This window comes from Rosa rugosa, chromosome 4 (assembly GCF_958449725.1).
Source record: "Rosa rugosa chromosome 4, drRosRugo1.1, whole genome shotgun sequence".
Lineage (NCBI taxonomy): Eukaryota > Viridiplantae > Streptophyta > Magnoliopsida > Rosales > Rosaceae > Rosa > Rosa rugosa.
In genome coordinates, this window is record NC_084823.1 from 41283717 (window position 1) to 41355805 (window position 72089).

At 38.8% G+C, this 72089-nt stretch overlaps 4 protein-coding genes and 1 pseudogene across 7 annotated transcripts in view; 3 read left to right on the forward strand and 2 right to left on the reverse strand.

Moving 5' to 3' along the window:
* Window positions 1-12541: 12541 nt before the first annotated feature.
* LOC133745402 (respiratory burst oxidase homolog protein C-like) lies at window positions 12542-18206 on the reverse strand. 2 transcript variants are annotated; one of them, XM_062173465.1, is made up of 12 exons: window positions 18071-18206; window positions 17565-17953; window positions 17411-17459; window positions 17181-17294; window positions 16679-17107; window positions 16163-16537; window positions 15925-16017; window positions 15666-15781; window positions 15411-15513; window positions 14904-14974; window positions 13780-14312; window positions 12542-13152 (listed from the first exon to the last, which is right to left on the reverse strand). In XM_062173465.1, exons 2-12 carry the CDS (start codon window positions 17873-17875, stop codon window positions 13043-13045), a joined length of 2304 nt encoding a protein of 767 aa, XP_062029449.1. In that variant the 5' UTR covers window positions 17876-17953; window positions 18071-18206; the 3' UTR covers window positions 12542-13042. The 2 variants fall into 2 exon arrangements, with proteins under 2 accessions (XP_062029449.1, XP_062029450.1); XM_062173466.1 differs by lacking the exon at window positions 18071-18206 and having other exon boundaries at window positions 13780-14300; window positions 17565-18041.
* Window positions 18207-24371: 6165 nt separating this feature from the next.
* On the forward strand, window positions 24372-29622 carry LOC133743825 (probable rRNA-processing protein EBP2 homolog). 2 transcript variants are annotated; one of them, XM_062171868.1, is made up of 5 exons: window positions 25897-26085; window positions 27227-27319; window positions 27788-27873; window positions 28009-28077; window positions 28603-29622. In XM_062171868.1, the coding sequence occupies exon 5, from the start codon at window positions 28612-28614 to the stop codon at window positions 29512-29514; it is 903 nt and encodes a 300-aa protein (XP_062027852.1). In that variant the 5' UTR covers window positions 25897-26085; window positions 27227-27319; window positions 27788-27873; window positions 28009-28077; window positions 28603-28611; the 3' UTR covers window positions 29515-29622. The 2 variants fall into 2 exon arrangements, with proteins under 2 accessions (XP_062027853.1, XP_062027852.1); XM_062171869.1 differs by lacking the exons at window positions 25897-26085; window positions 27227-27319; window positions 27788-27873; window positions 28009-28077 and adding an exon at window positions 24372-24431.
* A 9767-nt stretch (window positions 29623-39389) lies between these two features.
* On the reverse strand, window positions 39390-41254 carry LOC133741797 (AT-hook motif nuclear-localized protein 7-like; annotated as a pseudogene).
* A 1920-nt stretch (window positions 41255-43174) lies between these two features.
* On the forward strand, window positions 43175-48656 carry LOC133742204 (disease resistance protein At4g27190-like). Of its 2 annotated transcripts, none has more exons than XM_062169878.1 (5): window positions 43175-43397; window positions 43673-43769; window positions 44158-46540; window positions 46751-47698; window positions 47780-48656. In XM_062169878.1, exons 3-5 carry the CDS (start codon window positions 44165-44167, stop codon window positions 48308-48310), a joined length of 3855 nt encoding a protein of 1284 aa, XP_062025862.1. In that variant the 5' UTR covers window positions 43175-43397; window positions 43673-43769; window positions 44158-44164; the 3' UTR covers window positions 48311-48656. The 2 variants fall into 2 exon arrangements, with proteins under 2 accessions (XP_062025862.1, XP_062025861.1); XM_062169877.1 differs by having other exon boundaries at window positions 44161-46540; window positions 47780-48655.
* Window positions 48657-62116: 13460 nt separating this feature from the next.
* The window catches only part of LOC133743233 (putative flavin-containing monooxygenase FMO GS-OX-like 11), a 27728-nt gene continuing 17755 nt past the window's right edge, over window positions 62117-72089 (forward strand). The window contains exons 1-3 of the mRNA XM_062171099.1: window positions 62117-62717; window positions 66122-66192; window positions 68323-68416. Coding sequence (XP_062027083.1) covers window positions 62117-62717; window positions 66122-66192; window positions 68323-68361 — 711 coding nt within the window. The 3' untranslated portion in view covers window positions 68362-68416. The remainder of the gene's footprint in view (window positions 62718-66121; window positions 66193-68322; window positions 68417-72089) is intronic.

Sequence of the window (72089 nt, forward strand, 5' to 3'; positions counted from 1 at the left end):
GCATTTTGACACAAAAGGAGTTTTTAATGTTAAGAGTGGCTACCATATTTACTGCAAGTCGCTGAAAATGGAGAATAGAGCTTCAACGTCTTCTGCTCTCAGTGGAGGTCCGCTGCGGTATTATTGGAGTAAGGTCTGGAGGGCTATGGTACCCCCAAGGGTCAAAGTGTTTACTTGGCGTCTTCTTCTCGATGATCTTCCTACAAGGTTTGCTCTCCTAAAACGCAAGGTTAGTTTGCCCAGCATTAATTGTGTCTTTTGTTGTAATGCGGTGGAGACAGGCAAACATTTATTTGTGGAGTGCATGGCCCTTCAAAGTTTCTGGCACTTTTGTCCTCTGAAGATAAAACCAATGGATCATGCTGCATGTGAGTTGAAAGAATGGGTTTTTGATATGCTTGATATATTGAGTGTTGACCAAGTTGACTATTTTTGCATGGCACTTTGGTTGATTTGGAATGAGCGAAATAATTTAATTTGGAAGGGAGGACATTTTCAGCCAATGTATATGGTTGAGTGGTGCAGGGGTGCAGGCAGAAGTTGGAGGATTTTCAGCGTTACCACACAAAGGCAACTGAAGAGGACATTGACTAAATGGGAGTGTCCACCGCAGGGAAGACTGAAAATTAATATTGATGGGGCATATAGGGCTGATTGTGGTGTTGGTGGCATTGGAGTGGTGGTTAGAGATGAGTTGGGCATGGATATTGCAGCTATTGCAAGGCCTTTTTTGCATGCACACTCGGTTATTAATATGGAGGCTGAGGCGTGTAGAGCTGGTCTTCTTCTTGGTATACACCAAGGTTGGTCTGAAATTGACATTGAGAGCCACTCTGCCCTTCTGATTACTGCTCTTAATTGCAAGAAGGATAATTTTTTGGAGGTAAGTCGTGTTTTAGATGATTGTAAAGATTATCTTTCTTCTTTTGAATCATGTAGAATAAGGCATATCTACCGTGAAGCAAATGGTGTTGCATATAGGCTTGCACACCTTGCTAGTGTTGCTGGGCTGGATGATGTATAGTTAGAGGAGACTCAAGTTATTATTCAGGATGTACTGTACAAGGACTATTGTAATCTTTCTAATGTAGCACGGGGTTCAGGTTTTATGTCCCCCCCCCCCCCCCCCCGGTTGCAAAATATTATTTCAATAAATGGAACCGAGCGTTGGGCTGAGCCTCCCAGCTAGGCTGGGTTCCAAACCCCTTTAAAAAAAATCTAAATTGAATACACCCCCCTTAACCTTCTGCCAGAAATTGGCTTAGTTAATAAAGATGTACACTGACTTTTTTTCTTTATCTATATTTTTTTTTTTTGAAGAAGGCAGTAGCCAATATATTGATCAAAATAAGCCAGAATGGCCATTACATATCCTTTCGCTGTCATGTAAGACAGGCAAGAAGATGTGTTAGTACCCACAATGGTACATAGGAACTAGGTCACTCATTTGACATTGAATACATCATAAACATAGCGGGATCCCCCTTTGGTACTACGTCAGAGGCGCTAGAAAAGTAGAAGGATCCGGCCCTCCTAACCTAACTCGGAAAACAGTAAATCTAGTCGCCTAGAGACCTCAATTGGTGTACAACTAGATATACTGAGAATTAAGTCGACAAGACTAAGACCCAATACTACAACTAGATAGGAAACAAACCACTAGATTGCCCAAAAAAGGCCTACAGAAACTAGAAAATAACATAAAAGAGTAAAAAGACCAGCCCACAGATTTGGCCCAGTAGTCAAAGGAAGACCAAAGGCCCATAAACCAAGCCAGGAAGTGTGCACAAATTGTAAATATATGTGGTTAGATATAAAATAAAACGACAGTCAAATGTTGTTGTCGTCAAACTCTAGCAACAGACTTTACAAATAATCTATTGTCTGTTTTAATGTGAGACGACAATAAAATGTCGTCTGAATGTGTAGAATTTTGAGTTTCTTTAGCAAATCTGTTGTGTGAACTTTATTAAAACAACATCTACGGTGAGTTATCTATGGATTCTGGTTGTTTCAGACAACAGAATTTTGCTTGAATTCTGTTGTTCGATGTTCAGTTGTTATGCTTTATATGTTGTGTGATTTGGTTTACAACCACAGAATTTGGCTTCAATATATTGTTCTTTTTTTAATGAAGCAACATAGATTCAGAAACCTGGAAACCACAATGATGTACCGTACATTCATCAGAACTTGGAAATATAAACCACAATATACCATTCATATAGAAACTGGAAATCGTTTTGTACCATATATTCATCAAAAACTTGGAAACCACTAACAACATATCCATTGATAAACACTGCAAAAATTGTACTACCACTTCAATCAGCCACCAAGTGACCAAACTACATCCATTGTTCCAAATTTTCAACAAAGTAAAATCAATCCAGCCTGAAATTGACTACTCTGCTAGGGTTAAAATGATCGATAATAGCAGCAAAAGCCGTTCATTTAGTTGGGCAAAAAACCCTCCACGCTCAAGGTCAAGTGCCTTCTTACCTCTCTGAGAATGGGGCGAGAAAGTAATGTGTTTGTTGCTGTGTAATCTCCATCATCCTTCCTCATGTAAACCCATGTCCAAACCATCATTGAAGAATACATGACTGCTTCTTTTAATGATAGTAGCAATTGTGTATCCCAGAGCCATTAGTCCACCAAGAAGACACACACTGACCAAGAAGCCACCACCATGTGGATCAATTTATAAATATTTGTGCTTTAGAATGCAAATGTGAACAACTCAAATCCAAAATCACATATATCGAATAGCTGTTACCAAAGTCTTACCAAAATCTCAGCTGAACTATGTCACTGTCACAACTAGCTACCACCTCCAGAACTTGCCTAAAAACAAAGTCATGTTGAAGAAATGAAGAAGGCAAATACTTATTCCGAGGTAAAATAAAAACCACTTCATCGAGTCAAAGAAAAATAGGGGTAATCATTTAGTACCTTTAGATAATAGTTTAGCAAGAGCATGTCAACCATCAAAGAAACACTATCTGGCACCATGGTACCATAGATATAGTACAAAAGATATATATTTACTCCAGTTGTAGAAAAATAGTTCTGAAAGTGCATATCTTCATGATCTAAAAAATTTTAGTTGATAAATCATGAACCAATTGGGTATATAAACTTACCAAGACACCGTAAACATAACCAAGTGCAAATCCAGCTACAAGAGTGAGCAGAACAAATCAGTGATTACGCTACTTTTAATTCCTGGATTCATATATCATAATAAAAATTACACAATTTTGTGAAGAATTACACAATTTTAATTCCTGAATTCATATATCATAATATAAATTAGAAGACAGAGATTACCGAGAGCTAATTCCTGAATTGCAAAACAACTACCAACAAAATTTGAACAGAAACCAAGTTGATTACAGACCCTCTTCCAATTATCTACTCAAATCCTCAATGCCCTAAAACAAATTGATTACAATTAAAATTTGAACCTATAGAGACTTCGATGCTTATACCCACTACCATTACCCAATTGAATATCACCCAAGATTTAATAAGGCATAACCCAAATCCCTCAAACAGTCACCCAATTGATGATTTGAACCCTAAGATAATCCTAAAATCCCAATAATCAAGCAAATAACGAAACTGAAATTATAAGATACTTACATTATGCAATAGAAGATTCAAGCTGCAAAATTCCCAGGAGCCATTACTGCAAAATTAAGGTACCAAGTTAACCAAAGATCTAGAAACTTGACTAACATGGATCTGGAATTTCATTTGGAAACTAAAATCCACAGCATTAATGGCAAAGTTGTAAACTTAAACAACAAAGGCATGAAATCTAAATAAGAAATTACTGATAAAGAATTTATCTGGGCAAATTGAGATGTTGATTGAAAACTTTACCTTCCTTGCAGGAAATTCATAAACTTGAATACCAATTCTCAGCAATGAGAATAGAAAAGTACCCTTGTTTGCATTTGACCAGAAGTAGGGTTCGTATTTAGGACACAACAATTTAGTACCCTTGTTTGCTTGTGATATCATAGACCAACAGCTGCAGCTGCACAGTGGTAATACATGGGAGCCCGACTATGGTAACGTTCCTGACCTGCAGTGTCCCATATAATAGAGTGGATCAACCAACATATATTCCTCTTGCTATAAAACAAGTAGACTGCTATGGACCACAGGAATTTATTACTACTACATCAATTTATCATTACAACATGTAACTGCTCCTACATGCTTCAAATGAAAATGTTCAAGACCTTTTTTTGTTAGTCATATTTGAATTAATGATCATGTCACTACAACAAATAAACCACGTAGCGAGCATGAATCTAGTAAGCACCAGTGCAGCAAAATCTGTACTAAACCAAAATAAACTAATAACATAAATAATTTACCACAACAGAGCATCCGAGGAAGAGTCATCATGGGGGCAATTGTCCACTAAGTACACAGAATCGCTGAGAAGATAAAAATAAATTGTTTCATATCCAGAATAAGCATACATATACACTATGCTCGAAAGTAATCGTGAGAACCAAGCCGTTCACTGTGACTAGAACATGCATGTCTGATCAATCCCTCTATCATTATTTGTAGTCCATTATAACATATTGGCAATTTCCACTGTGACTACAACATGCATGTCCAAGCTTATGAGGGTACCACTATAGAAAAACAAGTGCACCATTTGTTTCTTTCTACTTAAGCTAACCAGCTTGGTAGAGCATATAATTTGAGCTCTTAGCATGATGGCCAGTAGATGAACATGAGAAAATGATGCTGTTACATAACAAAGTGAAAACCCACACTTTAATATAAATACCTTTGAAGGGAGATATGGTTACAGGTGTTACTGTACTAACCCTTGCATCAGGGGGGGTCCTCTTTCTTGATTGAGAGTCCATTAGATAATACAGGATTGCTATCAATGATGGCCACCGTCAAGTGCTTCGTCATCAGCATTCTTGCTAAAAGGACACAAGAATAGACCATAAATATACAAATATATATATATATATATATATATATATATATATATATATATATATATATATATATATATTAGTATGTCACTGTAGAAATCTGCAGATAACAAACTGCGCAACAAAAGTAATTGTTACCAGTTCATCAGTCTATCCACTCTAAATGTCAGAATACACATTAGAATCTCAAAGACAAGCACATATAGGCCAAAAATTCATGAGCATGAAGTTGTGAGATGATATTAACCATAAGTACAACTAGATTATTAGAACAACTTGCCTACCAAATCTAACACAATAGACTACACAACACACAAAACAACTGAAGTGATGAAAACATACACAAAAAACCAACTACTCAAGGAACTAGCTAGGGCCATGCCAACCAGGCCTCCTCCAACAATAGCAATGTCATACGGTTCACTTTTATTTGAAGATTTCTGCTGTGCCACATGATCCTGTGGTTTAAAAAGAATCATATATCAATCATCAACCCAACAATATCAACCATGGGTGGTCTCTCTTGGACTCTACAACTTTGTGATTGCAAAGCACCAAAATCTCTATTACTGGCATAAATTCACAAACAATAAAAATAAAACACTAATATTACCAGGATCTTTGCAAATATTGATTGAACTTGTACAAAAAGATCCAACCAACCCAACCGAAAAAGTGAAACCTAAAAAAAAGAAATAGAAAAGACGGTACAAGAACCCAGATTTGAAAGCCACTTCAAATCAAATTCATTTCATTGAAAAACAATAACCTTACTTCACATTCAGTATACCCATATCGTTGAGCATAGAGAGTTGGGTTCACTACCCTTTTCAATGTGGAAATAAATAATATGAAAAGTGAATTTTTACATGAACAAATAAATAACATAGAAGGAAATTTAGAATACCTACAGAAGATGGCTAAAAAAGCTTCATTTTAAAGCAAAACTGCAAACTGAAAAAACCTTGAAAACAAGCCATCTCAAGTCAAAATTGAATGAATCAGACCTCAATTTAAGAATAAGAAACAAGAATGACGAAACCCATAAATCAAATTTGGAATCCAAACGACTGAAATTATCATTCAAGTTTGAATAAAAAAAAAATTCTATAACATGGATTAGAAACCCTAAATCAGATGGATACCAAAGATTGGGCAACTGGATTCGCGCACAGCTGAGAGGCTGCTTGTCAACGCCCGCTGAATCGAGTATGAGATCTTGCCTTTCACAAGGTTACAGTCGAAGTGGTGGAGGTCGTCCCAGCGATGGTGCGTGGCGATAAGGTTGAACACAGTGTTATCCGGATACGTGCGTGTCGGAGGATAGTGAAGAGGCCGATAGTGAAGCCAAGGTCATGGCGATATCGATAATGGAGAAGGCGAGGAAGAGGAAGGATTTGGGAGGAGAGAAAGAAGAGATTTGAGGAGAGAGAGAGAGAGAGAGAGAGAGAGAGAGAGAGAGAGAGAGAGAGAGAGAGAGAGAGAGAGAGAGAGAGAGAGAGAGAGAGTGAGAGAGAGAGAGAGTGAGAGAGCAAAACGCGAGTGAGCCGAGTGTTTTTCTAGAGATGAGGGAATAGTGTTCTATCTTTTTTATTGGTCAGACAAAGAATGGGTGAGGAGGGAATCTGAAAAATGTGCAGCGCGAAACCATTCTTTTTGGTTTGATAAATTTGTCGGGGAGAGAGAAATCATTAAAAATAGTTCCAACAAAATCCAAAGCCAATTTACTCCTTTGACAAGACGACAGATATATGTTGTCTGAATACAAACAAAAAAAAGAAGCTACGACCCAAAACGAAATCAATTTATCTCCTTTGACTAGACGACAGATAACTGTTGTTTGAAAATAAACTTAATTCTCAAAACTAACTTACCATGGTATGTTGCTATATTCAGACGACAGTTTTTACACTGTCTGTCGTTAAATTATATCAGACGATAGAAACCAACCTGTCTGTCGTCTGAGCTCTGTCGTCTGATGAGGTTATTGGCATAGTGACGATTCCAAACCGAAATCTGATCCGATATAGGTTCGATCGCCACAGCCTCCGTCCTCCGCCAGACCTTCTGAACACCAAACCAGGGAAACCGCAATGACAACCCGCCTTCGCCGCACACCGGAACCTCTCCGTCGCACCACCCTTGCTCGAAAAAACCTCTGCCACGCAGATCGAAAACAAAACAAGGAGGAGCCCCTCTGCTTGTCGTTCTCTCTCCAAACGCGACCCAGTCACTTCCAGCCCTCTGTTCCTGCCCAAAACCTCCTGGCCTTCACCGGTGGACTAACACAACTAGTTCGTCCGTCCGACGACGACGTCCCATGGAAGCGCCGCCGGAGCGGCATAAAAAATTTTCTTAGGGTTTTCCCTGCTCCAACTTTCTTGGAGCTCTCTATTGAAAGTATGATTTATTATCCATTTTTTCTTTATCTATATTAATATTAAGATAAGAGGATTTGTTAACCAAAACTGAAAAAAAAAAAAAAAAAAAATCTACCAAAATAACCTTGAAAAAATAAAATAAAGCCCAATTTTTAATTCTCTGGAGACATAATCATCAAAGTACTGAAATAAAAAAAAATAGTTAAAAATGGAAAAATAACGTTCACTTTCTCTGGAAATAACTACCCCTTATTTACAGGGAGTGGATCATTCAAATAACTATCCATTATTATATAACTTCCTGACGTTTCATTTTTTTTTACTATTTTTTTTATCTAAATTTGATTTAATTGTTGCACGTGTCTAACTTAATTGCTACACAAGTATTGTTGTTTTTTGTTATCTTAAATTGAAAAGAAAGGGAACGGAAAATTTTTATTATAAAATTATATTTTATTTTTATTATAAATTTTCATTAGCCGAGCATTTAACCAGTTCAAACTATTTATGAAAAGTATGAGTTATTCACGAGCTTTGACCAGGCCCGGCCCTGGCCCAGGGCAGGCAGGGCGATAGCCCAAGACCCAAATATTGAGGCAGTATGAAAAAAAAAAAAACTGAATCTCTAAAATACCTTGACTGTAGTTTATTACCAAAAAACAAAAGAAATCAAAGTTTAATCATATTTTGCATTGATGACCCCTCATGGGCGATTATTTAGAATATATTAAAGGTGATGCAACTAGACAAAAGAATTCTTCAGCAGCATGCCCATTCTTGAGAAGTGTGGGAAGTGGGAACATATAGGGGTTGCTGCACACTGACAACATATATGAAAGAAACAAATGTGCTTGAAAGTGAGAATATTGAAATAAATCGTGTGACTTTGCATCTAAAAAAGCAAGAAGAAGTCATTTTAGATGAGATTTGATTTTTTTTTTTTAAAGAAGCGGAATAAGAGCGAGCTCTTTGCTCTTACCCGAATTTATTGATGTAGGAAAAAAGAAGTAAGATTTGATTGATATAAAGCGATGTAATCTTTATTTTTTGGAGTATTGGTTTTATGTCCCCCCGGTTATATCATATTTTTTTTCATCAATATAAAATATTTTTGAATTTTTTTTTATATAAAGGGCTCAATTTTATTTTTCGCCCCGAGCCTTGAATTTCTCAGGGCCGGGCCTGGCTTTGACGAGCCGAATATATCATAATTCAAGCTTGGCTCATTATTTTAACAAGCTTAGTATTGAGTTCAAACGCGGCTCATTTATCTTATGAACACGAGCTACTGAGCTGATAACGAGTGGAATACGAATCGAACTCAACCTGTAACGAGCCCATCTACAGCCTTAGATGTTGGAGCCGGAACACCAATGATTTTGAGTTTTCATCTTTATTTGACTCTAAATTAGTTAACGGTATTAGTAATCGTTAAGTATGAGAACACGTGTCACGAAATTAAGGACGAGAAAGAAATTAGCACTGAATATGTTGGGACATTAGATCCACTCCCGATTAATGCTTCAAGAATATAGTAATGTGGTAGGCCTTCGATTCAAGGTCTTGAACAGATTCTCATTTATTCAGTAAATTTACAACCCAAATCAGGTTTACGTCCCCGACTTAACATTACTGCCAAACCTATCCAAGTTGAATCATCACAATTTCACTGTAAGCTGTTTGTGGCTCTCAGAATCAATATTAGACCAACAATCCGATGCAAGACTACAAAATTTTAGTTTTTGGAAATATTCAAAACCAATAATACAAACTATCAAACGCATTCAATCTGTAATCAAGTTTAATCATAAAACATAAGACATGCATCAGCAACAATGGGAGGGTGATATTCACATGAGGTACAAAAGCATTATTTGCACTGGCAAACCAATCCAATCAAACGAACCAAGATTTCACACTATACCCATCAATAAGGATGACCAATCCAATCATACAAAACACTAAACTTGATGATCTGCAACCTGCGACCAAAATAGTCTTTCCAAAAACAATACGACCTATACAGCTTTCTCCTCCAAACTCAGTCAAATAAGAACTTCACTAAATTACCCTAACCTTGAATCATATAACACCCAAAACCCTAAATTTCTCACAAACAAAATTTCGTCAGAGTAAACATTTAAGATGTGTAACATGCAAGCTTAAAGATTGAAGCATAAAAAACATCGAGAGAAGAGAAACAAGTTGGTGGAGACATAAGCTCAACTCTAACTAATTTCAAAGACAAAGAGCTTCTTGTTGGTTGAATCAAATTCAGAGCGGATGCTTCTTCTTCACTTTCTTCCTCACCTTTGAACTTGGGAAGAAATTGTTGGGATTGATAGCAGATTATGCAGCAAGATAGAACTATAAGAGCAACAAAAGAGACACCAAATTTAACGTGGAAACCCTTCAATGTGAAGGGAAAAACCACGGGACAAACTCCGAAGAACTTCCACTATAAAAATGGGATTACAATCACCATACTCTCTAGATCACTAGAGGAAAAAATCTTTCAAGAGAAACACTCTCGGATACACACTCACAAGAAGGTTGTAAAAGAAGGATTACTTTTTTTCTTCTGTCCTTTTACAATGAATACTCACTCTCTCTATGCAGCTAAGACTTCTGGAGGTCTATACATATAGCTGATGACTTCTTCTTTTCACCATACCCTTTTATTCTTCTTGGGAAGAGAAGAGATAACCAACACAATTAACTCCAGCTGCTGCACGCTTCTTTTTAGGGAAATGAAATGTCCCCTCTTTCTTTCTTTTTCTTTTCTCCAAAGACAAAGTACAGCTTGGGTTATAACACCTATTAATTAGATGTCTAGCATGAGGAGGGAACTCCAACAGAAATTCGTAAGCAGAGGAAATAAAATTCGTAGCCAACTAATAAAACCAAACTTCCAAAGGCTAAAAAGGAAATTCAAATAAAAGGAATGCTTCCCAGTGTATATCAATCTAGTAAACCTCGAGTAGATATAGTTTCCCAATTAGAGGTGGCATTTAAAGCGGGCCTAGTTGTGCTTCGTGTAGTGCTCGAGCCGGCCCATTTATTATCATGCCGGACTCGTGCCGACCCATTTACTTAAACATTATGTCCGATCCGGCCCATGGCCCGAGCCCATATCATGCCAGGCCGTGCTTGTGCCTACCCATTATAAAGCACGATTTTAATATTTTAATTTGAGTAAATAAAATTAATTTTATTTAACTACTTAGAAAATTAAAATAAATAAAGTTCTACAACATTTTTCTTAATCTTAGCTTTTTAAGATTAGTTTTCTAATAATTTTTTATATCCCACTATAAGAAAGAAAGAAAGAAAATAACTCAAAAATATATTGTTTTTTAGTATATTATTGTGAGATTAATCTTTATTAATAAAATGAAGATTTAGTATCATTTTTTCCCCTTCATTCTATGGTTGTATTATTGTAAGATTAGTCTTTATTAATAAACATATAATTAATATTTAGAAAAGAAAAACTTAACAATATTCTTTCTTCTAAACTGAGGGTTTACCAATAGCAGAGCCCTAGGGTTTCTGAGCAGAGGGTGGCGGCGGCGTGGTAGTCTTCACCGGCGAGCCCGCGTCATCGGTCGTGCGTGGCAGATCTCAGGGTCTGTTTTGGTGGTGGTCGAGGTTGTCAAAAGGATCCGCTTGCTCTAGGATTTTGGTGGACGGGTCTTGGTGCTGTGAATCGAGGTAGATCAATCGTAGGTTCGTCGGACTGGTACCGTCATGCCTGGGGTTTGGGTGAAGGACTAAGACGGCGACATTGGACGATTGCTGGCGGATTAGCAGATCGGATTCTCATCTAGCCTGGGTGCAGTCGAGGTCGAGGCGATCGACAATTGGAGTTGAAGGTCTACCGATTGGTAGGCACTGGTGTGGTAGTACAGTGATGCTTCTGAGGATGGCTGTCTGGGGTGGACGACCCCCAGACAGGGCGGAGACGGCAGCGGCGACATGATGCTCAGGCCAACTTTTTTGCTTGGGTTTGGGCCTCTGGGCCTGGACCTGGTTCAAATGGGCCTAATCTCTCTTGGGCCTGTTTCAGTAGGTTTGAGCAGTGGGATTGGGTCATTGGGCCGCTCCAACTTGGGTTGGTTGAGTCTGCTACAGTTGCTCTGGACAAGAAGAGCAAGACCAACCTGTTGCCGAGGTTGTTGGCTCTTGAAGAGGCTAAGGATGGTGCTGGCTCCAACCCTAAGGGGGAGGAGCTAGTATTTTCCTAAATCTCTGCTATTAGACATCTGGTTACAAGCCTTGTAGAGTTAGAGTAATCTCTATGTGTTGTTCTAAGATGTTTCTAGTTGTTATTTGTACCACAATGGCGTGCTGGCAAATTAGACTAGATGAATGATTTTGCCTTAGAATAGCGAGGTTGTTTTTGCTCGTTGTAGGCTTGCTTTCCGGGGAGCGTCCCTTTAGACTCTAATGAGTTTAGTATTGGCTTAGATAGGTTCTCCGGATTTCATCGGATTCTTATGTAAGTGCATGTTAGACTCTGGCCTGTTTTCATGGCTTTGATATCTAATAAAATCAAATCCTTTCAAAAAAAAAAAAAAAAAACTTATGTCAAAACAATAATATAATATTTTATCTCACTATTTTGACAACATTATTGAAATAGCATTGGTGGAATTCTCATAAGATTATTGAATAAAGAGGTCTAATATTCAAATCTCATCAGTTTTTCAATATTATTTAAAACAAAATGAACTTTTGTGTTTGTAACGAGCCGGCCCACAATACTTCTTGCTCGGCCGTGCCGGGCTCATAACGGATTTGGGCCGGGCCAATGGGTCGTATTTATAGACCCAACCCGACCCGTTATTCTAACGTGCTCGGGTCGCGCCGGGTCACTAATGGGCTTGGGCCATGCCGGGCCCCTTTTAAACATGCTGGGCCCGTGCATGCTCATGCTTAGCGACCCGTTTGCCACCTCTATTCCTAATAGTACCTGGTCTAGGGATGGAAACCTAGTTTCTTCTTAGTGCTCACTGGGATTAAATTCAGGGACTCAAAAACTTCAACTCCATGTGAGAGTATGTAATGTCAAATGTTTAGCAATAGGAGATATCAGAATGGTTTCTTACTGTCTGAAAGTAAGGAGTGGTTCGATCATCGCTTCCTGATGTTATGATCATCTCCAGAGATAATACATACCAGCAGTTTTATTAGGTTCTTTAGATATATGTCATTGTTTATATGTTACCATACAGAATTCTATATGTCGATATTACATAAACTGAAATACACACACATCTTCTATCTAGATATTCACTCACTCTTCAACATGCTTTGCACAACTCTGCATGTCTCTCTCAGCTTGTAACCTCTTCTATAACAAACTCTGTAATATAGGCTACATCAGAATAGGGCATAATACACGAGGACCACAAGGCTTTAGTTAATGTCATAACCACCATTTCAGCATTTCCTTTTGTCTGCTTTGCATATGTGTTAATCTTCTATTCATAAACGAAAAGCGGGGAAGATGAGATAAAAAGATCGACCGATGCATACTTATATAATTTACATAAAACCAGCAGCAAGAATCTCTCTTTTTCTGTGTGAAATATTTGACATGAGAAAGCGAAGGTGGGACTCTCGAAGACTTTGTTGTGGTTCTCTTTAATTCTGTTCCTCGGTTTTGTGTTCATATCAGAAATTTTCTTTATGGAATTCAAATCTGGTGGAGGTTCTGTGGTTGAAATCCAGAGCTAGCTGTCGTAGTTCTTCAGCTAGAACAGGTGCCCCGCAGTAGAACACCCCTGCACGACACAACGTACCCACACACCATTAGATCATCTCTACCTCTAAAAGAATGAATAGACATGGAACATTTGTTTGTTTAAATTGTTAGTCATCTGTCCTGAGCAGCAGGAGCCAAAGGACCACCACCACTTGTAATTATATCCAAGCAGTGACTTTCATAGTCTTTTCTAAGCATAAAATGTAAGAGCGTTAGGAATATGCTATTGACTAATAATTGAAGAAAGTATCTATATCATATTAGTGGTTACAACCTAAATTACATGCTTTGATTGAGAGATTGACATGTAGTTGTATACAGCCAGTACCAGAAAAGAAAATCCGACTTGGATAATTCATCATTAATTGATGATTGAACAAAACTATTTGCATCATATATACCAATTATTATTGGTGATGCATCTCACAGAAGTAGAGAAACTTGTAACAGATATTCTGCTTCTACGAGACATTCATGTGATGCACATTCTAAATGGGTCGATAAAATGAACAGTAATATTTTGGTTGATTGATCTTTCTGAAAGAGACTTTTCATATAGAAAATGAACAGTTTTGATGATCACTATTATATAGAGTAGTGGAAAGAGTAGGAAAGGTTTAGTTAGTGGTATAGGGAGGGAACTCACCAACTTTAGCATTGGTGTGATCCAGCAGGATGCGCTTGTAGACCTCACGCCAGTTGGGCTTAGCAAAATCCGACTTCACCCTAGTACCCGACACAATATCGACCCCATTCTTGGCATGATTGAGTGACTGAAGCATGACAATGAGAGCAGAACGTGCATCACCTTCCTCATAAATACTAGTACAATAGTTGTGGAACTCTATCACTCTGTTATGGTCCAGCTCCGCCACCTCGTTCATGGCCCCTTTGAACCAGTCGAACGAACCTTGCTCTCGGGTCACCCAGTAGAAGTAGGCCCTCTTGGTCTTGAAGTTGCTGTGGAGGCTCACTGGGCCGCCGGAACCAGCCGTGCCGCTTTCTAGGGCATTCTCTGATTCCTCCTCTATGGCTTTGATGTTGTTCACTATGTCCTTGAGGATGCTTATCATTGGGGTTGCTCCTATTCCCAACGCTACAAGTAACACCACTTCGTATTTCTTGTAGTCTTGAGCTGGTGCTCCATAGGGTCCATCTATTAGCACTCTTGGAAATTTGCTTACCATAATAAATCGATTATTAGTCATCAAAGCAATTATTGGTTTCCCCCATCAACAATGGAGAAAAAGAAAACCCATTATAGACAGTTAGACACAAAGCAACTTTCTCAAAAATAAAGAAAGAAGTCTAAAATCATCTTCTACTTTGGAGAGAAATGACAATCATTTCTCTGTTGCCCATCAAAATCCCCTTTGGATGTTTGTTTAGAAGTCCCTGTCTACTACAAAATACAATATACAATCAACAAACAAACAATTGTATATACTTTAGCTTCTTTTGGTTATAAGAACTATAAGATTTCACCTAACAAAAAAAAGGAACTATAAGATACTGAATTTCTGACGAAACACATATACAACACATTATCGCACTACTTAACAATAATTTGAAAGATCACTTTGTTAGGTTTTTATCCAATGCTTTTAATCTACACGCTCATATTATGTCGGCAGTCAGATCATTCATAAGTGGGCATTTCCCTTTTCTATACTTCATAGGTTTACATAAAACTAATATAAAGTAAGATAAAGTTTTTAGGTCTGGGATGAAAAGTAAAGGATAGAGTTCTTTTACTGGGTTAAAACTTACTTTAAGTCGCTGCCTTGCATACAGTCAGCTCTGAGGAGTCCGCTCTTCCCAGAAGGAGGTGGTTGGCATATCTAAAAAAGAAGAAGATTAGCTAGCTCTGAGAAATAAGTACCCAAGTGGGTTTTAATTAAACTTGTTGTCCTAATCAGCTAGTCAAGTAATACACATCCAAATAAACGACATTTATTCTTTTGTGATGGTTAAGCTTTCTGTACCAAAACAGTCTCGTTTTATCTGTCTGTTCCAACCCATATTGGCTCACTTGGCTACTATTGATAATGCTAGATTATGCTTTTACAGATAAGACAATGAATTTAGAGGAGTGGTTGAAGGTTCACACCCCAAAATATTTTCTAGTGCAAGCAAAATCTTTTTTTTTTTGAGAATGATGCAAGCAAAATCTTGCTTAACTAAACTATATTATTAACTTTTGTTTCAGTTAGGCCAAAGAGCTAATGATTACATTGAACTAAAATAACTCATAACTTAGTGACTCTTAAGACGTACCTGTGAAAATACTATTTTAAGTTGTCGCGTCCATTTGCCAAGAGTCCGGATATGAACACTGAGGTGGTCGTCTCCTGGGGCCGAGGTGATGCAAAATGGGTGCCTAATTAAAACCAACCAAATATATAAATATATAGCAACATTAGAATATCTAAGCACTGAAGACGAAAACTCAGATGCTTGACTTTGTTTTAAGATAAGATACATTGAAGATGATTGCTTAACATGTTATATGTGTTTCATAGACGTGCTTACCATTCAAATGAGGAGACAGCAGCACAATTAATAAACATGTATTGCCCACTATGGTATCTGAAGCCTTGAGGCTTTGACATATGAAGTGCCAACACATTTCCAGGATATAGAACCACCTTCAACATTATTAAACAAAAGAATTTTAATTAGATTCATTTCGATCATTTGGTTTTTATATGTTAATACAAATATAATGAAGTACAATCAAGATCTATCAATGGATTTCCACAAATAGGGTAGTACGTGTTGTTTTGTTTACCTTTACTATCTTAACAGGCTTGATAGATCGAAGCACCTGAACCACTCTTTCACCTCCGTAAAGGAGAAGCGGAACAGCCAAGTACATCCAAGTCTGTCAATCACTAAAGATGTTAGAGAAAAGTTCATACGAATAAAAATGGTAATACTATTTGCATTTCCACAAAGTCATTCTACACCTGATGTTTGAAAATGGTAAAACATAAGATTTATTAGAAGGTGATGAAGGATGTTCTAACCGTTTTCTTGTACCATTCCTTGGTGAGGTACAGGTACTCTCCATGGACAATGAGCAAAGTATAGACAATGATAAAGAGTTGATGGGAGTACAAAAAGGCTCTAGGGCCAGTGAGCCTCCTGAGGCGGTAGAACCTACCTCTTCTAAAACATGGTGCTGCTAGTGTTAAGGCTATTGTCATCAACACTACCATTATAATGCCAGTTACTCCTTCCACTGATTTCAGAAAAAACCAATAGTTCGAAGGTTGTTCCCCAAAAAATTGATTCATTAGGGCGTACTTGTCACTGTCTGCTTTAATGAGACGAGGGAAATCACAGGCCAAATGGCAAATTGAGTGTATGCCAACCCCTACTGAAATTCCAATAGCTATCACCTAATTTCACCGTAAGGAGTTGAATAAGATCAGGGTTTTGTTGCCATATATGTAAATAATAATAATATGAGCAATGTTATTTTGACGCATCAATTGTCACATCATGTGATCGTCATTGACTGCTAGTGACGAATTGCTTACCTTATGGAAATTGAGGTCGTCATCAAAAGGAATAGCAACACCCAATTTGGTCTTGTTCCTCAGAAGAGTGATAGTGTTTCTACACAATGGAAGTAGAATAAGAGCCATGTTGAACTTGAGTGTCTCAGCTGCACCTTTGGCCATGGATACACAATGACCCATTACTTGATATGCAGGCCCGTCTTTATACTGCACATACTTATAGGCAAATAGACCAGCCATGATTCCAATCCACAGTGCCATTACCCAAACTCTCTGCCAATTGTCTTCAAGAAAGTAGTTAGTGCTCCTATACCACCTCCTCAGAGGGTTGTCCTCCCTCACCGGCTTCAGCTTCTGGCTCAGCATTTTACTCAGGTTCTGGCTCTCTTTTCCTCGCACCACTGTCTTCTGCGGTCCATACAGTAGGAGCGTCTCCAAACTTTCTGTCTGCTCAAATCTAATGTCGTTTTAGATGAAAGACCAAGAATTTAATTTTCATATTTTAATACAATTTTATTACCGTGATGTATCCAAGATTGTCTGGATCCAACTCTTCCATGATCAATGCTGCATATTCCTCTGCTTGTTCCTGGATGTTTGATAATTTGTTGGCAGAAGCACTGAAGCTAATCATCTGCATTATTAGTTAAACAATTAATCAAACAATTCCATTTATCTAGAAAATAATAATTCTGACAAAAAATCACATGGTATAGCTAGCTAAGATATATGCCATATTAGATCTCATACCTCCTTAACTTCTTCTACACTGATTCTTCCATCTCCATCCTTATCAACCCTGATCAAACAAAACCAAAATTGCGCAAAACCAAGTACTTTACGGCCGCCAAAAGCAAGCTTACCAGTGCTAATTAAGAAGAAATTAGCTTAGCTACGTACTTACATGTCAAAGAAAATTTGAAGACTGGAATCGAAGTCCTGCTTAGAAACTTGTACCCACATCTCCCTCAACTCCTCCTTGTTGATCGGGTCGCCTTTGATGCCATGCTTCCTGGCCAAAGCATCGAACAGTATTCCGGCGAACTCCTTGGAGGCTCTGTCCATCCCGATGCACTCTCCGAACAACGCACGTGGCAGCATCCCGTTGGTCGAGTCGGCGAGCTGGTCAAACCTTCTCTCCACCGCCGGCCACTCCGCATTCTTGCTTATGAACTTAAGCCCTTTTAGAGCCGGAGCAGCCGCCGCCGAATGCATCCGGTAGAAACGGCGCCGTTGGCTTCGAGAACTTCAGCTCCTCCTTGATTCGTATGGAGGCCGTACGGACGGAGCACACTACAGGAAATTGAAATGGCGGAAAGAAAATGACTAAAACATCTGGTCATTCAAATCATGGGGGCCGGCCCGGCCGCAAGGGGCAGACAATACAAAATATATATTATTTATACATACATATTTAAACTGCAGAATCAAGTTGACCTTAGCTGTTAAGCACTTGACATTGGACCAGTAAAGGTATTTATTAATTTTAGTTGTTTATGTTCTCAGCATTCTAGCATTGATGGAGATTCTTGATTCTATGTTTTCCAATTACAGTGCCTACTCACTACAGATCAGAACCAAATAGCTAACATTCTTGTTAAAGCTTTTAAACACCGTTTTCACTGCCTCTGTTCATCCTCCCACTGGTGCTACTTTACAGTTTGTTTCTACTATTAAACCTGTTATCACTGAGGAAGACAATAATATGCGTCTCGCTCCGGTTACGGAAGAGGAACTTTATGCAGCAGTCGCAGTCCACAATATTGGTGCTTTAAAGTTTAAAAGCCCCAGGTCTTGATGGACTTCAATTCCAGCTTTGTTCTACCAGACTTATTGGAATAAGGTAAGATCTTTAACTTCGGTTAGTCACGGATTTCTTTAATAACAATTTGGACCTAACACTTATCAGTAGAACAAATATATATAGTACGTGCTTATTCCTAAAATTTCAGAACCTCAAACAGTTAATCATTTTAGGCCGATTAGTCTTTGTAATGTGGTTTACAAGATTATTACTAAAATTATGATAGCTTAGACCTTTATTAATCAAATGTATATATCCCCAAATCAAGGGGCGTTCGCACCAGGTAAGTCCATTTATGACAATATTCTTATTGCCCATGAACTGCTTTCAATTTTTACCAAGAGAAACCGACGTGTAGGTCATATGGCTGTTAAATTGGACCTTGAAAAGGCTTATGATTTTCTAAATTGGGATTACCTTCTCTACTACTTGCAGGCTTTCGGTTTTAATCCTAGATGGAATCGTCTAATTCACGCCTGTTTAACATCTACTTCCTTCTCTATCCTTCTTAATGGTACCCCTCATGGTTCTTTTAAACCATCTCGAGCCATCAGACATGGAGATCCTTTATCTCCATATCTATATATTCTCGCTATGGAACCGCTTATTAGAACTTTTATTCAGTTGGCTATTGTTTCTAAATCTTACATTGGCATTCTTTCTTCACCTAGAGGACTTAAAATTTCTAACCTTATGTTTGCGGATGATTGTTTAATTTTTGCAAAAGCAAATCACACAGCTGCAAAGAACGTTCTTCGTACACTTCAATCTTTTTCGGAAGCCTCAGGACAACAAATTAACTATCACAAGTCTACCATTTTCTTTTCTTCTAATGTCACATCTTCAATCAAGCAAGACCAATCAAATTGTCTTGTTATTCAACGTACACAAATCCTCTGTTGGTAAGTATCTTGGCCTTCACAATGTTGTTCTTTGGAAGGATCCTATTAGTCGTAATGAACTAATGCTTAGAATGCAGAAAAAGTTCTCGGGCTGGAAAGCTAATACACTGTCTCGGGCAAGTAAGCTTACTCTTTTTAAGGCTAACATCTCCGGCATGCCTAATCATATTCTTTCCTGCTTTAAATGCCCTGTGAAGTTAAATAGAGACATAGAGAAAATTTGTAAGAATTTCTTCTGGGTAATTCAGTCCCTACAATTGTTTGGTCCCAAATTACTCTCCCTAAGGATAGAGGTGGTTTAGGTATACGTTCTGCCTTATGCTATAACAGAGCTGCTTTAGCAAAATTAGGGTGGAAAATTTTGACACAACCTTCTAATTGGTGGGTTCAGCTAGTTACTAAGAAGTATCTACATAATTTGCATTTCCTAACTGTTCAAAAGAAATCTTCTTAAGCCTGATAGTTTCAAATTGCAAAAGTTCTCTCCTCTCCAGCGCTCTGCCTAGAAAGTGTGAGGTAAGCCTGGTCTTGTGAGCTTAGACAGGCGAAACCCTAATGGATCTCAGCATACAAACGTATGCGTGGTGCATCTGTAGTGGTGTCAAAAGGGTGGGAGTTGGTCTCCGGTATTGTCAAATCGATGGAAGAAGTTACTAAAGGTTTCTTGAGGAAGATGGCTTTGTCTGACCCTACCTCTATGGTGGTGGTATCAAAAGAAGCTTTACAGAAGAACTTGAAACGGTGGTTCCTGGTGGGGGAATGGTGGTCAGCGAAGCCTAATAAAAAAGATCTGCTGATCAACACAATGAGAGGCTTTGGCTACAGAAGGATGGCCTGCCGGATAAGTCCCAGATCACGGTGGTTCCGTTACAGGGAAATAATCGAATCCTGTTCTCTTTCAAGAATGTGGATGACTTCAAATGGGCTGTCAGAGGTAGCCCCTGGTCTTACAAGAAAGTGTTGTTTGTGATTGCTGTCACTAATGGTCTTGAAGATCCCTTGCAGGTGTCATTGTCGACGCAATATTTCTGGATCCGCATTAGGGGTCTTCCCTCGAAATATATGGATGAAGAGATCGGTGAGGGTAACAGTAGGGTGGTATCAATAAGTGCGCACAAGTAAAGATCGCTTTGGCAGTTGCTTGGGGAGTTTCCTCAAGATCAGAGTTGGTGTTGACATCTCAGTGCTCCTGAGAAAATGGATTGGTTTCGAGCCAGAGAGGGGTGAGGCCAATCTTCATGATGTAGAGTATGAACGCTTGCCTCATTTTTGTTTCTATTATGGGCTACTCTCCCATACAAGAGCAAATTGCCATGCAAAGGAGTCGGGTGATATACTGGTGCCGGCGTATGATGCTCTATTGAATTCTGAGAAGAAGGAGGCTTGGCTTGCGAAGCAAGAACAGGGTCTTGCCAGAAACGGCTGCAGAAGGTGGTGGTCGGTGTTTGGGGTTGTTTAAGAATGCAAAACCAGGGTGGTAGCTAACAAAGCCAGATTTTCCTGTGACGCATTTGGTCAGAACTAGGGCCGATATGGAAGAAGAAGTGGCTTCATTGGTAGCTGGGGTTGATCAAATGGAGGTTGATAGAGCAGTTGGGTTGGAGCAGATATAAGGGGATGCAAAACGGCAGTGTGTTGGTGACATGGCGGTGTACCAGTGACGACCATTGCCTGCTCCGACGCCGGAAGCAGAGTTGACCCTGTGCAATGTCCCAATTCGGGAATGCCCGAATTTCCAGTGTAACGCCCCAAACAGCACCTCACCAGTTTGAGCATGTCACAGCGCCGCGAGACCCCGAAACATAAACCGAAGGTTCGATTTACATTCCAGAACCCCGCAAGGCATTTTATTAAATAATTTTTTCGTAAACCGCACAGCGAAAACGTCTAAAATAATATTGAGGTGAAAACTTGAAAACTTTTATTTCAAATATTTGTTCGTCTAGAGCTTGAGTCAACAAGGAGTCAAGAAATAATCGACATCTCCGAGTATTGAATATAGAATAAATGGTAAATGATCAATCAACTACTTCTGAGATAACACTAAACAATCAAGAAATGGAATTAAACTTCGGAACATGTTCCCATTACAACTATTTATCGAAGTTGACTCCGCTCACCCGCTCCGTCCTTCAATCCCGTCACCAGTGCACAGTACCTGCATCCACACTGTTGTAGGGGTGAGCTTTCGTCCTCGCTGCTCATTAGGGACTTCACCCCGGCTAGGTTTTTAAATAGACTTTTGTGGCGCCAATATAAGAACATATGTAAATGCATTTTCTTTAAGAACGACAACTTAAATGGTTTTCCGATATAAAATCTGATGCATGAACTTCAAGTAAATACGGGCCCAAAACAATACCTGATGGTCGGTCCCATAGACCAACTACACGACCTTACCTCAAAGAAGTAAGTACATGATTACAAGACCAAAATCCTTCATCCTTTTCTTTTAAGAAACTCCCTTTGTTTTTCTCAAAGAAGTCCAAGCTTGGATCCAAGACCAAAATCTTCACTTCACTTCTGAGTTTCTTAAGTAAGTACATGATTACATTTCTATATTCTTTTGCCTTTAAGATTTATCAAAGTGCATAACCGATGATAAAATGGAAAAGAATCTGTTTTGCTGCAGTCATATATTTTCGTGTTTGATAAAAGTTAATCTTGTCAAAAATAATTATATTTTCAGTTTCTTCATGAAAAATCCTTCAGTTTAGGCTTTTGAATCACTAAAAAAGGTTAAGAAATGAATAAGTTATGGCTAATCAAAGTTTTCAACTTTTAAACTCGCTGGAAATCTCATACCGCCATCACAACTTCAAAAATTCATATCTCCCTCATTTCTTATCCATTTTCTACAAACTTTATATCAATTTGAAGCTTAGGACCTCTACTTTTATTCTGGAAAGTTTGAGAAGTAATGGTAAAATACACAGTACGTAAAGACTTAAACATCAAAGGTCAGTTTCAAAAATATCAGTTTCAGCACTGTTATGGTTCTTTTACCATTTCTGAACTATATCACTCTGATCTGGACTACATGACTTATTCCATTGAATTCCTTATGAAAAATCCTATGACTTGGTGTCCTCACTTGACTATTTCGGACATGAATTGAACAAGTTATAAAAACAGAAAGTTGACAGTACTTGGTACTATTATTTTGATTGACGAATGGACACTTCGGACTAAGATTTCTAATACTATGAAAAGAGGACTACTAACTCTTTGACTACTAACTAATATTCTTTTACTACTTCTAATTTACAGTACCTTTATTTTATTGCACAATTACTTTCAAGGTTAATTTTATATATATATATATATATATATATATATATATATATATAATTATGTATATATATTAATTTGTCCACACAATTTCAGTTATATTTACTTATGTAAGCTTGTTTATATGCTTGTACTTTATTATTACATATTTTACTTGATTTCAGTTATGTATAAGCTTATTTTTAATTAGCTTATTTTTTTAATTATGTTGTTTGCTAGTGAATTTACTTATTTGTGTTATATAATTATGCTACATATGTTTTCATATGAGGTTATTCCTAAATATATGTATGTCTCTATATGTGTGTGTACATATACATATATTATGATCTATAATTTATAAAGATTGTATTTTGTGAATTTGATTATGTCTGAGAAGTACAATTGTGAAGCCGGGTGTTATCTACAACCCCGTGCTTAAGTGAATTACTGGTAAATGTGTTTTGGTGTTATGAGACGTTAAGCATGGGCCCTAGTCCCTTCAGATAGTGCACTATTATACTCTTAGGAAGGTTGCTTACTTTGAGTATACATACTTGGGTATAGTACGTTGGACCCTAGTATGCTGCGGCTTACCCATGCTTTGGTATAGTACGTTGGACCCTAGCATGTGGATTTATGAATTGTTACCAGTCAATCTGGCTTACCCGTGCTTTGGTATTATGGACCCTAGCACGTGGATTTATGAGTTGATACCAGTTAATCCGAAAATTCACTAAAATGAAAAGTGTACTTATATTGTTTTGATCAAATATCTATCTGTGATATATTGTTAATATGTTATGGTGTTAAGTGAAAAGAGAATCGAGCATGCATTGTTTTGAGGTTATTTGCACCTATTATTGCTACAGTATTTGTTGATTCGATAAAGAGATGTTACTATGTGATTTATTACCAGTTTTATAATCGTTTATATATATATGTGTCTGTTGTGTGTATACAAATACATATTTAAGATTTGGTGTGAACATATAAATGGTTCTCGGTACATTTTTACTTGGTTGTTCAGTTTTGATTTCTTATAAGACACATTAGTATAAGAATGTAAGCTGTACTTACTGGGTCTGTGTTACTCATGATGCTACACCTTCATGTTTTCAGGTAACAAGTAGATGCATGGGGAAAAAGGGGATGAACCTACTAAATAAAAGAAAGTTTTTCCTACTACTATTTCAAGAGAATGAGTACTGTAATATATTTTGCTAAACTTTGGTATTGTACAAATAATGATGTCGTTTTCTAATAAAAGTACTATTCAGATATATCTATATATAGTCTTTTACTTTCTTTCAAAAAGGAAGTTTTATTTAGTTTGGCTCACATCCCAAAATCGGGTACCATATTTCAGTACAATATTGGTCTCAAGTTTGGGGGTGTGACAGGTTGGATGAAAATATCATTAATATTGTGGCAAATATTTTTTTTTAATGAAAAAAAATTAAAGAAGTGACCAAAGTGAATACCAAAGTTAAAGTTTAGTGACCAAAGTGATATATTTAAAAGGTGAGTGACCAAAGTGTCGAATATGTAAAAGTTGAGTGACAATTTGTGATATTCTCTCTTGAAAAAATGTGAACTAAACAAATGGAACTAAGAAGTAAAAGCTTAACCAAAAAAGAAAAAAGAAAAAAAAAACTTTGGGTGGGTGCGGGTCAAAGCCCACCCATTCTGAGCCCGAAGTTTAAAGTTGCTTCCTTTTTGTGCTTCACTTGCTCGACCTAATTCGAACCAGGGTTTTATCAAAGGTTTTAGAAGAGGCCGCAGTAGTTCAAAGGTAAAGTCGTTCATACTCACCCATTCTCAATTTCTCAATCCCTTAATTGGTCATCGCAGTATAAAGCTTTCTGGGTTCAATATAATCATCATGGTTAACTTTAGCTCTACAGTAATCTAGCTCGTTCGTTTTTCTTTTTTCTTGTTCTGGTTTAGCAGCCCAGAAATTTAGGCACAATAGAATGAAATAGTTTCTGTTTTTTGTTTCTGGATCCCAATTGGGTTTTAATTGTGTTGTGTTAGTTTGATATTATATGGTTGATTTGATTGAGTTAAGCTAGAAAAAGTTGAAATGTTTTGGATTTTGTAATGCTTCTTTGTTTGCTGAGATTAAAGTATGTAACTTTTTTTTTGACCGAATCTGTGTTATCTAGATTTTGTTTTCGAATTATTCTATATATAAAGGGAGAATAACATTGTTTTACTGTTCCTAAGAAGAGGCGGAAAAGCCTTTTTGTCCTTACTGTTCGAGGAGAATATCAAGAAGGTGGAAAGTCGTTTATGTCCTTGCTCTTCTCTGTGTTGGATAGGTAAAACTAGGGCTGTCACTCGGTCGGTTCGAATCGATTATAGGTATTACCAACTTCAAAACCAAAGCTTTCGGTTTCAAAATTGAGCTACCAATTACCAACCAAAATTTTCTGTTTTTAATTATATCTACCAAATTCGGTATTTCGGTTTTCGGTATTACCAATTTTAGAACAACTAATTCTTTATAATATAAATTAGAATGAACAAAACTAGGTTTTTGAATTTTATAGTCATAAACTTTGTATTCATCTACTAATTATAGCTTTCTTTTGTATATACTAGCATTTCTCCACACATGCTCTGCATGTGCAAGTATTTTTTATTTTATTTTATTTTTTTTGCATAAAATAATAAAGAAAACGGTTATTGCAGACATAAGATCATGGGAGAGAAAAGTGGATTGTGGCTTTTTTTTTGTTTATTTTTTTAATAAAAATATATTTTGTAAATGTCATAATTGTCCTCGTGATTTAATTAATTCTCAAAGTTTTTTAATCTTATAGGGTTATTTCCGTCAAAATTTTTGATTTTGGCTAACAAACCCTCTTCTTTTAATAATAGTATAGATGATATCAAGTTTTAGCAATTTTCAATCAAACTAGGTTATTTAATCATATTCGACTAGGTTACTTAAAATACATGTACTATTAATGTAGTACATGTAATAATGTTCGTACTATTATAAAAGTTTTTATGTTTATTTCTTAATATACATGTATGTGTATTGAAAATTGTAGTATATAAATCTAATATTTAGATAATCGGTAGATTCGGTATTTACAGTGTTCGTCTACTGTAGCTTAAGAACAGTGACGGCTTAGTAACAGTACCGGCTCCAGCCGAGCCGGTATAGGAAAAGACGCTTCTACCCCTCTTTCCTCTTATTTTACGACGCTGCCACTCACGTGGGTATAAGACCCTGTCGATCAGCCGCAGCAGCTTTTTACTCTTTCCGCTCTCTTATCCTCCTTCAGAAAGTGATAGCCACGGATTGCGAGAGAGAGGGGTATTCTGTGTCTTCTCACTATTCTGCCAGAGAGAGAACGAGGGAGTGAAGGCTGATCCGAGAGAGAGGAAGAACAGGGAACGAGAAGAGGAAGAAGAATTTGATGCACCGAGTTGAGGTAATGACTTTTTTTCCTGAAATTTCAGTTCATGATTGAAGGTTTGGTTTGCCATGCATGCTGGGTATATGCGGAAATTGGATTTCAGAATTTGTTTTTTCTTTTTCTTTGTTTGAGTTGAAAGATCTGTGGGTTTTGAAGTAGTGGGTAGCTGAGATTTAAGGGCATCTGAGATGAAGTCCATGAAGGTAGATGGCTATAGGAAATGTTTTTGATGGATTCTCCCTTTTATGACTTTCAATTTATCTCCTGTATTTGTAGCTTGAGTTTCCAATAAATTAGTTAGAGCCGTCTTCTTTTTATTAGAAATTGCTTTTTGAAACTTGATCAAAATTGTAGAGCCAGAGGATGTAGTTCTGTTTGATATATTTAAGTCGATGAAATATGTTCACTCTAAAGTTGATACATTCACTCTAAAGTTAGCATGCTGTAGCAGTTATTGCAGTATGTCTTCGAGCCGGGTATGATTTGAAGGAAGATTTGAAGATTAAGAAATAGCCATGTGATCCTCTTTTCTTTCTTTAATTTTTTGTTTTCGAATTTTGATATTAAATCTGAGTTAAAGGAGGAATGAATATCAGTACAGATCACCAGATTAGTTCAGACAGATTATTCCTATGGACTCTGTACGCAATAGTTGACCCTATTGTTTCGTTGAAAGGAGATTTATCCTATTTGACTGTTGAAACCTTCTTTAAGTGAACTAAAGTGGAACCTTTACATTGTTTATAACATGTTGATGGAGAATTTCCTGTGCTGTTCACAATTGAGATGGCATGTTAATAAAATAAATTGTTGGTTAGAAACTGAGAATTCAATTGAATGGAAATGGGAATTCCGGGATTTAGATAATTTTGATACTTTCCAAAATAATATGACTAACTGACCCTTAGGCTACTTTTCCCTTTGATATCTGGTGCCTTACTGTTTAGGTGAAAGAAATGACTGACCAGATAAAAGGGTTAATTACTTGATCATGAAGGTCAAAGGAGTTTTTCTTTCTGGTATATATCAGATGAAAAAAATCTGGGTTGACTGCTTTGTGGCTCACAATTAAATTTTCAAAATATGTCATCTCATTTACAATAATTAGACCTTTTTTTCTTCTTCTGAAAATCTCATCGATGTTGGAAAAATGCAGGCTGGTCTTTAATCCTATAATCAAGAAGCTGAGAAAATCAAGACTTTTGCTACTCCCAAAGACAGAGGTTTGGACTGGAAACAAAGAGGAAAGGTTTGGTTTTTAATCTCCTTCACCTGTTTTGTTGTTTAGTAAGTGGTCTTGCTGATGCCTTTGAATCGAAGATACTGGATTCATGATATTTGTTTTTTCTGTTTAATTATTTAATTTTCACATTCATTACATTAGCTTGGATGAAAAGAAATTTGATGTCAAACTTTGATTTTCGGACTAGGTTGAGAGAATTTGATTTAGCAACAAACTAAAGATTGTCCATTGACTAGATTGGTTGAGTCCAGCTTTCAATGTTTTGTTGTTTAGTAACTTCAATAAAGGTGAACACTTTCATTTCATTTTGTGATGGTGGATTTTTGGAAGTGCTTCCATTCTGTTTACCAAATGGTTACTGTCAACTATGTGTCTTTGCTTTATTTCGCTTAGATATTATAAAATTTTATTTATTTATTGATTATTGTTATCATTGGTTGACATTGAAAATTTGATTTGTAATTTTTTGTGTAGTTGGGGATTGAACATTACGTATATTGAGGGAGTTTGAAAGATCAAGTTTTAAAATTCCTACAAGCCAAACAAGAAGAGAGAAAAAGGTTTAATATTTTTTTTTCCTCCCCTGTAAAGGAGGCTGATAGTTATTATTCAAAACGTCAAGGGACGTACTTTTTTGGTTAGTGGTTTGTTCTTTCCTAATTTTTGATTTTACAATATGCTTGATTATATTTCAGGTATCAAGATTAGTGATATTTGAAAGAAGTTAGGAAGGAGTCTGTTATAGCATCTTCTGTTTGGTTAAGGTAATGTAATTTTTTAAATTGTACTCATTTCTCTGCAATATTTTATTCAAGTGGAAGTTGTATAGTTTTTATGGAAAAGCTGATAGATTTACCTTTTGTTATTATATTCAATTTTTTATTTGTTATTTTGGGGTCTGTTTTTGAATTCATCATTATTAAATGAAATTTTTGCTGTAAAAATTTACTGTTCAAGCGATTATAACCATTGATCAAATTTATCTGCAATCTGTAGGCAGTTACTTATTCAATCTGTGTGTTCTTATTTAACGTTTTATTGAATGTGTAGGATTGTCGGGTCATTGGAACAATTGGTTAAAATATGCTAAACAACAATTAGTTAATATAATGATCATGTTAACTATATTTTCTATGCTTTTTAATTTAGTCCTTAAATAACATTGTGTCAGCTCCAAAACCCGCGGGAAAGCGCGGGCAACATTTCTAGTATGAACTGTTGGGAAGTGCCTTTTCTTGTGCTGGTTGATGAGATTCTGATGGAGATGGAATTGTGTTTCTTTTTGATAGATTTAAGAGATGGCTGTATCTAAGAAAGAATCGATGCTGGTTAACGAGGAGGAACTGGAAGACGATAGTGATATGGGGGACGATGTGTCTGAGTCAGAATTGGAACAAGAATCGGAAGAGAAATCTGAAGAGGAAGGAGATGTGAGATTGGCTGAACCTGCCCAGAATGCTACATACAACAGAGATGGTCTGTTAGAGAAGCTTGGAGATATGAGCTGGCCTGAGAATGCTAAATGGGTGGACAGGCTTACGTTGGATATTGAGCAAGAGCAACCGGTGGATGTGAATGATGACCTGACAAGGGAGCTTGCGTTTTATACACAGGCTCTAAATGGAACGAGGATGGCCTTTGAGAAGCTTCAGTCGATGGGGCTTCCATTTCTGAGACCTGAGGACTACTATGCAGAAATGGTGAAGTCGGATTCCCACATGGAGAAAGTGAAGAGCCGGCTTTTGGTGGAGAAGAAGAACATGGAGGAAGCTGATGAGAGAAGGAAGGCCAGAGAGGCCAAGAAACTGTCTAAAGAAATTCAGAACCAGAAGTTGAAGGAGAGAGCTAAGCAGAAAAAGGAGTCTATTGAATCTGTGAAGAAGTGGAGGAAGCAGAGGCAGCAAAGTGGGTTTGCTGGGGGTGACAAGGGAAGCGAGTTGGATTTGGCCTTTGAAGATGGGAAACCATTTGAGAAGTCAAGTAATAAGAGGCCTGGTGTAGCTCCCGGAGATCGGTCTGGAGGGAAGGCAAAATATGCTGGAAAGGGGAAGAAGCCAAAGAAGAGAGAAATCAAGGATTCCAAGTTTGGATTTGGTGGGAGGAAAGGTTCCAGGAAGCAAAATGTCACTGAAACCACCAACGATTTGAGAGGCTTCAATAAAGAAGATGGTTTCTCAAAAAATAAGAAAAGGAAGATGTGATTTGTAACTCTATGATTTTGTGGTTTTGTTTCTCATTATGGTAAGGGCTTGCCTGTGTAGCCTATTAATTTTTAGTGTTGATTCTAATACAAGTGAACTTTTGAGGTCTGCGGTGCGTTGTAATACATTATTTACAACGCTAGAATGAAATTGCGAGTCTTTAGGGTGCAAGACGCTAGAATGAAATTGCCTTTTAAGCTGCACTGTTTCTATTTGGAAGAGTTATGTACTCTACCGATGCAAAACCATTCACATACAGCTCTCATTCCTCTTCCCTTTTCTTATTTTGAATCTTATTTACCAAAATTGAAAGAAATTGGCGCTTCATACATAACAAACTCGGATTTCTGCAGTGTCGATTCACTTATGTTATGTCAATCTTTTATGACACTGAGTGCTGGGAAAGTTCCATGTGAGGTTCTTTAGGAGGTACGTGGACTTCTAATTAAATAAAAGTAAGGGAGACCCCATTATACTGTATAGTGAGTTGGAAGTTTCATCCCGATTGCCATTGATTTTCATCAATAATTTAACCAACACATACTATAGTCTATATGTCGTTTTCTCTATAGCCTTCACACCACACTTTACCCTCCCCTCCTTAAAAGGAGCTTCTTGCCTACACTTTCTCTCGACACCAAGCTATTTAAGTAGCTCCTTTTCGTTTTTCAAAATCATACCAATCTCCTTCTTCTATTGCTTCATCAAGAGCAGCTTAACAAGTTTCCCTCCCATCTCTACAACCATGTTGGTTTCTACACTGGACATGCTCACTCAGGCTGCTTCGAATTCTCTCTACGTTTTCTGCTTCTGCAATTTGATCATAGTCATGATCGTCGTGGGCTCCAAACCCGGGTCTTACTTTGATCAAGAAAGTGAACTTCCTCGCTCAAAGGTGACCTACACTATTAGAAATGATAAACAAGTTGATCATGATGCTAATTGTGAGCAGATGGGTATCACCAGTTCATCAGTTGTTATCAGTAGTGAAGCAAATGCCAAGAAAGAACTAGCAAGCGATGAAAAAGCCGGCATTGATGAGCAGATTGTTGTCAGTAATGAGTGTGACAATGACGATGAGCTGAGAAGAAGAGCCGAAGAATTTATCAAAAAAGTTAACAGGGGATGGAAGGCAGAATTGCTGAGAAACTCACCTTTGATCAAGGCATAAAAAGCCTGCATTTTGAATTTGTAGCAACTTGGTTTTGATGATCAAGCTGAAAGTTTTGTAAATTATAACTCTGAGATGTGGTCTATGTTTATCTAATGAAATTCTAATTTTAATCCTTAGCAAAAATTGTTCATCTGTGTAGTTCTTGACCCCTTCTCCTTTTGTTTTGGAGGGTAATTTTGTTTAAATATAAGGGACTTATGACTAACAGAATGTAAGCAAGGCCTCTTTAGATGATCCAAGTATTATAAACATGTTTTGATTCTCATCTCACATGGATAGAAAGGGAAAAAGTGTTTAAAAAGTTACAAAGGGCATGTTCCTGTAAGCTGCAGCTGTTCAGCTTTCCTCATCTTCCTTTTAATTTCAGGACCATTTTTCAACTCTTTATGTCACTTCTCATCTTCCTGTAAGCTGCATGATCATAGAGCTTAGTGTTCAATGTTCAGTTAGGTCACCATTTTTAGGAGAACTGTCAATTTGAGGGCCAAGTCAATGTCAATGTCATTGTCTGAAGTGAGTTGGTGAGTCAACCCTCAAGTCTTCTTTAATTTGGACTAGTATAAGTCTCCAAGTCTCTTTCAGCTATTACCTAACCTTACAGTTAATGGTTGGTTATTATCTTGAAAGTGCTACTAAATTTTTAGGGGGGTCAGTCAAAGAGACAGCAAAGAGTCTAGGAGAGGCTGAGAAGGATCCATGTGAGCTTCTTGTTCGGTGCAATGAACTTTTAATTTGATTAATGAAAATGAGGCCCCCTAATGCGGTTGGGAATAAGCTTTTCATTTATAGTGTATACAAAGGACTAATAAGAACATGTTTTATAGCATTTCACATTAGCTTTCACACTACACAACATTATCTCCTCCTTAATTTCTGCTACATAAAGCTTCCCACCCACTCTTTTCCTTGATCCATACTAGGGTTTAAATAGAGACACTCATTGTGATAATCAACATCTCTCTCTCTCTCTCTCTCTCTCATTTTGTTAACAACGTTGGTTCTTTCAATATCAACAACAATGCTTGATACAACATTAGATTTGCTCACTCAGGCTACTTCCAACTCTCTCATCATCTTCTGCTTCTGCAATTTGATCATAGTCATTATCCTCTTAGGCTCAAAATCCATCTCCGACGATCATGATTCATGTAGAAAGCTCAATTCACCTCAGAAGGTCTACCAACAAGCATGAGGAAGATGAACAAGGTACAAGTGCTAAACAAGTTAGTGAGGAGAGGCTGGAGAGCAATGCCTCAATGCAAGTCAGTCAACCACCAAAGGCCAACCATGCAGTTCCTGATAATATTATAGTGAGCAAAATCATATATGGTAATGGCAAATGATGAAACTGAGGCTGATGATGAGGAGCTGAGGACAAGAGTAGAAGAATTTATACAGAAGGTTAATCAAGCGTGGAAAGCTGAATTTTTAAGAACCACATGCTTCTAAGCCAGCAGTGTAAAACAACTAATGCACTGCTTTGTGTGTTGCTAAAATTGGTGACTTGCCCAAAGTCTCTCTCTGATTTTTTTTTTTGTTTCACTTTCAACAAATTGGTTCCCTTTCTTTTTTTTTCTTTTTTTCTTTCCATCTCTCCCCTGAGGTTAGTACTCAACAGATTTGAGTAATCTTGGTCATTCGTTAATTCGACCATCAACTCAACCGTTAAGTGTTGTTATTGACTTAATTTCTGAGAGAGAGACACAGAATCAGATTTGGGAACCTCTAAATCACTCACTGTTTAAGTATATTGGTATTGAGAGAGATTGATGAGAGAAGTGTCTTTCATTATAGAGAATAGGAGCCCTATATATAGGGATTACAAAGTGCATAATCTAAGAGTACAAGGATTCCTTATCTAACTTGGAGTAGGAAACCTCTCCTATTACAACTATAGAACTTATCCTAGTTTGACTAGGCACACTAAGTGTCAATATCCTTCAACACTCCCCCTTGTGCCGCTCAAACTTGGTGGTGACGCTTCATCCGTTGCCTCGTTAAAAACCTTGCTCAAGTGAAAAACCCTGTGGGATAAAAATGAACTCGAGGAGGAGAAAAGAGTGCAACACGTCCTTGATCCTTCGAGACTGAGTAACTCCCCCTGATGTCGAAATCTCCCCCTGATTGCTACAATCATGGGAGTTCGGATAACCTTCTTAATCCGATACTCTTCACATGTTTCTCGAAGGTGGATTTAGGTAACGACTTAGTGAATAAGTCCGCTACATTATCCTCTGATCGGATTTGATTCACTTCAATCTTTAGAAGTGATTGTTGTTGCTGATTATAAAAGAACTTAGGCGATATATGCTTGGTGTTGTCGCCCTTGATGAAACCTAACTTCATTTGTTCAATACAAGCTGCATTATCCTCATAAATGCATGTAGGTTCATCTGTGGTAGACTTCAAACCACAACTTCCTTGAATGTGTCGAATTACAGACCTTAGCCATACACATTCACGTACAGCTTCATGTAGAGCAATAATCTCTGCATGATTTGAGGAAGTAGCAACAAGGGTCTGTTTCGTAGACCTCCAAGATATCGCAGTGCTTCCCATGGTAAAGACATAACCTGTTTGGGAGCGACCTTTGTGAGGGTCAGAGAGGTACCCTGCATCAGCAAAACCCATCAAGACATCATTGTCGTTTTGATGGAGGGAGATAGGAGGACGCCGGCCACCATGAGCGGCGGCGGCGGCAACATGGCCGGCGGCCATTCCATGGACGGGGGCGTTTTGCCTTTTGGGGTCTGATCCCAATTTTCCGTCATTCCTTTTCTCTCTGTAGGGATAGAATAGGCCCATATCAATCGTACCTCTTAGGTATCGAAAGATGGTCTTTACACCAATCCAATGGCGGCGTGTTGGCGCAGAGCTGTGTCGAGCTAACAAGTTCACTGCGAATGAGATATCCGGTCTTGTGCATTGAGCTAAGTACAATAATGCGCCTATTGCACTTAAATAGGGCACTTCGGCCTCTAAGGGTTCTTCGTCCTCATCCCTTGGACGAAACGGATCTTTTCCGGGCTCAAGACTACGGCCGATCATGGGAGTACTCGCAGGCTTCGCTTTATCTTCATTAAAGCGCCTTAGAATTTTCTGAGTATATGCAGACTGATGGATCAAAATCCCATCACTACGGTGCTCGAGTTCTAAACCGAGACAAAACCGTGTTTTCCCAAGATCTTTCATCTCAAATTCGGATTTCAAGTATTTAGCAGTTTCCTTCAACTCATCTAGAGTTCCAATTAGGTTCATGTCATCGACATAAACTGCTACTATTGCAAATCCGGAACTTGTTCTTTTAATGAACACGCATGGGCATATTTCATTGTTAATATATCCCTTCCCAATCAAGTAGTCACTTAGACGGTTATACCACATCCGTCCAGATTGTTTTAATCCATATAGTGAGCGTTTTAATCTTATTGAAAACGCGCTCCGTGGTTTAGAGCCACTTGATTTGGGTAATTGAAGTCCATCTGGAACCTTCATATATATCTCTGAATCTAGATCCCCATAGAGATATGCTGTAACCACATCCATAAGCTGCATGTCAAGTTTTTCGGAAACTACCAAACTGACAAGGTAGCGGAACGTTATAACGTCCATTACGGGAGAATATGTCTCCTCGTAGTCGATTCCAGGGCGTTGTGAGAAACCTTGCGCCACAAGGCGGGCTTTATATCTTACCACCTCATTTTTCTCATTACGCTTTCTAACAAAGACCCATTTATGGCCAACAGGCTTTACACTTGGGGGTGTCTGCGTTACAGGCCCAAATACCTGTCTCTTTGTTAGTGAATCCAATTCAACCTGGATCGCATCTTTCCATTTAGGCCAATCTGCTCTTCGTTGACATTCTTCAACAGAGCGAGGTTTGATATCATCATATTCTATAATTCCTTTTGCAATATGATATGCGAATGCATCATCAATCGCCATAGAATTTCTATCCATCATCTCATGTACACTAGTGTAATTTATGGAGATCTCTCTATTCTCTGGAGTTGGTTCTAACATTGGAGCGTCCCCCAATGATGTCTCTTGGACATAACCATAATCCGGAACATTCTCATGAGATGGATTATTCACATCGATGATTAATGGATTATTTTGTGCCAAACTCACTTTCTTTCTTGGGCGAGAATCCATCGAACCTATGGGCCTCCCGCGCTTCCTGGCGGGAGCCGTGGGCCTAGCCATAACGTCACCATCATTGAGAGATGGGACGTTGGCGCCATGCTCATGCATTCTTGAGTTGGCGTCATGTCCTCTACTTTTAGGGACATCAATCCTTGCAGGCACGTTTGCAGCAGGTATATGTGATCTCGTCACTTTTGCGATATCAGAAAACGCATCAGGCATCGATTCTGCTACGTTCTGAAGATCGAGAATTCTCCGCACTTCAATTTCAGACTGTGCGGTTCGGGGATCAAGATGAGACAGAGTGGGGACAGACCACGACAATTCCTGTCGTTCCTGTTGAACATTGATGTTCTTATCTCCCCCTAACGACGGGAAGACTGTCTCATCGAAGTGACAATCCGCAAATCTAGCGGTAAAGAGATCGCCTGTCAAGGGTTCTATGTAGCGGATAATCGTTGGAGAATCATAACCAACGTAAACGCCTAATCGTCGTTGAGGACCCATTTTGGTGCGCTGTGGAGGCGCAATTGGCACATAAACTGCGCACCCAAATATGCGTAAGTGTGAGACATTAGGCTCATACCCAGTCACCATCTGGGACGCAGAAAAGGGTTGAGTGGCAGTGGGCCTCAGACGAATAAGCACAGCTGCATGCAATATTGCATAGCCCCAAGCAGAAATAGGGAGATTGGTGCGCATTACCAATGCCCTAGCGACCATTTGTAGTCGTTTAATGGCGGCTTCTGCGAGACCATTTTGGGTGTGAACATGAGGAACAGGATGTTCAACATCAATCCCAATGGACATGCAATAATCATCAAAAGTCTTTGATGTAAACTCTCCAGCATTGTCTAATCTTATAGACTTAATAGGATGATCAGGGTGGTGAGCCCTTAACTTAATGATTTGTGCTAGGAGTTTAGCGAATGCAGCGTTCCTTGTGGACAATAGCATGACATGTGACCAGCGTGTCGATGCATCAACCAATACCATAAAATATCGAAATGGTCCGCATGATGGTTGAATAGGTCCACAAATATCACCTTGGATTCTTTGCAAGAATGGTATATTTTCTTTTAGTGTCCTTTGCATAGGATGGTCTCGATCCTAATTTTGCTAAAGAGCAGGCTTTGCAGAACGAGTGATGGGCTTTGGAGACAACCAATGAGGATTTTGGTTGAGCCATGAAGTCACAATGGACCTTAGAAGTAAAAATTGGAGGCAAGGGAGCAGGGGTGGCGTCAAAGCTACCCTTGGGCCGCAGGGGGATGGCGGCGCCGACCGGTGATGGCCGGACTTGAGGGGGAAAGGCGCCGTGAGGCGCAGGTGCTCCTCCTTGATCCAAATTTCGAGTTTTACTTCCTTTCGTTCTGAAAAAGGGATGTCCGTGTGAAGTCTTTAATATACGGATCATCATGTCACGACCTGGGTGTCCCAAACGGTCGTGCCAAAGCCTATATGTGTCGGAATCCCATAAATCATCTCTCATGACATGGTTGGATTCAATGACTCGAATAGTGGTTGCGTACAACCCACTAGAGCGACACATAAGTTTCTCTAAGACTCGTTTATGTCCGTAGTCATTAGAGGTGATGCAAAGGAACTCTTGTCCATTCTCACAATGTGTTTCCACATGAAAACCATTGGCTCTTATATCTTTGAAGCTCAATAGGGTTCTTCCTGCCCTAGGAGCGTAAAGAGCTTCGGTGACATTTAAAGTCGTGCCATTTGGCAACATAAATTGGGCTGGTCCTCGACCATGGATCAATCGAGATGATCCAGCCATCGTAGTCACGGAAGATCGAGATGGTGTCATCCATAGAAATAGCTGTCTATTTCGAAGGATAGTATGTGTAGTTGCACTATCCACGAGGCATTCTAGCTCTCCAGGAAACATACTGAAAAATAATAAAGTTCGAATTAAAAATATGTCCAAGACATTGTATAGAACAAATCGAAAACTTTATTAAAATAGCCAATGATTACATCAAAGTTTCTTGACCAAAATCTAATCCAATATAAAAATCAAACCGTAGACAAATCGTAGTCACTCAATCCGTTCGGTAATTTCAATTTAGTTGTGACCAGGTAAGGTAAGGCGAGATTTTGGTGGAGCGTTGCTCACTTTTAAAACCGTTCTCTCAGATCAAACCTTGCCTAGACATCACAAGTACTCTTGAGTACGCCTAGAGGGAAAAAGTTAATACAATAAGTCATTTTATTGATTTAAGGCATAATTGCCATTACATAATTCTTGGAAAAGTAAAGGACTATACTAATCAAAATCTGCAGCATCTTTGTGCAATTCTTTGTCAGATTTGAAGTCCGCTATGGTGAGATTGACGTTGGCATCATCACCATCTTCTTCTATATTTTCGGCAAAATTGGCTTCATGTTCTCTGAAGTCTCTATATGCCTTGTAATGCGCAGCTAATTGTTTGCTTGCTTTGCATTGTTTGAACCAGTGCTCACTAGATCCACATCGATGACACATGTCATTGTGATTTCCTCCCTTTAATTGAGGTGCATTGTTTGCACTTGGGTGGCGTCCCCTATAGGAGTTGGCGCCATTCCCACGGCCTTGGGTGGTTCCTCCATGTCCTGGAGCCCCACGGCCTCCTCTCCCACGTTGCCATGTATTGCCACGTGATCGTCCTTCATTCTGACGAGTACCTTCCTTTGTAGGGCGGTTATATGGACCAGAACGTCCGTTGTGTCCCTTATTCTTAGGGTTCCGCTCCTTGCGCCCTCCTTTGGGTGCATCATTATAATTCGCCTCTTGAACGCTCTTAGTTCCTATAGGCCTTGAATTATAATTTCTCACGAGGATATTATCATGTTTTTCAGCTACAGACATTACAGTAATGAGCTGATGAAATCTCGTGAGCCGTCTAGTATCGAATTCCGTTCGATATTGCTTTGAGAGCAAAATTGCTGAGACGAGGAAGGTGGAGAGAGTTTTCTCAATTAGTTCTTGCTCTGTGACGGGTTGTCCACAGAACCCCAACATGGTTTTGAGGCGTAGAACTTCTGAATTATATTCAGCTACAGACTTGAAGTCGGCGAATCGTAGATTGCCCCATTGAACTTTCAAGTCAGGGAGGAGGGTATCCTTGATATTTCCAAATCGCTCTTCTAGCGCGACCCATAATTCTCTAGCATCCTTGATTGCCATGTACTCCAATCGGAGTGATTTATCCATGTGGCGCCTCATCAAGATGAGGGCGGTGGCATTGTTCGTAGCCGTACGCTCAAATATGAGAGTAGGATTAGGAGCTTGAATTAAGGGTAGGATCCCTTTTGAAGTGAGATGGTGCTCAACATCCGTGGCCCAACTATGATATTCCGAGCCAGTTGAGGTAAGTGCAGGAAAGTCAAGTTTCGACATCCTGAAATAAGAAGAAGGAATATATTAGTTTCGGAGTTTAAAACTTCCACGACAACTAAATATTAAGATTTCCGAGCTATGCTACCAAGAAATCGATTTCCAAGAAAATTGGATTAGACCGAAACAATGATGTTTATAAGGTCATAAATCGATGCTTGCGGACGCCCTTAGTCCGAAGTCTTTTACGAACACTCTTAGTTCGTTAATAGCGTGAATCCCCACGATTCGGCTTTGAATCGAACCCACGTTCTATGAAAGGTGGGATGAAGAAGAAGGGAGGTTTTTAAGTCCCCGAGAAAAAGAAAGAATTTCAAATTAGGAACTTTAAAACTTACTCTTTTGGATACTTACTTGTTGGTTTTGGATCACGCGCGTGTCGATGCAGGCGTGATGGGGCGAAGGCTCGCAGCAGGGGCAGTAGGTGCTGCAGTGATATTGCAGCTGCAGCGAGTTGTAGAAGGTGAGAAAAGGAGCTGCTAAGGTAGGTGCGCTGCAGGGGCAGCAGGGGCACGGCAGAGCTGCAGGGGCAGCGATGCAGGGCTGCAGACGCGCGGACGTGTGGGCAAGCAGCAGCGTGCGCAGGGGCGCAGGGACCGGCAGAGACGCGCAGGGCAGCAGGGGCTGCTGGGTGAGGTTGCAGGCGCACGGGCGCGCGGGCTGCAGCGATGTGCAGGAGCTGCGGGGGCAGCAGGCAGTGACGCAGGGCGTGTGGCTGCAGGAGCAACACGCAGGGCAGCAGGGGCTGCGGTCTTCGGCTAGCACGGGCTAGGAGGCTTCGGCAGTTTTGATGAAGAAGATTTCGGGTTTTTGCTTTGTGGCTATGAGTCGTGCTGATAACGTGTTTAAGTATATTGGTATTGAGAGAGATTGATGAGAGAAGTGTCTTTCATTATAGAGAATAGGAGCCCTATATATAGGGATTACAAAGTGCATAATCTAAGAGTACAAGGATTCCTTATCTAACTTGGAGTAGGAAACCTCTCCTATTACAACTATAGAACTTATCCTAGTTTGACTAGGCACACTAAGTGTCAATATCCTTCAACACTCACGAGTTTATAACAAAACAACATCCACTCAAATTCCAACTTTCAGATACCATGAACTCGATGGGACGATACAAATGACTAAACATGTTTCATACCTCTAAAAACACTACACGATACAACAGTAGAAATACATGAATACAACACCAGCCACATAATAAGCCTCATGATCAAGAGACTAAACTATTACCTATTAAGAAAGTTCCGGGTTAAAACAACAAGAAGAGGTTAAGCCTAGTTTGTCCTTCACGAATAGCCGTCAGAGAAAGGTTGAGTGAGCCTAGATGTCCCCAAGTCTGAAGAAAACCATTCGGGTACAACAATCACACAAGGAGACCGCAGAAACATGATCAACAAAAAACTTCACAGTTTGATTGGCCAGAGCCTTTGGAGTCTTCTTCTGCTACCAATGAGTTATTCTCAGGAGTTGAATTTTTAAAGTTCTGATGCATCGGGTGGCTCAGAGAATTCGAATTGTCTCCGTGGAAGGAAGTAGTCATCATGATGGGTTTTAATCTACTATAGCCCTTTATTTCTTCACCAGTCACAGAGTTGACAATGATAGGGACAATCGGTGATGATCCTGACTCGATTCTCTGCTTCTTGGGCTTGTTGTGTTCCTGCTGGTGACCTGGTAGAAAACTTCCCACCACAACCTGATTTATCAGAAAAACAGTATTAGATTACTTGATAAAGATCAGTAAAATTAACATTAATGTGTCGAACTATTCATTAGAATAATATAATGACCATCTTCTTTTGTTTTTTGTTCCTAAGAAACAATGTTACCTGCACAGGTCCTGCAGCTATCAATAGACCAGCCAGTCCTCCTCCAACAACTATACCATCTGGACCTGCCAAAGAGACGCTCATGCCACCTGACCTGCTCTTTGTTCCTGCATTCTCAGTTGGCATATATGCAATGAAAGTATCTCAAATCGGCCCTGTAAATAACAGTTCAAGTAAATCATGTCAGCCATGTCAAAAACTTGAAAGTTAAAATCGGGTTGAGAGAAAAATAAACGAGTCATTTACTAAAACAGTGAGATGCAGTAATGTATTATCTTCTACTTGCCAGAGTTGATCCATTTTTCACAGTAATGTTGATATCTCCCATTTACTAATACAAGAACATCTAAATAGAAAAACAATACCATATGCACAACAGTACTATTGTATTTAGAAATGAGAATACTTTGCAACTAAGAAGTTACATGATGCAGTAACTTCAAATGTTAAAATTACACAAACACTCGCAAAGGACGGAAGGCTGTACCTCGTATGTTAAAGTACCTCCAGAAGTACTGGGCTGTCGAAGTGTGACATTTGATATGGTACCATTTGCAGAAAGTATGCAAATAGCACGAGATCCTTGTTGAGAGAATGTCATAATCTTCATCGTAACATCCTGCATAGACCAAAAGACACATCAGAAATCACGTACAGCATATATTTAACTATCTTGAGATATGGGACCGGAATCAACTTTTCTATTCCTTTTATTCTCTTTTTCTTTTTGCTGTTTCTTTTTTCTTTTATAACTGATTTCCCATAGAATTCATACTTTAAGATGATAAGTTACATTATCCATTGGGTATTGTCTTGGTGATTTACACGGAAGAAACCCCATGCAAACTATTAAGTCCCTACCCTATTAATCAAGTTAATGTATTAACCTGCAATCTAAGAGAATAGAGATTACAATTGCCTATTGGATTGAGGCTCCAATTTACAGATCTTCTATGTTGAGGGGAAAGAGCAAAAACAAATCAATCTCATTTTACAGAGTAATTTAACACGATTATGCATCTTATCATTGTTGGTACTAAATTAATGATGAATCTAAACCCTAAACACAAGGAACTAGTATGGCCTCTTTCAGTTAAGTTATTGTTAATTGACATGAAAAATTGATTCACATGGCTTTTCCAGCATACCTCGCCAGTATTGACAGTAAGGATATGAGGTGTAAAATTTGCGCCAACAGAGTCCACAGAAGATAAAAGAGAAAAATCTCAATTTATTTGATAATATGATAAAAGATAGTTCTGTAGCCGTTTAAGGTTGCATATATAGGAGAAAAGAAACCCTAGGGCGACTAACAATGAAACCCTAAAGCCCACGGGTAAAAAATAAAACAAGCCCAAAACAAACTAGGAAACCGAAACTACGAAAAACAGTAAAATGCAATTTTGAGGTCCTAAACGACCCCGAAAGCCCGAAAAAGGCCACAGGTCGTGGCGTAGAGACGAGTCTTGTTCCTGGCGCAATTCCATTTTTGGAAAGCTATGACACGCCCCAATCGGACACTGCGATCGCGTGTCTACTAGTCACTTTTCGTTTTCCTCCTCTCACACGATCAACTGCTCTTCGAATTGGACTGCCATCCGTTCTGCATCAGAATTTGCATTGTTATGGTTCACGCAATGACTTTTATTCTGAACTTAGAAAAACTTCTAGTTGCTCACTTTTGTAAATCATGCCTTCCTTCACAGTTCAGAATATCTGAAATTCTTTTCTTTGGTAAAGAGAAAATGTGAACTGCAAGTTAATAGAAATTCAAGATTAGAAGTTTTGCAAGTATTGAGAAAGCGAAGATGGAATCCTGCACTCCAACCAAAAGATCAATGGGACTGCTTGTTTAAAGACTTACACTCATTTGTTAAATGTCATATATTTATAAATATTTTTAGCTATCTAGCTATTTCCTTTAATCTCCATTCTTGTTTCACCAGTTCCTCATGCTGGCTTTGGATTGAGTTTTGAAAGGCTTGTAAAGTTTGCAATGATATTCGTGATTCCTTTCCCACGGACACCTAGTTCATCAGAATTTTACGGAGGCTTTTTACCCAAACTTTTTTTTTTTTTTTTCCTGCTTACCTTCACCATTTTGTAGCTGGTTTCTCAACTTATATTGTACAAGAAACGCTAGGCAGCTTTCATTCTCTAGGCCTGAATGGGAAGGTTAATTCTCGTATAAGAACTGATATGTTTAAACTAATTGTCTATAGTATTCGTCTTTGTTTTTGTTTTGTTTGGGCTAATCTCATATTAGTTGCATTCTTTATCACACAATTTGCTGAAACATTTGAGATGGAGGAGTAGCCTACATTTTCTGATGAGTTGAAAGTGTAGTATTGCTTCAAACTGCCAAAATAATATCCAAATAAAAGACACACTGATTGCTGTGGTCCTCACGCACAATTTGCTGTGCCTCTCTCCCACTGCGAGACACACTGAAGCGGAAGTACTCGTCCATGGCAGAAGACGGCGGCGGCGTTTCGGGTTTCGAAGTTGCACAGACGAGTCGAGTTCGGGTTTTGCAGGGTTACGGCGTGTGCTTCCGAGTCGGAGAGGAACAGGAGTAATGCTGGCGCGGCAGCCGGAGTTTGAGTCCGAGTCCGGGTCAGGTCTGAGACCGAGTTCGTATTGGTCGCCGGCTGGGTCAGCCCCACCGTCTCCTCCCTCGAGCGCTTCTCATGCGTCAACGTCGCCACCATGGACGCCGACGAAAACAAGGCCGCCCGCCGCCCTCTCGCTCTCACCGATCTCTTTTTTTTTTTTTTTTTTTTTTTAAAACCCCACCCTTGATGGGGATCGAACTCTTGACCTCTTATATATGAGACCAAAGCCTTACCACCCCACCAAACACACACACCCAAATGTAAGTACTGTTTTGCTAAGGAGAATTTAACTCTGGACCTCTATAGTAGCATAAGGAAATTTTGTTCTCAACATTTTAATTTGGTTTGGTAATGGGGATCCATAATTGAGATTCCAAAATCCAAATAGCTGTATAATGGTGTCTTCACTAGTTTTTAATTAATAATATAATAATAAAGAGTTGGCTTTAACATCTAGACATGGTGGTATCACTCTCGCATTTGAGAAACAGATCTGAAAGTGTTGACTTTTCCGCTCATTGTTTTCGTTTAGTAGTCCTGCCTTTACACACTTCAACATTCTTCTCTTTTCCTCCAGTTTTACTTTGATCATCGCTCTACTGTACTTCTCAAATCTAAGAAGCCAATCGAAAAACAGATGCGCTTCTTTCTCTGACAATCTGACATTGTTGCCACAAGAAATTAGACGAGCAACTCAGCTTTGGTTCCAGGTCATAACCACGGTACGTCCTTTAATTTCATTCGTTCTTAATTCCAGTTAATTTACTACTAGCTGCTGCTGCTCTTTTATTTTTCATTACCCCTAAAAAAAAAAAAAATTCAGATCAACATTCTGATCAATAAGGATTTACTTTTACTTTTGTTGCTCGACTTCATGCGTCCTTGATTTCATTGAATAATATTATTACAAACACTCTGTTTTTACTTTTTACTTCTACTATTCTCATTTGCAAACTCTCTGCTGTTACTTTAATTAGATTATTCCTCTCGTACGCAGCTTGCAGTTAATTTGTTCGTTGCATCAACCTTCTCTAGTTTTACTTTGATTGCTGTTCTTCTCAAGTTATAAACAAAGCAAAATCAACTACATACAGGTACTGCATGCCTCTAGATTTCCTAAATTTTCATTTTTTTTTCCTTGATTTGGGTAAAACCCTTCTAAGCAAAGGAAGTCAAAGACCTAAAACCGAAAAAAAGAAAGAAAAGGGAAATTAAAGACCACTTAGCTTCATCCATAAGTCAAAACACATAACAAATTCATGTATGTTCTTTAAAATTCTCCTTGATCGGTTAGATTTTAGCCCTACGCCCAATAATATAAGTGTATTCGATCTTAATTAGCAGAAACATATGGCATTATCAACAGCAACGATCCCAAGTTTTTGCATAAAATCATGATTATCATCAAGACAAGTCTTCATTCTCCCAAAAAAAAAAAAAAAAAGTTATCATCAAGTCAATACCTGACCATGCAATATTCAGCAGACGAATGGCGATTAGATTTACGGAGGCAATTGTTTTTAAAACTAAGGAGACAATTGAACTCGTAGGACGCCAAGTGGGATATGTAATTCACTGCAAAAGCAACCTTCAAAGACTGCAGGCTCAATTGGAAGAATTGAACGCCTCCCGGGAGGCGGTAGAGGATAAAGTTGTGGAAGCTGAAGACAAAGGTGAAGCAGTTCAACCAGATGTCCAGTTGTGGCTACAGGAAGTGGGCAACATCAATGCAGTGGCAGAGGAATTGTTGAAAGATGAAAACCAAGCCAAGCTGAAATGTCTCCATGGGTTTTGTCCTAATCTGACAATCCGTCATCACCTAGGCAGGAAATCAAGAAAATTGGAGTACCATCTTGTTGAACTCTATGAAAGACGAGAATTTCCCGTTATTTCTGTTATTCAGCCGCAAGAGCTTTGGGTTGAGTCCACCGGAGAGTACCTGGCCTTTCCATCAAGGACGTCAATTGTGGCCCAAATCATGGATGAACTTGAGAATCCTGATACTCATAGGATCGGGGTGTATGGAATTGAAGGTGTGGGTAAAACCACACTAGTAAAAGAAGTCTACAGGCAAGCTACAGAAGATAAAAAGTTATTTGACAATGTGGTTATCCTACTAGATGTTAAAGAAAATCCACACTTGGAAGGAATTCAAAACAAAATTTTAAATAAGTTAGATATGAAGATTTTTGACGATGAGAATTTAGATGGAAGAGCAAGTCGTACTTCTGCCGATATACAGGACAAAAACATCCTTGTAATTTTGGATGATGTTTGGGAACAAATTGACTTGGAGGCTCTCCAACTTCCAAGTGTGGCTACTTGTAAGATATTGCTGACATGTACAAGTAGAGAATCGTTATCTGGTATGAACACGCAGGAAGATTTTCAGCTTGACATCTTGGAAGAAGAAGAGGCTTGGTTTCTATTTAAGAAGAAGGCAGGCGATGTTGTTAAGAATTATGCTATACGAGAAGTAGCACTCCAAGTAGCCGAATGTTGTAGTGGCTTGCCTATTTTAGTTGTCACAGTTGCAAGTGCTTTGAGGAAACAAACTACTTTATCTCCATGGAAAGATGCATTGAGATACCTAAAAAAATCTGATCGCCAAGAATTGACAGAGAAGGCATACTTGTGTCTGGAGTGGAGTTACGTTCAGCTGAAGGATAAGGAACTTGAGCAGTTGTTCTTGCTATGTGGATTTGCTATATGGGGAAAGGATATTTATTTGCCAGCCTTGCTGAAATATAGTATGGGTTTGGGTCTCTTTAGAAAGGGATACACAGTGGAGGAAGCACAAAATGCATTGCTTACATGGGTTGGAAAACTTAAAGATTCTTGTCTACTGACAGACAGTGATGATAGCAGATATGTCAAAATGCATAACCTTGTGCGTGATGTTGCTAACCGGATTGCACTCAGAGATCGACACATCTTGTCATCAGTCGAAGATAGGGGAGATTATGAGTTTAAGGAATGGCTAGATAAGGATTTCTTTAAAAAGTGGACTATGAAATCTATACAATCCAGTACTGTTCCTGTGCTTTCTGAAGTACCTACGATATACCCCAAATTAAAACTGTTCTACTTGCACGGTACAGGTGATCTATCAGTGGAAATCCCAACAAACTTCTTTAGAGAGATTGAGGAACTAAAAGTGTTGTCTTTAACAAGACTGCATATGCTGTCACTACCTTCCTCTCTTCAGTACTTGAAGAATCTGCATGCCCTATTTTTAGATCAATGCATAGTGGGAGACACTGCTTTAGTTGGGGAGCTAAGTAACTTGGAAATTCTTAGCTTTTTCCAATCCAATGTCAAACAATTACCAAAGGAAATAGGGAAACTGACCCGTCTTCAGTTGCTGGATTTATCTGATTGCTCTGAACTCGAAGTTATTTCACCTGGTGTCATCTCAAGCTTGGAGAGACTACAAGAATTGAGAATGCGAAACAGCTTCAACAAGTGGGAGGTTGAAGGTGAAAGAAGTAATGCGAGCCTTAGTGAGTTGAATCATTTGTCTCAGCTATCTGTATTAGAGGTACATATTCCGAATACTGACATCCTTCCAGCAAACTTGTTCTCCCACGAGTTCGAAAGATTCAATATTGTTATTGGGGATGCATGGGTTGACAGATATACATCACGAGAGAAATTTATGGCTGAGACGACCCTCAAGACACTAAAACTCAAACTCAAACTCACTACCAGCATTAAAGAATTGGATGAAGGATTAATATGGCTGCTGGAGAGATGTGAAGACTTGTCCTTAAGTGAGACACAGAATGCTAATAATATTGACCATTATTTAGATACTGACGATTCTGAGCATCCGCAACATCTGCAAGTCATAAACATCTATAAGGTACATCTTTAATTTGGTGCCAGTTTGATATAGTTTCTATAACTCTGAGTTTAAGACATATTATCATCAATAGTTATTTTTTTATAATTAAAAATATGTCTCAGGAGAACCCTGTATAATAATCTTATTTTGACCTATATATAAAAGGTGAATATTCTCTTTCTTTCATCATATACATTGTAATGTCTTAGATATGAATTTTGTCTACAGATTGGTTTGCCCAACTTAACAAGATTGGCTGTTCACCGATGTGATGGTTTAAGTTTCTTATTGTCATCTTCCGTGGCAAAAAGTTTTGTACAACTTAAACATCTTCGGATATCTGAATGTCAAATCATGAAAGAGGTAGTATTGTCAGAAGGTCACGGTGAAGAAAACAAGGATAACTTGTTTCCGAAGTTAGAACAATTGGAGCTAAATGATCTTCCTTGTCTCACTAGATTCTGTTCAGGAAGTTATGTTGAGTTTGCAGCTCTGAAGAGGTCGCAATTGGAGAAGTGTCCTAAATTGGAGACATTCATCTTTAATCATTTGAGTAACAGAATTCAAATCTACAACGAAATTAAAGAAAGGGGCACAAATGATGAGAATGTTGAGACAGTTGCACCATACTTTCTTTTCGATGAAAAGGTGAAAACATTGAGGCTGCATGGAATGGAGATCAAGCTCATGCGTCTCTCAGAAGAGAGCCCAGTTTTTCCACTGTTGGAAATTCTAGAGGTGAAGTTTTGTGGATTGAATAACCTAAAGTTGTCTGCAATATCCTTTCGGAATCTAACAATTATAGAAGTAACTTTTTGCTGGCGATTGCAATATTTGACAACTTATTCGGTAGCTCAAAGTTTAGTGGGACTGAAAAAATTGAAAGTTGATGAATGTAAAAATATGAAAGAAATCTTCACAAGTGAAGGAATTGAAGAAGATGCAAGTAATTGTGAGATTGTTTTCAGCCGGTTGCAACATTTGGAACTCAGTGATTTAATAAGTTTGGAACGGTTTTGCTCGAGAAATTGCATTGTGAAAGTCCCATCCTTGCAAAGTAGTGCTTTACAGGTAAATTGGTGCCCATTCCAGTTGAAGATTTCCACTGACAGGGTACTAGAAGAAGTTTCCGATATGCAACAGGATGTACATAAATCGCATACTGGTAGAGAAGAGGTAAATGAAACCTATTTCCTAACCGCATACTTAAAATATTTGTAATGTAACTTTGATAACTGAAATCAAGTCTTCTTGTAGGTTGTCGACACAACTGAGTCTGCTTGTAGCCTGGAAACAAATCAGAAACAGCACGTCCCAAACACCTCCGAAGTTTCTAAAGAACTCAAGTTTAATGCAGGAGAACTCCATGATGACAGACTTGTAAACAACGACGGGCCTCTATTGCCTGGCAATATTGCTGAAAGTAGTGAACATGGAGTCAAAGCTGTCATTAAAGAAACTCCTATCAATTTCTTGGAGCATGCTGAGGTTATGGACCTACGTCACAAGCAAATTGTCACCAATACGCCAAAGAATCTTCAGGAGGCTGATTTTGGCATGGCAGAGAGCCTCATTGAACCTTTGAATGCAAATGAAGGCAGACCACTTCAATTGAAACAACTTGATGGGGTGCAAACTGATTCATTGCTGCAAAGCATATCTGAGCTTGATGCAGACATAAAACATTTGCAGGAAGAATTAAGGGCCAAAGAAGCAGAGAGGAGAGATAAACAGCAAAGGCTTGCCGACAGACTTGCGACAGTTGATCGGTTGTCCGATTCTTTATGAAGCCAACTTTCCAGATTGTAATGCAGCTCTTGTTGGAATGCAGACTATGGTCTGGCGAATGCAGACTATGGTCTGGCGAATGACAACAAAGTCAAATTCTGATATGAGCTAATTGTTCGCCGTAAACTTATACTTTTGCCAATGAATTGCTCCATCAGTCAGTGAAGGATTGCTCTTTTATTTGTTGCGAAATTAAAGTTTGATCTCTTTTTGGTCATTTTATTATTCATGTTTCCCTTGATTTTGTGAATAAATCTCCATTCTCTAGCTGCAGATCGATGCTTAACTGAATAAGCTTAAATAAAACTGGGATGGGGAATTACAATTCGGCTCTGTGGGCAACAACAAAAGCTGAGGTGTCATCTGTGTCTTTTCCTTAGTTTTGTTTGCATTGCTCTTTAATTTCCTTTATGTATGCATTTAACCTGTTTATGTCGTTACATGCATTCTAGTACTGTTTTTACTGCTTTTGTAATTAATTAGGTACTGAGCTGGGTGCCAAATTCCCCCTAGCCAGTTAATTATGTGCTGGTTCTGTGTATTTTTCTTCTCTTTCTTAACAATGAAGCATTATGTTCTTTAGTGAGAGAGTTTTGTGTGTGGGTTTTGAGTTTATGGGTAAGTGATGGCACACGATTTCTTTCCCAGATTGATCCTTCTGAATGAAGTGGCCACAAATGTGTTTAAACGTAATCTATTTCCTAACCGCATACTTAAAATCTTTGTAATTAACTTTGATAACTGAAATCAAGTCTTCTTGTAGGTTCTCGACACAACAGAGTCTGCTTGTAATCTGGAAACAAATCAGAAACACCGTGTCCCCAACACCTTTGAAGTAGCTCAAAAAATCGAGTTCAATGCAGGAGAACTCCATGATGAGAGACTTGAAAACAACGGCCGGCCTCTCTATTGCCTGGCAATATTGCTGAAAGTGACCATGGAGTCGAAGCTGTCATTCAAGAAACTGATATCAATTTGCTAAACTTAGAGCATGTTGATGTTATCAACCTAAATCAGAAGCAAATTGTCACCAGTACTCCAAAGAATCTTCAGGAGGCTGATTTTGGCGTGGAAGAGAGCCTCAATGAACCTTTGAATGCAAATGAAGGCAGACCACTTCAAGTCTTCAATTGAAACAACTGGATGAGGTGCAAACTGATTCATTGCGCAAAGCATATCTAAGCTTGATGCGGACATAAAACGTTTGCAGGATGAATTAAGGGCCAAAGAAGCAGAGAGGAGATCGAGATAAACAGTAAAGGCTTGCCGATGAGAGACTTGCGAAAGTTGATCGATTGGCTGACAGCTTACCGACGAGAGACTTGCGACAGTTGATCGATTGTCGGACTCTTCAGGAAGCTAACTTTCTAGATCGTAGTGCAGGCTAAGGTTTAGCAAATGACAACAAAGTCAAATGCTGATATAGCAAAGATTCAAAGAACCTGAGCTAATTGTTCACCGTAAACTTATACTTTTGCCATTGAATTGCGTAATCAGTCAGTGAAGGATTGCTCTTATTTCTGTTGTGAAATTATGTAAGAATTTACTCCTTTAATTGTGGATAGTATGAAGTATTTGGTGTTTATGGTGTATATTCCATATATGATTTGATAGACTAATTGATGGATCCCAATTGATCGATCTGAGGGAATTTTCTAATCTATTTCCATTATGGATGGAAATCACTTAAGTCATTGATGGACATTGGTCCTCTCTCACCCTATATAACCAGTGCACAATTCCATCTTATGTACACACATAAAGTACTCAAAACACGTACGTATGAGAGTTTGAGGTGCAAGGGCTGAGAGAGAAACCATTTTCTTTGGATTGACGACTTCGTCGAGCCGCTGCGTCTTAGTATACTACATATTGCTCCAATGGAACAAGGTATGTAGTTTATGTTTCGGCCTTACGGTTAATGTTGTGAAATCATGTAAGTTCTAGATCTTGGCTTTATGTATTTAAACTCTTACAAATTAAAGTTTGCTCTCTAATTTGAAAAGAAATACAATTCTTTAAATCGATTAAAATAAATAAATAAATAAAAAAGGAGTACGTATACAATTATACATATATAATCAATTAGTGAAGGATTGCTCTTATTTTAAAGTTTGCTCTCTAATTTGAAAAGAAATACATTTCTTTAAATCTGTTGTAGTATACATGAATCATATTGTAGTATATATGAGTCATAGTATAAATGTCTATATCATGTATAAATAGGCACTTGAGTGTATAGATAAGGTACTTGAGTGTATAATATAGGTATAGAGACTTGTGTGACAAGCTTTATGCCAAAGGGCAACAAGCATGGCAATTATCATCATCACTGCTACCATGATTGAGCTGCAGCTGTAAATCAAGTTGATACCAAGCTTGAGATTATCTTTGAGCTTTCACACTTGTAATGTATTCCTATAAATACCCTCTTGTATGAGATGAATAAACACACATGAATCTCCATTCTCTCTGCAATATTACTCTCTCTACATTCCTGTTAATTTACGTTTTTCCTCAAACACGTTATCAGCACGAAATTGCTCTAGAATTAGAATCGAAATTGACAAGAGTAGAGGAAGTTCATTGTAATAACCTAGTTTTTTTTAATCAAACAATTTGGTGGCAAACACCGGTTCCGTGATTTAAGGTTAGTGGACAATTGCATAATTTGAAGGCTGGTGCTTTAACATGATTATGCATGAGTGGAAGAACGAATCAATTAATCTAAGAAACGAATTTTCTCTCTCACGGCCGAACCAAACCCAAAACAGAGCAAGTTTCACTAGCCAATCTCTTCCACCTCAGGCCACCTCACGACGTCGGACCACCTCCCTTAGCTTCACCTTGACCTTGCGCAGCTGCCAGTGGCAGCCTTGCGCCGTAAGACGGCCAGCAGCGGCAGCGGAGGAGTCAGTTCCTGTTTGAACTCGTTTTGGTTCAATCTCAATATCTTGAGCTACAGGCTACCATTTCTCTTGATTCTTGTCTCATTGGATTCGCCTCAACCTTCTTATCAAAAACCCAAGAAGGGCCGGACTCGAGTTGATCTTTTTCACGTTCGTCGGAGCTCAACCTTTCAAGATTGAAAATTTAACTATTGATTCGGATATTTCGAGTTACAGGCCACTATTCTTTATGATTCTTGGCTTGATGAACTCGGCTTGAAGTTCAGAACAATTCTCCAGAAGGTATCGAAGCGATTTGTTGAAGTTTTTATGTGGATCGGAGCTCCTGCCGGATTCTGGAATTTTTCCGACCACCGAAGCTTTCGATCGATATATCTCGAGCTCCAAACCATATTTTTCTGTGATTCTTGAACTAGTGCGTTCGCCTTGAGTTTCTTAACAACTCTCCAGAAGGGATCGAAGCCTGAAATTGAATTTTTGACGTCAAAATCGAGCCTTGCCGGATTCTGCAAATTTTCGCCGGATTCTGGAAATTTTCCGGCCACCTCGACTGTTTTAGGTAATTTCGACCACTTCCGGTCATTTTCAGCTTACATGGTAGTTATGAAAGTTGTTAAGCATGATGAGAGGAAGAAGAGCAGCCCGGCCCCGACACCATTGGCGGTGGTCGGCGGCGGCTCTGTCACTAACTCCGGCGGCCCTTTTCCGGCCACCTCCGGGGGTCAAAAATATAGTTTCTGTGCATTTTTAGATTCTATATTTCAATACGATCATTTCGATATATTATACGCAATTTTTGGATATCGTATGATTAAGTTATGAATTTTTAAGTTTCGATCGATTTCGATCGTTAGATTTGTGATCTGTGAAGTTAGGACCGTCAGATGGACTTGTAGTTTTGATATGATGATCTTATGACTGTCCCAGTGGCTTTGTGTAGTCATGGGCGAAGATCCGACCGTTGGATCTTCGTAGAAATGCAAAACAGTGATTAGGGAGGCGATTCGTGAGAATCCGTCCGTCGGATTTTCGTATAAATTTGTGAAGATGTTAGTAAGGACGATTCAGGAAGATCCGACCGTTGGATTTTCGTGATGATTTTTGGAGAGTGATCCTAAGGGCGATCCGTGAGGATCCGACCGTTGGATCATCATTTAATTTCGATCCGACCGTTGGATTGTCGTTTGAATATGTTTTTGAGTTATTGGCTAAGTTAAGGTCATGTGTGATTAGGTGATTGACGGTCTCCCTTGGGTGAGCGATTTCGGTGTGTATTGTGTTGAATTGAAGACGCAGCGGGAATATCGAGGTGAGTAAAATCGCACATGGTTCATTTACGAACCGAAATTCAGTGATTGAATTCTATAGTGATTTTGTGAAAACTGTTTTAAGAAAATCAATATTTGTTTTAAATTATATGGACTTGATCGACTACGGTCCATAGGTAAGTAAAATATATTTAAAGTATAAAAATGAATTTATCGATTTTTAAATGCATGTGAACTATAGTTGGTATTAGTGGTCATTCTTGTGTGGGTGACTACGTATATATATATTTACGTGGAATATATATTGGATGTGTGGTATTTGGTGAAGTGTGGAATTGATGCGATTGATTTACAATTCGAGCATTACTCTCTAGAAGATATAATTTATCTTATAGGTTGAGTTGAGTGTGATAAAGAGTAATTGAGTAAAGTGCTATAGTTGAGTCGTTGAGATGAGTTAAATGAGGAGTCGAGTGATTTGAGGCAAATATTTTCGTAAGGGTGAACCTTGGCCAAGGTGACACTCTACGATTCAGTTAGAGCTCTAGTCTGTCTGCCATCATACTGAATGGGGTGATTAATATATTTAATCATAAGCCTGTAAGTATGATATACGTACTGAATGGGGTGATTAATATATTTAATCATAAGCCTGTAAGTATGATATACTGAATGGGGTGATTAATATAATTAATCATAAGCCTGTAAGTATAATATACTGCATGGGATGATTTATATAAATAAATCATAAGCCTGTGAGTATATATTGAGTAAACAGTTGTTTGTTTTTGCGTAGTCATGTTGAGACGTGAGTATAATATACGGTATGGGATGATTAATATATTTAATCATAAGCCTGTAAGTATGATATACGTACTGAATGGGGTGATTAATATATTTAATCATAAGCCTGTAAGTATGATATACTGAATGGGGTGATTAATATAATTAATCATAAGCCTGTAAGTATAATATACTGCATGGGATGATTTATATAAATAAATCATAAGCCTGTGAGTATATATTGAGTAAACAGTTGTTTGTTTTTGCGTAGTCATGTTGAGACGTGAGTATAATATACGGTATGGGATGATTAATATATTTAATCATAAGCCTGTAAGTATGATATACGTACTGAATGGGGTGATTAATATATTTAATCATAAGCCTGTAAGTATGATATACTGAATGGGGTGATTAATATAATTAATCATAAGCCTGTAAGTATAATATACTGCATGGGATGATTTATATAAATAAATCATAAGCCTGTGAGTATATATTGAGTAAACAGTTGTTTGTTTTTGTGTAGTCATGATGAGACGTGTGTTGATTGATGCTTGAAGTGACGTTGTGCACTTCAATTATTATGCTAAGAGATACTGAAATTGAATTGTTACTTTAAAATCGTGCAATTCCTTGTTTACTCATACGGGCTGTCAAAAGCTTACCGGGTTTGTGTTGTTGCAATCCCGGTACACTATTCAAATTGTGTAGCGGGTAATCCTACAGGTCAGGAGAATTAGGACGGTGATCGTGCGGGTTAGAGAATTTGTTTTAGTTTTACAGCAATTGCAATTGTGAGGTGAGTTATGCTCATTTGAGCCTTACAATATAATTTGGTGAGAGTGTGCTGTAATAAACAAATTTCAGATTTGGTTTATGTAATATCGAGCGATGTGAGGTGTGGTTGTTTTGAGAAAAAAATTCAGGTTGTATTTATGTGAGTTGTATTAATTCATGTTTCGGATTTGAATTTGTTATTCAAAATTCGGGGCGTGACAGTTTGGTATCAGAGCGTAAGGTGCATATTTGGTGATGTGTCAATACTTTCCGAGTGATGGCCCGTCTGCAGCGGATCCCCATCGTGTGCTCTTCGGTATTGGCTAAGTCATTGGGTATGCGTGAGTGTTGGGAGTTGTTTAGGCCGCTAGGTCGTTTTAGGAACGTGAATACTTTCCCTGTAGTATTGACTTGGTTAATATGGACTTGTATTTGACTTATACTGTGTTTTAAGTGTTATACATGTATTAGCCAAGCATACTATACTTCTTAGGTGATGGATATTCAAAGGGGTTGTACTTAGAACCTTAAAGTTGTCTTGTAGGTTCGTATGGGAATAAGTTCAGTTGCCGCGAGTTACAATCCTTGAGGAATAGGAACCTCCGGATTTAACCCTGTTGAGTCAATGAGAATTGTTTTATGGAAGTGCAGTTCTTTTGGATGTTGAAGTGTTTGGTAATTGGCATGTGATAGGTGTTTAAAGTGACTCTGAGGCAGCTATGCTGACCTTGTGTGAGATTGAATTCTCAGTATGGATTGAGAAGGTTGTGTGGTGATTCTATGTTCACTTGGCGATGGATTTTTAGACGGAGGAATTATGAGTAAAAGCATGGGTTCCGTTCAGGAGAAGTTCAATTTTGTGGAGGAGGTAGTACAACTTGTTTGGGTTATTGTTGAAATAGTTGATACTACTTAACTATCTAGGCTGAATGTTTCGCTTTTGCATGATGTAACTATTGATAGAACTCACTTTGGTTAGGGTGTTAGCCATTGAACAGGATTCTTGACTCTGTGGTTTGGGAAGAGATTGATGTAAATTTTGAGTGTAGTGAGGTAATTTGGAGATACTTAGGTTACCTATAAGGAGGGTAGTGGAGTTTGTTATCGAGGTGATACCAGGTTAGATACCTATATTAATGTCCCCTTATTGGATGAAACTGAACTTAAGGAGTTGAAGGTTCAAGGTGAGAGTTACTTGAGTAGAGATTCATTAGAGCTAGTATTTTTCCATGATGGTACTGTATTGAGAAAGAAGAAGAATTTGGCTATGTTCCTTCTTTAAGGTGAAGCATGACCATGATTAGATTTGGTACTAAGGATATCAATTATCGATAATGACTTGGAGCGAATTTGTAGCATTCTTTTGAGACATGTACCTTCCTGCCCAGTGAAGGATATGTTAGTGTTCTAGTTCTAAAGATCACGAGCGTAAGAGGTGTTAAGTTTGACGCTCTATAGGTGTTTCTGAATGGGAAGTGTTTAGCTTTATTAATCCCTGACTCTAGCGACAAAATTGTTTTGTGTTTGGTTTGACTCAGATGATGCTAGCTAGACCTCTGTGTGACTTAATTGATTGTTAGGTTGAATGATTGTTTGTGATACATCATTGTGAAAGATGTGTGTAGCAGAGTTGGCTAAGGTTTTGAAAGAGCAATGGGTGACCAAGGTTCGATCCTTGGTGTCGTCGTAGGATTAACACAAAGGAGACGACATACATTCAATCTTATTGATTTGGACATTTAGTTACATTAAAAAAAAAAAAAAAAAAAAAAGGGAACTACACTATACTAAGCCAAGTCACCAGCTCCGGATGGGTTGAGGCTGAGCTCAAGAGAAACGTGAGAGCCACCGTTGTAGCCGCCTGAGCCACCGGAATAGTAGCCATAGCCGCTACCTCCCTCGGAAGTAGCCTTCAGGCCACCAAGGACGTCCTCACCGTGCATGGGGAACAGAGGAAGAGTTTCAATCTCCTGGTGATCTTCCCTTCGCTGTTCCATGAAAGTTTGTCCTCCTTTTGTGCCAAAGGAGGAAGTACTAGTATTAGTGTTGAAGGGTGAGGAGGAATACCGGTCAACACTGCAGTCGACCCGTGGCCCAAAATTGATGTCAATGGATCCACCAGCTGGTCCAAAATTGATGTCGATGGATCCACCAGCACCAGTAGGACTAGTGGACCCAAAATTAATATCAATGGATCCACCAGTACCAGTAGAACTAGTTCCCACGGGCACTTGAGCAGCCTGATTGCACCTCTTCATCTGCTTCTCTCGAGCCCTGACATTCTGGAACCAAAAATAAATGTTCTTGCCCTCAACCTGTCCAACCTAAGAGCGTTCGTAATCAATGAACTAAGAGTGTTCATAATATTCGGACTAAGAGCGTCCGCAAACATCATTGTTTTGGTCTAATCCAAATATTCTTGGAAATTGATTTCTTGGTAGCATAGCTCGGAAATCTTATTATTTTAGTTTTCGTGGAAGTTTAAACTCCGAAACTAATATATCTTCTCTTCTTATTTTTCAGAATGTCGAATGAACCTAGACTCGACTTTTCAATACTTGACTCAACAGGCTCGGAATACCATGGCTGGGTAACCGACGTTGAGAACCATCTCACTGCGAGAGGGATATTACCCATAATCCAGGCACCTAACCAGGGTCTTGTGTTCCAACGAACACCCACAAAGCACGCACAAGCTATTATCTTGATGCGACGCCATATGGATAAAGCACTCAGATTGGAATACATGTCAATCAAAGATGCAAGAGACCTATGGGCAGCGCTAGAAGAGCGCTTTGGTAATATCCAAGATTCCCTCCTCCCTGACTTGAAGGTTCAGTGGAACAATATACGATTCTCAGACTTCAAGTCTGTTGCTGAATACAATTCAGAAGCTCTTCGCCTAAAGGCCATGCTGAAGTTCTGTGAAAAACCTCTCACAGAAGAAGAGCTAATTGAGAAAACTCTCTCCACCTTCCCCGTCCAAGCAATTATACTATCAAAGCAGCATCGCACTGAATTTAATGCTGGACGACTTACAAGGTTCAATGAGCTCATCAATATTTTGTCAGTAGCTGAGAAGCACGACAACATCCTTGTAAAGAATTATAATTCAAGGCCCGTTGGAACCAAAAGCGTTCGTGAGGCGAATTATAATGCACCCAAGAGAGGGCGCAAGGAGCGGTACCCTACTAATAGGGGACATGTGTACCCTAATAACAGGGGACATGAAGGACGAACGAGTCCATATAACCGCCCCAACAAAGAAGGCAGCCGCAACTATAGTGCGGGCACACGTGGTGGTAACTACACACGTGGGAGAGGTGGATATAACAACACCATGGGCCGTAACACTGTGGGCCGTGGAGGTCGCACCATACGCCATGGTAGTAGCAGTAACAACCCGCCTAGGGAATATCCACAACGTGCACCACCTGCACCTCAAATCAAGGGAGGCAACCACAATGACATGTGTCATCGGTGTGGTTCAATCGAGCATTGGTTCAAGCAATGCCATGCAAGTACCCAACTAGCTGCAAGCTACAAGGAGTATAGGCAATTGAGAGAGCAAGAAACCAATCTTGCTGAAGATGAAGATATGAATCTTGATGAAGATGAAGATGGTGAAGATATCACTCTCACCATTGAGGACTTCAAAGCTGCAGATAAAGAGCACGAGGATGCCGCAGACTTTGATTAGAATAGTCCGATCCTTTCTATTTTCCAAGAATGGCAAATGTGTCTTAGTCAAATGACAATTGTATTAAAACTCTTTCTCATGTGGCGCATCCAATGTAGTATGATGTCTAGGAAAGTAATTGAGATCGGGGTACTTAAGCGAGCCTCGCTCCACCAACATCTCTCTACTTTCCTGGTCATATTTCATTCGAGTTACCAAACGGATTGAGTAACTACAATTTGTCTAAAGTTTGATTTTATTATGGAATAGACTTTGGAAAACTTTGATGTAATCATTGACTATTTTCCTTATTAATAAAGTGTCGCATTATTATTCAATGTCATGGACATGTGTTAAATTCCGAACTTTATATAAAGAGCCAATAGTTTTCATGTGGAAACACATTGTGAGAATGGACAAGAATTCCTTTGCATTACCTCTAATAACTACGGACATAAACGAGTATTAGAGAAACTTATGTGTCACTCTAGTGGGTTGTATGCAACCACTATTCGAGCCATTGAATCAAACCATGTCATAAGAGATGACTTATGGGATTCTGACACATATAGGCTTTGGCAAGAACGTTTGAGATATCCAGGTTGTGATATGATGCTCTGTATATTAAAGACTTCACACGGACATCCATTCTTCACAACGAAAAGAAGTACGAACCAAAGATTGGCCCAAAGAGTTACTTCTAAAAGATATCATTCGTTTTGCAAAGCTTGCTATTTTAGCAAAAATAGGATTAAGACCATCCTATGCAAAGGACACTAAAGAAAATATGCCATTCTTGCAAAGAATTCAAGGTGATATTTGTGGACCTATTCAACCAACTTGCGGACGTTTAAATATCTCATGATGTTGGTTGACACGCAAACACACTAATCACGTGTTGTGCCATTGTCCATCTATAAAAGCTGCTTATGCTATACTCATAGCACATATAATATGACAACGGGCTCACTCCCCGGATCATCCTATTTAGTCATTTGGATTTTGACTATGCTAGTGAGTATACATCGAAGATTTTCGATGGTTATTGCAAAGGGAGTGATGTTGGACATCACATTCCCATATACACACCTAAATGGTCTCGTGGAAATAACTACGATGGTAGTTCAGACATTGGCGATGCGCACCAATCTCTTTATATCCGCTTAGGGTGATGCAATATCGCATACAACTATGCTAATTCCTCTATGACCTACCGCCACTCAATGTATCCCTGCGTTACAGCTAGTGACTAGGTACAAATATTTTGTACTTACGCACATTCGAGTGAGTCATTTATGTGCCAATGTGAGCCATTTATGTGCCAATTGCGCCGCCACAGCGCCTATGGTAGGTCCTTAAAAACAAGTGAGCAACTTAGTTGGAATTGAGACTCCAACAATCGTCCGCCACTTAATGCCCTTGAAAGGCGATCTCTTTCCCGTTTGATTTACGGATGTCACTTTGATGAGACAGTCTTCCCGTCGTTAGGGGGAGATAAGAACACGAATGTTCAGCAGGAACGACAGGAATTGTCGTGGTCTGTCCCCACTATGTCTCATCTCGATCCCTATTAAAGTGACGAGATCACACACATTTGCTGCAAAAATGCCTGCAAGGAAGGACGTCCCTACAAAATGACGTAGCGCCACCCTACACAGAGGTAGGCAAGGCGCCAACGCCATAGAAAGTGGCACTCTGGCGTTACAGGTCATGGCCCCAGCTAGGATGCGTGGGAAGCCCGTGGATTCGAAGGATATTTTGGCATCCTTAGATCATCGACACTCAATATCCGTCTCATGAGTATCTTCTGGATTATGGTTATCGTTGGGGGACGCCTCAACGTCAGAACCTATTCCTGAGAATATAGAGCTTTATGAAAATTACACTAGTGTACATGAGACGTGGAATAGAAACTCCATCATAATTGATGATGTAGATGCGCATTTTGATGCGCATGAGTTTGTTGAGATTGATGATATCGAACCACGCTCCGTTGAAGCATGAATACCAACGTAGAGAAATTTAGCCTAAATGGAAAGATGCGATCCAGATTAAACGAAGAGGAAGGTCTTTGAGCCAGTGATGCCAACACCTCCTTACATAAAAACCTATTGATTAATGGGTCTTCGTTAGAAAGCGTGTTGAGAAAACGAGATGGCAATCTCGCCTTATGGCGCAAGGCTTCTCACAAAACGCCCTGGAATTGACTACGATGAGACATATTCTCACGTAATGGATGACATTACATCCACTACCCTGTCAGTTTGGTAGTTTCCAAATAACTGAACATGCAGCTTATAAATATGGTCACTACGTATCTCTATGGGGATCTAGATACGGAATATACATGAAAGTTCATAGTGAAACTTTATTTACCAAAATCAAGTGGCTCTAGACCACGGAGCGCGTTTGCAATAGAATTGAAACGCTCACTAAAGTGACTACTTGATTGGGAAGGGATATGCCCGTGCGTTTCCATAACAAGTTTCGGATTCTATCACGGTTTTCATGTTAGACATGATCTTCATTAGAAGCCCTTAAAGAGTTAAGGGAAACCATTGAACACTTGAAATCCGAGTTTGAGATGAAGGATTTTTGGGGAAACACGATTAAGCCTCGGTTTTTGAACTTGAGCACCGTGTTGATAGATGCTTAGGCATTTTGACAAGGTCAAGCCTTCAAGCACCCCATGATCATTCGTAGTCTTGATCCTGAAAATGATCCTCTTCGTCTGAATGGATGATCGGACGAAGATGTGCTAGAGAGGCTGAAGTGCCTTACTCAAGTACAATAAAGCGCATTATTGTACTTAGCTCAATGCACAAGACTGGACATCTCACTTTGCCATAAACTTGTTAGCTAAAGGTATAGCTCTGCGCCAACGCAATGCCATTAGATTGGTATAAAAAGATATCTTTCGATAACTTGAGATGTACGATCGATATGGGCTTATTCTATCCCTACAAAGAGATGATGAAATCAAACCCATCACACACCAAAAACGCCGCCAAACGCTGGCCTACGTTTTCTATTCCTACCCCAAAACGACAGAAGTGTTTTGCTGATATTTGGTATCTGTTGACCCATACAAAAGCCTTCCCAGACTGGTAAAGTGTTCACCATGGGTAAGACCGCGATACCTTGAAGGTCTACAGAATAGACCTTAGTCGCTATATCTTCGAACAATGTAGAGATTATTGCTCTTCACGAAGTAGTTCGTGAATGTATATGGACTGGATCCATAGTTACGCATGTTCGAACAGTTGTGGTTTGAAGTCTACCACAGATGAGCCTACAAGCATTTAAGATAATGCTGCTTGTTTTGAAACAAATGAAGCAAGGCTGCATCAAAAGCGACAACATCAAGCATAAAATCAACAACAACAGACTCTCCTAAAAAATCAAACAGAGGGGGAGATGTCTACATATATGGTCTCGAAACGTGAAGAGTGTGTTGTGCTCTTTTTTTCCCTTTCGACCGAGGTTATTTTTGTCCCATAGGGTTTTTATTACTCGGCAAGGTTTTTAATGAGGCAACGAGAGAAGCACCACGTTTGGGAGACACAAGGAGGAGTATCTAAATCAGGGGGAGTATCCAGAAACATACTCCACACTCAACGCGCGTTGTGCTCTTTTTCTCCTTCGACCAAGGTTGTTTTTTCCCACAGGGTTTTATTACTTGGCAAGGTTTTTAACGAGGCAATTTCGAAGCGCACGGCCTAGACAATGCTATTAAACATGAAATATCCAAGGGGGAGTGTTGTAGTATACATGAATCATATTGTAGTATATATGAGTCATAGTATAAATGTCTATATCATGTATAAATAGGCACTTGAGTGTATAGATAAGGTACTTGAGTGTATAATATAGGTATAGAGACTTGTGTGACAAGCTTTATGCCAAAGGGCAACAAGCATGGCAATTATCATCATCACAGCTACCATGATTGAGCTGCAGCTGTAAATCAAGTTGATACCAAGCTTGAGATTATCTTTGAGCTTTCACACTTGTAATGTATTCCTATAAATACCCTCTTGTATGAGATGAATAAACACACATGAATCTCCATTCTCTCTGCAATATTACTCTCTCTACATTCCTGTTAATTTACGTTTTTCCTCAAACAAAATCGATATAAAAAGGGAAGGGCCTTTCAAAAAAAAAAAAAAAGGAAGGAAACTATACATATATACAAAGAATCTTCCTCTATCTCAGACATTTCCTATTGAATTTGTATTAAAATTTGAAGTCTTTGCTTTAGTATTTTCAGTCGGCCCTGCTTCAGAGAATCAAACATGTCAGGTATATAATATATAGTTATATACATAGTTAATTAGGCACACTGTCATTTTTCTAGTAAACAAAGACGAACGATAAAAAAAAAATGTTAAGCAAGTCTCTAGCATTTGCGCCGGCGATGGCTGATGCTCCCTCTGCTCGTTCGGCTACAATGCATCCTTATCCCGCCACGTACGTAGCAGTGATCGGTGCTGGTGCCAGCGGCTTGGTGGAGGCACGTGAGCTCCGGCGGGAAGGTCACACTGTCGTCGTCTTCGAGCGAGGAGACCAAATCGGTGGCACTTGGGTCTACACTCCAGAAGTGGAGTCGGACCCAGTTGGGATTGACCTTGATAGAACCAGGGTCCACTCGAGCATGTACCAGTCTCTCAGGACCAACCTTCCAAGAGAGATCATGGGGTTCCGGGACTATCCATTTGTGGCCAAGGAAGGAGATGAAGAGAGAGACCCGAGAAGGTATCCGGGTCACAGAGAGGTGTTGACGTATTTGAAGGACTTCGCCAGCGAGTTTGGGATTTCTGAGATGGTAAGGCTTGAGAGTGAGGTGGCGTTCGTGGGTTTGGTGGAGGGTGGCAAGTGGATGGTTAAATCCAAGAGCAAGACAAGTGAGTATACGGAAGAGATTTACGATGCTGTGGTTGTTTGTTGTGGGCACTATAATAATCCTCGTGTTGCAGAAATTCCAGGTATGAATTAATATCAATCATAGAGAGCTAGCTTTACTTGTTAGTTGATGAACAGAATGGTACTGGTACCAAATTTTTTGAGGTTGCAATTTCAATGGCATTGTAGTATATGGTGTTGGGAAATAAATCCCCCTGTCACGCAAGTACTACTAGTAGAGATGGAAATAAGAAATAAGCAAGCCAATAAAACAACAAGATTTAACGAGGTTCGGCCAATTTCATTGCCTACGTCCTCAGAGAGTTTTCATCTTCACTATTGAGAGAATTACACAAGTACAAGATTACACCGCTCAAGTTTATACACAACTTGAGCACTCGTGTTTATACCCAACCCGAGCCTTGTATCCAACCGGATACCCCTTGTACACCCTTTCTCAATCCTAGAAGATTACTCTACCCCAAGAGCTATACACGCCCTTGAACACACTCCCCCTATCTTCTACATCTTGAAGACCCTTGGAGTGGCTACTGATCTCTCTCTCTGGAGTTTGGGCTCTCTACCCTCTCTCACCTTTGTTTGTTGCCGATGTGGGGATTATATACAAAGAAAGCAAAGCTCTGCAGCTCTCTCTCTCTTCAGTTCCTTTAATAAGAAAAGGGAAAAAAAGGAATCACACTCTCTCTCCAGCTCTCTCTTCAAAGCCGGTTGCATGCTTTCTCCTTTTCTTCTTTTCCCTTGCATGCTTTTTCCTTTTCTTCTTTTCCCTTGTCTCCTGCATGTCTCCTGCATGCCTTGTCTTCCACTTTCTTTATCTCCTCCAATTAAGGAGGGATCCCAACAATCTCCACCTCCCGACTTAAATGGAGAGCTCCGCAACACAACTTCAATCTTTGAAGTCATCTCAATTTGAGACACAGCTTGTTATACCCACAAGCACACTACCACTTCAGTCTGAAGTTCATCTCATTCTGAGACCTGCTTGTTATGCCCACAAGCAATCCATTGGCCTTATTCTTTCACCAATTACACATAATCTGAATCAATTGCAAGTGGTTCTAACTCCCCCTGATTCAATCAGCCAATGTCATGTGTAACTGCACCGAGGCAACAATCACTAGTTGGCTCTGAAGAGGGACCTCGACTTCACCCCTTCCCCAGCAGGATTTACCTTCTCACCATCGTCTGGAACCTGGAAACATTTGACTGGCGTCTCGGCTATCCCCGCAAACGAGACCCACCACAGGTACCTGCATCCTTGTGCACACCGTTTCCCTTCAACCTTCGAGGTCTAAGTTTTTTTTTCTTATCAGACGGAACATACTTCCACACTTTTCTCCCTGCATTATTAGAACCATTCAGCCAGGTAAACACAACTCCCCTGCTGTTGACACCTACAGCCCTTGGAGTGTAACTGGCTCAACTTCGAGAAAAAGTGTCATAACCTTTGGAGTGTGAGAAATTCTCCAAGATTACAAAAAAACATTTGCTACACCATCCTTGGAGCAACATGAGCCCTTATCATCCTTCTGTTTTGACCTCGGACAATCCGGCTTTATGTGTCCATGCTCCTTGAAATTGTAGCACTACTTGACCTTTCCCCTGCCTCTGGATTTAGACCTGCTGCGTCTGCTAAAATCCCATGGCAGATTACATCTTCCCTGGCTTTACATCCTTTCCCATCAACAATTTAGTAAGGCCTTGTTGAATAGGATGTCTTTCACTCTCCTTTGCCATAGAGTGAAAATTTCCCTTTCCATCAAACTGCTCCACCTCAAACTATGAGGCAATACCTGAATTCATGATGAGCAACCACGATCAACATGCAAACCTTCGGCGAACGAAAACCACGAACGACGAACAAGCACGATCACAGACACCACGAACCACCTTAGTGAGATATACATTCTCACCAACCATCATTCCCTTGAGTCATATCTTGGTCTCTTGCAACTCCACCTTAGGATTTTTTTCTCTGAGTCCGGCTCGCACCACCTAGCCTCCGAGTCACTCCACCTATCAACTTCATTTTGATTAGGACTTTCTTGAGTTTTTGACCTGCTCCACGTTGCTAGGAATTTTCCTCGAGTTGGCTCCACCTAATGCACTTTTGAGTTAACAGCTTAACCATTTAACTGACTCCACCTTGAATGATGAGGTGCTAGAACTTGCCATGACAAACAACCTCACCAGCCATCATCCCCTTGAGTCATATTATGATCCCTTGCAGCTCCACTTTTGAATAGGATTTTCCCGAGTCCACCTTGCTCCCCTTAGCTCACGAATCACTCCACCTATCGATACACCATCGATGAGGATTTCTTTGAGTCTCCGACCCGCTCTTCTTGCTAAGAACTTTTCTGAGCTGACTCCACCTATTGCACCTTCGGGCTGCCACCTTGACCATTTGCCTGACTACACCATGGATGCATGACTTATCCCAGCCAAACCATCGGCTCTGATACCACTGTTGGGAAATAAATCCCCCTGTCACGCAAGTACTACTAGTAGAGATGGAAATAAGAAATAAGCAAGCCAATAAAACAACAAGATTTAACGAGGTTCGGCCAATTTCATTGCCTACGTCCTCAGAGAGTTTTCATCTTCACTATTGAGAGAATTACACAAGTACAAGATTACACCGCTCAAGTTTATACACAACTTGAGCACTCGTGTTTATACCCAACCCGAGCCTTGTATCCAACCGGATACCCCTTGTACACCCTTTCTCAATCCTAGAAGATTACTCTACCCCAAGAGCTATACACGCCCTTGAACACACTCCCCCTATCTTCTACATCTTGAAGACCCTTGGAGTGGCTACTGATCTCTCTCTCTGGAGTTTGGGCTCTCTACCCTCTCTCACCTTTGTTTGTTGCCGATGTGGGGATTATATACAAAGAAAGCAAAGCTCTGCAGCTCTCTCTCTCTTCAGTTCCTTTAATAAGAAAAGGGAAAAAAAGGAATCACACTCTCTCTCCAGCTCTCTCTTCAAAGCCGGTTGCATGCTTTCTCCTTTTCTTCTTTTCCCTTGCATGCTTTTTCCTTTTCTTCTTTTCCCTTGTCTCCTGCATGTCTCCTGCATGCCTTGTCTTCCACTTTCTTTATCTCCTCCAATTAAGGAGGGATCCCAACATATGGGATTTTGTGTTTCCATACACAAGTCAAGGATGCGGAGATAAAAAGTCTAACCTTGAAAAAAAACACAAAAAGACACAATAACATAACAAAGACAAGTGGTTATATTACTCTTAATCGTACATAAATATATTGTTTCAGATAAAAACACATGTTAACCCAAGAAAGTTAAGTGGAAACAATATTGATATTATGTCTAACCTTTTTTTTTTTTGAAGGGATGTCTAACCTTTGAGTGGTGCGGATTCTATTGCCACAAAAGTATACAACAAAAATATGTTGCATCGTACACGTTTCTCCTCATTTATAGCATTTACATTCTTTTCAGGTATCACTACATGGAAAGGGAAGCAAATTCACAGCCACAACTATCGGACTTCTGAGCTGTTTCGAGATCAGGTCCGTGACACTTTTACATTCTGTAAAATTTTGTAGCTAGGTTCTGTTCTCATAACTTGCCAATGTGAGAATATATGCGAAACAAAGCAACTTGTATGAAGCAGGTCATAGGGTACGTAGGACTACTTTAACTGTTCTGTTTTCGTATTCTTTTGTAGACGTTAACTTCGATTATTCGGTGCCTGCTTTGCATAGGTTGTAATTTTAATAGGGAGCTCCAGTAGTCACTACTAGCAAAACAGGCATCTCACACAGATTTAACTCACACAGATTTTATACAGCCACAGACATCTGTGTGCATTGGCAATATATACAGAACACCGTGTGAGATAAGTAAAATTGGGCCTACAAGAGTTTATGGAATAAGAATAGCCACAGAAGTCTGTGTGAAAAAACATCACATACAGACATCCGTGTGAAAAATAAAATATTTTATTATCTACTCACACGGTTGTCCGTGTGAAGCCTAGTTCACACATATTTCTGTATATACTAAATATAAGTTTATTAAAAAATTGTTGTTTTTTTGTGCTATATGAATTGTAGAGAGACGGTTTTTCGTCGCTAAAATAGTTTGACACAGATATCTGTGTGAAATGAGCATTACACAGATATCTGTGTGAGATGAAGATACGGATGTCCGTGTGAGAAAACAATATGCACACAGAATTCCGTGTAAACTTTCAAATGACGATTTATAGATTTATTGAGATATATACATACAGATAAATTACATATGTTTTTCACACGGATTTCTGTTGCAATTTTACCCATTAAACCATTTGTAACCTAACCTAAACTCCATTTTCTCCATCATCATTATCGCCTCTCTTTCTCTGTCATTATTTTCTCCTCCTCGTCACTCTGCCGCCTCATCCAACCTCCTTCCTCTAATCACCTTCTTCCTCCCTCAGAGAAGCTTAGCCTTCCCCCAACCCCATATCTCCATTCTCAACAGATGCAAGTACGGTTTAATTGAAAAAACAAGAGATCGACAAAAGCAATTTGAAGCGGTTGGGGTCATCAGTAGCAGAGCTCACCCTGTCCTCGACCTCTACCCGAGCGCAGGGATCCATGGACAGATCGATCCTATTTCATTTTCTCTTTCCCTCTCTCTCATTCTTTATGTCTCAATCTCCAATTAATTCCTCTCTAAATTAATGGGTACTGGAAACTATGTGATATTGATGTGGCTTGTTTAGAGATGAACATGATAAGGGTAGGAGGATGTGGACCTGATTTTGTTACTTTCAATACATTGTTTAATGGGTTTTGTAAGGTTAAGGTGAGGAGAAAAGTGTTTGCGTATATGGGTTTGATGTGTCGCCGAATTTTTTTTCTCTTACTTCTTTGATTGATGGGTATTTGTAAGGTTGGTAATTTGAAGATTGCAGTTAGATTGCTTGGATAACCTTTTTACCTTACTTGATTTTCAAATTCCTGCAAGAGGAAAACCAATTGGTCCAGGACCACCACCATAACTCCCTCAACCTCGGCGAACGCACAGAGAGAGCGAACTTCTTCTTTATTGTAGAAATTAAAATTCGTTGTTAATGCTTAGTTCTTTTCTGTTTCCAGTAGTTGAATGACTTAAAAATAGATGGTAAATCGAATGGCTTATATATATATATATATATATATATATATATATATATATATATATATATATATATATATATTCATGCATAATTTCTTATATGTGTAGATACCCGACGCTTGTATTCAAGTTTGGGTAGCAAGATAAATTGAGTAGTGCAACATAGAATAATATTTGGGTTGTGGGTTATTGTTAATTTTCAGTTTGGGTTGTTTCAGTGAGTCTGGTTATTTCAAGAAATTCTTGGTTGTGGGTTTTGTTTCACAAGGCTGAGATTGAAGAAGGTTTCACAAAGAAATTATGGGTTCTGGGTTCTATTTGGATTTTTTATTTCTGTTTTTGAACCTATAAATGTGTAGGTTTTGCTTCTAAAAAGGTTGGTTTTGCTTCTAAAAAGGTTGGTTTTGATTCTAAACGGTTTTGAACCTCAGATTATCTAATTGCTTTCTTTCTTTCTGTCTTTTGTATAAATTTGATTGATCAATCAATTTCTATTCTTATTCTCTTCTTTTTGACTTGTTGGTGAAGTGTAGATTCACTATATGCAGATGGAAAAATTGGCTAAACACTGAGTTGTAATCAATCGGCAATTGGGGCTGGCTTTGCCAATTGGTACTTGGTTGGATGGTAAGAACACATCTTTAGTAGATATGGCTTTATTGTGGTTCATGTCTGCTCTTGAAGTGTAGTTTAATGGTAGTTATCTTGGCATAATGGCCAACCCTAGTAGTTGCACTATGTCAATAAACCCATCAGACGACAGAGCTCAGATGACAGAATGATGGTTTTCTGTTGTCTGAATAATTTTAACGACAGAATGAAAAAATTCTGTTGTCTGAATATAGTGTATATCATGGTAAATGAGGTTTCTGAAAAAGGTTTTGTTTCAGACAACAGATTTCTGTTGTTCATTAAACTGAGATTGATTTAGTTTTGGTTGTTTGAGATTTTATTTTGTGTGAAAGGAACTGTTTCTAAAAGTTGTGTTTCAGACAACAGATTTCTGTTGTGCAAGAAACTGAGATTGATTCTCACTTGTTTGGTTTTTTTTTTTTTTTTTCCCTTCCTTTCTGTTTTTTTTTTTGGCACAACGTGAAGACATATTCGTCTAACACTTAATCATATTTTGGCCCGACAAATTCGTCAAACTGATAGAAACCTAGAAACAGTCTCTCAGCTCGCTTTCGCTCTCAAACCAATTTTCTCCCTCGCTCTGGTACACAACAGAAATCTTTGTAAGGAAAACCCAATCCAACATCAATCTCGATCGATTCATGGTAGCTTAAATCTTAGCCATCTTCTTCTTTCCCTTATTTGCAGACTCCTCTTCGATAAGCTCGACGAGCTTCTAACTGTTCTGTTCAATGAATCAACCCTAAGTATTCATCTCACTTTGCCTAGGCAGCAACACAGGCGGTTTAAGCGGAGCCTGTTATCTCTTTAACCCAAAAGCTGAAGAGAAAAGTTCAAGGCCAAGCCTACTGATTACTACCACTTCTCCACTCACGAAGAGATGGGTATTCAATCTCTCTCTCATTCTTTCACTTTTTCCTCTATTTCTATATATTTGCAAGGTCTCAGCTTCTTGGTGTTTTCCAGATCTAGATGAATTTGTACATGAAGAGATGGGTTGAATCCAAAAGCTAAAGAGAAAAGTTCAAGGGCAAGCCCACTGATTACTACCACTTCTCCACTAACGAAGAGATGGGTATTCAATCTCTCTCTCATTCTTTCACTTTTTTCCTCTATTTTTATATATTTGCAAGGTCTCAGATTCTTGGTGTTTTCCAGATCTAGATGAATTTGTACATGAAGAGATGGGTTGAATCCAAAAGCTAAAGAGAAAAGTTCAAGGGCAAGCCCACTGATTACTACCACTTCTCCACTAACGAAGAGAAGGGTATTCAATCTCTCTCTCATTCTTTCACTTTTTCCTCTATTTTTATATATTTGCAAGGTCTCAGCTTCTTGGTGTTTTCCAGATCTAGATGAATTTGTACATGTTTTGCACATTCCGATTTTGAATTTGGAGTTCAATTGAAGATTCAAAGCTAGTTGGTTCAAAAAAGAGGTAATTTTACTCCTTCATTTTTTCTCTTGCTTTACTGGTAGTGGCAGTATGGCCTTCCCTCTTCGGTCCTCGCTCTTTCCTCATCTATGTGATGAAATTGTTTAACTTAAATTATCAGTGATATAGTTTTATCCATGTCTTTGCTTTGCTTTTTAATTTAGTTGTTTTGTTTTTATATCAATTTTTTTGCAGGTTAGAGATTTGGGGAACCTAATTGGGTTGTACACAGAGTGGCACTCTCATTTGCTGCTCAATTACTCATTCGATCAGTTTGTGCATGAAGTGCAACAAGTGGTGGCCACAAAAAGAGTCAAGGTATCTGATATCCTCCTTCTCGCTCTTGATTTTAGATCCTTTTAAAAATTTGCTTCAGATTTTGATTAATTTTCAGTCTTTTTGAGTAGATGTCTCTCAAAGAATTGAGAGAGAGATTTTGATTACTTGTTTTGACAATTTCTTTGATCACTAAGTCATGTGTTTGTTCAATAACTGGGATTGTTTGCAAATGTTTCATGCACTAGCTGCAATTTGAGGGCATTTCTACTTGTAGTTATAGAACAGTAATCTGAGATAGAAAATTGAAATACAAATTACTTCTTTAGTGATGAAGTTAACATTGATTTGTGGAGGTCGTATTTACGTTTATATGTAGTGTAGCTTTGATATTCAATAGATTCTTCAAAGTAGTGGGTTAAGCTGTTTGGGTAGTTCTATGCGTGATAAAAGAAGGAACTAAACATATTTCATATAATTGGCTCTATGGAGTGTGTTTGTGGGGGGGGGGGGGGGGGGGGGTGAGTGTTACTTTTTGTAATATAACCTTATTATATATGACATCCAAATGCATCAGAATAAAAAGTAGCATGTAAAGGGAAGTGGGCTCAGGGTTTCAAAAAGAAGATGGTGGAACTAAGAAAGGTGGAAATCTTATATGAGTTGTAAAGGTCGTACCATTTATGTGCCATAACAGTCCTACTAAAAACAGCTGATATTGGGTAAAATATTTGTGTTCGATCCCTCTTTCTTTGCATATAGTGGGTGCTTTGTCAAAAGTGAGCATGTAATTCCTTGTTGTCTACATTAGGCACCACTGCAAAAGCAGAACCAATAAAATCATTCATGCTTGGTTTATATGAACCGGTAATATTTGTGCACATTAACAGAACCATATAACTTATGATTTATATGGTACATGTTTTCCTTGCTTGATCTGTGTGATGCATTTTAAAACTGGTTTCTTCTCAAAATATTTGGGGCTTGTATTTTATTATTGCATGTTAATTAATTATATATTGTGGTGGGATTTGGTATTATAAATTTCATATATTGATCTAATTGGCTAATTTTAGATTGATAAATGGTTAATTTAATAATAAGCAGAATAAACAAAACAATTCTGGCGAAGAAGGCAAGAAGTATAAGTGAAACAATTCATACAAAATGGGTTTGGAAGTTATTAATAGCCTTTCTTTTGTTATTCGATCACCTTATGGATTGGTCTTTGATCATCCCCTTTGTTTGTCTAGTTATTTATTAAGTAAGAAGCTATTTTTCTATATTCTAATAGCTATGCATATTGTTTGATCTCTCTGACTTGAATTAAAGACCCAGTACAATATTGCTATCCAACTTTTGCTAAACAACATATATATATATATATATATATATATATATATATATATATATATATATATATATATATATATTTAATTACACACACACCATATTATATATGCGATACCTGAATCGAAAAACTTTGCTACATGTCTAATAAAAGAGCCACAGAGAATGTGCTAGCTTGCATATTATAGTAATTAAGTAACTACATTTTTTGGTTCCATGAATGTGCGTAATGTGCAATGATGATCCAATGAGATTATTGGCATATTACCAATTTATCATGCAAATATTTAAACCTTTCAGCCCAAATTATTGGTCATCCAATATATCTTAACATGTTCTTGTATGCAGGTCTATTTGATACTTGACTAATTTAGCCTTGCTGGAGAGCTCCAAGAAACAAACAAGAAGGTGAGATTATTTGATCTATCCTGCAATCTTTCCACAATCTTTCCACATTTATCTTTTTCTGAAGTTAAAGATATAAGTGACTTAAATCATAATCTTGATAACAAAGTTTTTAATTTGCTTTGTCTAAAATGGTCTTCTTTGGTAACAAAGAATATTAATAATCTTGATAGATCTGGAAATGAGTATAATTCAAGGAAA

Excerpts from the sequence above, each read along its gene's own strand:
- LOC133745402 (XM_062173465.1), bottom strand. The coding sequence starts at position 17,875 with ATGCATTCGGCGGCGGCTGCTCCGGCTCTAAAAGGGCTTAAGTTCATA. Across the intron at positions 16,018-16,162 it reads AGGAATGGTACAAGAAAACG|ACTTGGATGTACTTGGCTGT; the intron begins GTTAGAACATCC and ends AGTGATTGACAG. Across the intron at positions 13,153-13,779 it reads TCACACCAATGCTAAAGTTG|GGGTGTTCTACTGCGGGGCA; the intron begins GTGAGTTCCCTC and ends TGTGTCGTGCAG.
- LOC133742204 (XM_062169878.1), top strand. The coding sequence starts at position 44,165 with ATGGCGATTAGATTTACGGAGGCAATTGTTTTTAAAACTAAGGAGACA. Across the intron at positions 46,541-46,750 it reads AAGTCATAAACATCTATAAG|ATTGGTTTGCCCAACTTAAC; the intron begins GTACATCTTTAA and ends TTTTGTCTACAG. Across the intron at positions 47,699-47,779 it reads CGCATACTGGTAGAGAAGAG|GTTGTCGACACAACTGAGTC; the intron begins GTAAATGAAACC and ends GTCTTCTTGTAG.
- LOC133743825 (XM_062171869.1), top strand. The coding sequence starts at position 28,612 with ATGGCTGTATCTAAGAAAGAATCGATGCTGGTTAACGAGGAGGAACTG.